Genomic DNA, 58,877 nt, shown 5'->3' with positions numbered 1-58,877 from the left:
TTATAATATAAGAATGATATATATTATATATGATATTTGATAGGATATGATAATGATACTCTAGTATCTAGTACTTGCTAAACTACGGTTAAATCACTAGCCAAGTATGATACTGTGTAAAAATCTAACAACTAGGATAAACAACTACACAATGCGGTCCATATGTATGGAATAATTTTAGAATTATTATGTACTATGTGAAAAAACCTGAAACAGGTCGATTTTTATTCTTAAATTGACAATTTACAGTATGAAAAGATTATCCCCATCTAGCACCCCCTAGAAAAATAGGAAAGGGAGTCGTGTGGCACCTTGTCGAAAAGGGATTTTAGTCTTTTGTTCAGCAATATAAAGATTTTTAAATTTGATGGAATCATTACAGAAAATTAATTTCTAAGATATAAAATTTTGAGAATGTCTTTATCACAAAGTTTTACGTAGAATGAAGATAATAAATTAATTTTTCAAAACGACCACCATTCCCTTATTGACAATAACTGAGGAGATTTTGGAATTCTCGTACAACATTTTGTATTACCTCAGGGGTTGTTTTGTTAATTTCTTCCGTTATAATCAGCAATATTGTCTGGTCTATTAAAATATACTTTAGAAAGAATCAGGTATTTTCGTATCTGTTCTACTAAACATTGGTTGTAGTAATAAAACAACAGCTCAAAAGGAAGTTCGCGAAATTTTCAATAATAAACACGTTTCGCAGTCGATAGTTAACAAAATTCTGAAAAAGTTTCGTGAAACTAGACATGTAAAAAGTATTGAAAAACTATGTAGAAATGCTCAATTTAATGATGAAAAAAGCTAGATTTACTACTAAAGATTGAAAATCCGCAAAAGACAACTTAAGATCTTGCTGCAGACAATGATGTGAGTAAATCTATTTTGAGAGTTTTCCATAAAGAAAAATACCACCCTTACAAAGTTCATTTGGTTCAGGAATTAAATGAGAATGATCCTGTTAGATGGCAAGAATTCTATGAATTTGCAGTTCATGAACAAAATGTTTTCTGATGAAGCAACGTTTCATTTAAACGGAACGGTTAACAAACAAAACTGTAGATATTGGAGCAGAGAAAATCCTCACTGGATGTGTGGGGCTCACACTCAATATCCTAAAAAAGTCAACGATGGCACAGTTAATGGTGAGGTTTATCTAGATTTTTTGATTAACTTCTTAGAGCCTACATTACAAAGACTATTTCCTGATGTTAATCATACAAATGATAGATGGATCGATCTATTTACTACCCACAAGACTTGACACCACCGCATTTTGCAGCTAGAAATTATTTAAACGAGGTTTTTCCAATAGGTGGATTGAAAGACGTGGAAAGATCGAGTGACCGGCTAGATCCCCGATTTGACTCCTCTCGATAATTTTTTAAGGGGTTATTTAAAATAGAAAGCATATTTTAATACAAAAGATAATATTTCTAATCAAAAAGTAAGCATAACGGAAGAAATTGACAAAATAACCCTTGAGGTCATACAAGTAGTACGAGAATTCAAAAATCGCACTCGGTTATTGTCATATTATGCAACATTATTATTTTCATTCTACGTAAAGCTTTGTGATAAAGACATTCTGAAAATTTAACATCTTAAAAATTAATTTTCTTGTTATGATTGCACCAAATTTAAAAAAAATTATATTGCTGAACAGAGGACTAAAAAATTCCTTTCCAAAAAGGTGCCACACGTTCCCGATTCTTACATGAAATTTTCGATGGGGTGCTGGAGAGGGATTATATTTTCTTACTGTAAATTGTCAATTTAAGAATAAAAATCGACCTGTACATAATAACGAAATAATTGAATTTATTCCATAAATATGTAACTAATTGTATAATTTGGATATTTAAGTGAAGTCTTCAAATAACTAAATAACTTCACTATAAAATCAAAAAAGGTTATAGAACAGTATTGATCCATGTTCTCGAATTTGTTAATTTGAACGGTTTCCGTAGGGAAATAATGGATTGTTGAACTGGTTAGCACATAAAAAAAATTTGAATTACCAAACACTACTTTATGTTTTTAACGATGGTACTTCACTATGTTACTTTTATTTCCTTTACATAAAATTTGCAATGCTTCAATAAATTCGTGTAATTATAAAGACTGCTTTTGTCTCTGCTCATATCCAAACTCAAGTGCTTTAGATAAATCACCCCTATTTCGGTCCAATCATTTTCGTAATCAAAAAGCAAGAAAGGAAATCAATGCATTTTTTGATACAAATTCAATCATTTTTGACATAAATATCTTTCTTATGTAGTTTTTCCCCCCTACACCAATTATTTCTGTAATAATATTTGATAATGACCTACTTTCCTGTTTCAATTTGATCCTTTCTTTGCATGACTATTTACAAAATCTCTTTGTCGAATTGTCTTAACACGTTGAGTCCCAATCGAAATTGATAAAGTTGCCTGGGCCCAAACTTTTGTTTTGTTATTACACTTTATATGGGGTGTGGATCTAATGGAAGATAAAGAAAAAAAATGCGAAAAAATTATGTTTTTTGTTTGCGGTCCATAGGCCCGCTTTGGGCCCGAGGGAAAGTTTACCGCTAAAACTTTCCCCAGTGCCGATAGACGTTGTACAAAAAAAGCTGAGCATAAAATTACGATCAAACAAAACGGAAAAGGATAACAATATTGTAATGGAAGGATAAGTGTGACCTCTTGATGTTTTCTACAAAGCAAGCTGATGAGACAGAAAGCATTGATAGACGATCAGGAGTGATTATAAATCCTCAAGAAGTCGACTATAACAAAGGCAAAACTTCTGTAGATCTCTCCGATCAAATGTCAAGCTACAACACTTCTTTGAGAAGGACGTTGAAGTGGTATAGGAAAATTACTATTGAGCTGCTATTTGGTACAGCAATGGTAAATGTTCTTATTCTTCACAAACGAATAACTAAAAAGGAAATATCGATTACAGACTTTCAAATTAGTATACCAAAGGAGTTACTGAAGAAAGAAACTACGGATGTTGCTGACCAAGAGATGCCAAAACAAAAAAAAACTATTGCCTAGTGAAGAAAGAAGGTCCAAGTCACAATGTGAGAAGAGCTTGTGTATGGTGTCGTGAAAAAATCCAAAGTAATAAAAGGGATTATTTTTGCAGTGTTTGTTTTGGAAAACCACATTATTGTATTCCTTGTTTTGCGGGAAAACATGAAAAATTGTAACAACAATTTATTGTTATTGTATATATTTTATAATAAAAGTTCCGATTTTTTCAATTTGTCCTTTTTTTATTCCTTAGAAACAAAATATTCCAAAAATAGGTACATTTAATGTAAAGGTAGCAAAAATTAACAATTTTAATAAACATTATTTGAATTATGATGAAGGAAACAAAAAAATATGAAAAGTAAGGTATTTTGTTTCACAATGGACTTGAAGATCATGAAAAAAAAACAAATGTATCTAGTGTGGGGTAATGTTTCAAGGACCCAGGACGGTCTAACCAAATTGTAAAACACATTTAAATGCGGTCCCTTGCCGTGGAGAAGGTTTGAAATAAAAGACATTGTGCGGTCAATAGGATCGCTCTGGGCTGTGGGGAAGTTGCAGTTGCAAGCTTGTAGAGTGCACCGAGCCTCAACTTGTTAAGCAACTAGTCCGAAAAGTCGCGCAAAGAGCTATTTGGCATCTAATCTACCGCGTATTACGCATTGCGCTAGTGTGAATGCAGCCAGTTAGCCGGTTAAATCAGCTACTTAGTTTTAGTACGCCAATATTATAAATAGGTCATACAAAGGGCCTGCAGAGTACGTTAGTGTATCCCAGATGAATAGTAATGCTGCAGCAGCTTGAATCGAAAGGTATATACGTTATTCAATTAGCCAACTTAACTGAATTCTGGCATTTCATTTGCAGTAGAAGAACTAACAATTGTCTTTTAGATAATTGATAGAAAATATATATTATTATTATTATAAATTATTAGTTTTTTAGTCTTCAATCCTTTTAGATCTCTGCAAGAGTTCAACGCTTATACATTAGCTGCTCCTTTTATAAAATGAAGTTACACTTAGCATAGTGAAAACAACGTGTTGGTTTCTCAGTACACCAGAAGCTAATTTTGTTTTCTATATTTTGTAATAAGTAGACCGAAAGTTTATAATGCAATAATTACCTGTTCGTTTGAGGTTTCTTTTAGCAATGAAATACTTGATGAACAAAGGAATGCAGCAATTCGAATTACTTCTTTTTAGGTACCAGATTGCAATGACCGCCATGAGCATGATTAAAATCTCGAAAAACCATCTTGCCCCATTTTTCCACAACGTCCGAGCACATTGGAGAGGTTCTTTCGAAAGGATCCCATTTACTAATTTCACTAACATAATTAGGCTTCATGCCTAAAATAATAATTCATTTTTTTCTTATATTGCCTTATTAATATAAATACATGAGTTTACTAGTAGATCATCGAATTGAAAATAGAATAGACTGTAATAATCATTGAACAGAAGTTCTTTGAGCAATAATAATGATAGTTATAAAATGGTGGTGAATTGAAATTCCTGATATCTTTGAGTTGATGAGGGATTTCGATGTACTAATATTATATTGTTATTACTTACACATTTTTCTCTCATCTCGAATGTCATCACATACCTTTTGACATTCTTTGTGAAATATTATACAAGAGTCCACACTGTATGGTCTATAATATGGACCCGGAGGGGATCTTGGACACGTCATGTCAACTTTTGGTTGGAATATCAGGGGAGGTTCTAAAATTTATGGTGTAATTAGAAAAAATTAAAAACATTAGTTATTCTCTGCTTACTACAAAAAGCCCTTTAAGGTAAGCATTATCTTAACTAAGCCGAAATTTCTGAAACGGTTGGCGATATTCATACTGAATATACTGTTTACACCACCACGATACCAACACTTATGATTACATTGTTTGATGCGCGTTTCGATAACTAAGTTATCGTCTTCAGAGACTGAAGGTAAACTAAAACCTAATAACTTACCTGTTTTGTACTAAATTTCCTACCAATAAAACTTCTTCCGCGAAAATTAATTCCATTGGGAAAACCTAGAATGTTTTAGTTTACCTTCAGTCACTGAAGATGATAACTTGGTTATCAAAACGCGCGTCAGACAGTGTAATTGTGAGTGTTGGTGTAGTGGTGTTGTAAACAGTGTATTCTTTAAGCATTATCTTACTAATTACTATTTAAGGAATAATTTTTAATAGAATAAAATAATTTCTTGACATAATTATGAGCTATGATAAAATAAAAAAATCAGAAAGTACTATAGGAGATCAATCCATATCTTTGGTTAGTAATTGCACTTGTTATGTAATTTCTCTTCATTTCTTCCGATCTCTTATGTTTTCTCCTCTTTTTTTTCTTTTTACCCTTCCTTCCCTTTCGTAAATTATCCTCTTCCTCTACTGACCATTTCCATCTAGGTCTTCTAAATAGTATACAAGCCACTATGGAACACTTTGACCTTTGAACGCGCGCGAATTATCACTGCTAACCACAGTCTTGTCCATAACGGATACTCAACATATTATCGGAAAGAAGTATCAAAATGTATATACGGAGCTATGTTGGACGGCGGGGTATATTGGAAAATTGATATACGAGGTGTATCACGTAACGGTTCTGAAGGTAATCAGAGCTCACTAGATGAGCCAGCAGGTCATTCAATTTGAACGTTACGGTAGAATAAATTATGCACCCACTGAATCGGAATTTTTCGGCGCAATACAGCCGGCATAAGTTATGAAATCAAACGAATTAATTGCGCAGACAGGCAGACGTCGCAAATTTATATAGTGAACCCATTATTTCCTTCTATTTTTCTAAGATGTAGCATACATTTCAGCCAATATAATAATTTTTTAAGGTTCTAGAAAACAGAATAGGTGTTGACTGCCGGGCTGTTTAGATGTAGTGGACGCTCCACTCCGATTTGGTACTAATGTTGCTTGATAAAAACGCCAAGTGATTACTGGAAACTTATTCAATGTTTAAAGCCTTTTACGGAGATGAATGTTTATTTCACACGTGAATTTTTACCGGTTCAAAAGGGACTTAAAATATTTGGTCGTCTAAGCATTTACTAAGTTCTTCGTGAGCATGACAAATATTCTATTTCCTGAATCCTTCACCAGAATCTTATTTCTGGCAATCCTACCCTTATCACAATTTTGTATCTCCTACGATCAAGTCAGCGCTGAAGGAAATAAAATTTGAAAGTGTGGAGAGTTTAAAGCAAAAGTGATTAAGGTTTTCAATCAACTGACTTCAACAATAGAAATCTCGTATGGTGCGATGTGGGGATCTTTAAGGAGAGTATATACAAGGGATTTATCGCTCGCTATTTCGACCAGTCTTTCTTTCTTGATAAAACCCATTCGTTGACGTCATCTATTTTGCCCAATCTTCTCATGTTCTCACTTCTTTCCCTGTCCTGTAGGATTTCTCCGGGTATCCTGCGTAGCACTTTAATCTCTGCTGTTTCCATCACTATTCCGATATGTTTATTTCGCCATATGGTTTCGTTCAAACATGCCGCTTTTCTTAAAGCTTCAGTTGTTTGCTCTCTTAATTCGTAATCTACGTTTCCATATCCTGAAATCTCGATTCCTAGGTATTTGAATTTCATTACTTGGAAAAGTATCTGGTCGTCTACGACTAGCTTACATCTTATCGGAGTTTTGGATGTGGTTATACACTATGTTTTGGACGTAGATATTATCATATGGAGAGATTTAGCTATGCAATTTAACACATGTAAAAGCCTTTGAAGATCATCCTCATTTTTGGCGACTAGAACAACATCGTCAGCGTAACATAATATTTTGGTCCCCTATCTGGTAGCCCCTTAACTTTCTTACTTTCTTGATTATTTCGTCCATAATGATTTTGAAAAGCAAGGAGCTTAAGGAGTCTCCCTGTCGAATCCCTTTGTGTACTGCTATTTGCTCCGTTAGCACTTCGTTTACTTTGGTTTGGACTTGTTGTCCATGTATATATTTTCAATGGTTTCTATCAAGTCATAAGGGATTTGTTTATCGTATAGTAGATGTACTACGTCTTTTAATTGTACTTGATCGAAGGCTTTTATAGATGTATAAAGCACATAAACGCTGGTCTTTTGTACTCAATTGATTTTTCTGTGATCTGCGGACGATATTCCGGATCTAAATCCCTATTTATTTTGTTTGTGATGATTTTTGTTGAAAGAGTACTACCCAGAAAATTTGCTTGTTTCTAAAGATAAATTCTGTGATCCTATTTTTCACAGCTTAATTGTAAATAGAGAAGCCCATATAGCATAGCTGAAAAATATTATTATTTTTTAAAAATCATGCAAATCTTATTTCTTTCTCATTTATTTATATTAATGATAATAGAACAGTTTTTATTATTTTCAATGTTGTAAGCTGTTCAGTTACTTCCGTACCAAGGAGCTGAAAAGCAATTACAGTACCGATTTTTATCGACCAATCAGTATTATCGTACCAATTTACTGCCGATTTCGTCAGAAATTTAATCTCACAAATTCTTATATTGTATGCATTACGAATTTTCCAGGTAAATTAAATTCCAGTTTAAGTTATCCACAATTTTATTCTTGTATACTCTATCAATAAATTAAACATAACTCTGTGTGAATAGATAATTTTTATGACTTGTGTCTCCTTAATGCACATTCTGGATGATTAGTAGATATACTTCTTCGATCTTCTGACAGGATCATGTAATCCGTCTCTTATTATCAAGGTACCAAGTCTAGAAACTGTGTCCATATATTCAGTATATCCTGGAGTTACTGTGAATGTTCCTCCCTTACATGCTCCAACTGAAAAATTAATAATATTGAATTTCAGTCAAAAAGTGATGGTGAGCCAACTACGGATCGTATATTGTGAAATTTCCAAACTATAGAGAAAAATAAAGACAAATTGTACAAGAAAATAAAAACGTAATCAAGAAATTTATAGTTCGAATCGAAAAATATAAGATGTTAATTATAAGAATTGTGGCTTTGGAGTAAATGGTAAAACTGGGTTATTTCATCCACATATTATGTCAAAGAAAAGATTAATTTTGGTTCCAACATGAAGTCGACAGTTCGTTTAGTTTCTGTTAAATATCTTAACGATAAGATAAGATAAGAAAACGATCCACATAATCAATGCAATTAGTGGAATAAATAGATGAAACCGTTAACTGTACTAGAACAGCCTCGAGAGTGGTGTCTTGAACAATACTGTATAGAAAAAGAACAATGGAAATATAACAAAGCATGAACTTCCTTTTTTATTTTGGTTGCAGCCCTCAACTTAATTCCCAACTGTTGGAGTTGAGTTGAATTTGTACGATTATTATGTTTTTCTATATGGGTCGGCGTAAGTAAGGTAACAAATTTGCATTAAGAGAAAAAACTCCAACCTTAAAATGAATTTATTGAAAGAAATTACAAAAGGGATTCGCAAAAGGTTTAGTGTAAGTGTTCAAATTGATGCCAATCTTGATCAATGCATTTACGGCAACGTTTCTCAATGGAGAGGTAGGTCCGGCGAAACATGTCAAGCTGTCAGTGAAAAGTTTCAAATTCTTCCTCAATTGCAGTTCGGAGGCCGGAAAGGGTGCGTGTTACTCCCTCTTGCAGAAACACGGTTCTTGAGACGGTCCCACAGGAAGAAATTATAGGGTGTTCGGTCACATCATCATGCGGGCCACTCGTCGGCTCATCCATAAAGTAACCCAGCACATATAATGCGTAGTACGACGAAGCTCCGTCCTGCACGAAATTACGGATGGTCGTTTGGATCGTTTTATATTTCCCTACGTAAATTTTAGAAAATTTCCAGATATCTTTGGTTCGGCCATGACCCTCAAAAAAGTACGAAACCACGAGACCCACATGGTTATCTGCCCCCCACACACACACACTTCAGGCAGATTTAATTCTTTTTCAAGGAAGACGTAAGGATTCTGTTAGTTCCGGTACATGCAGTTATGCCGGTTGACCGTACCGTTCAGCTTAAAGGCTGCTTCATCCGACCACAAAATACATGCTGGAGCTGCGGATTTTCCTGCATCCGAGGTACCACATGCATAATTCAAATCTACGATCGAAATCATCATCGTGAAGTGCGTGGAGGAGACGCGGACGGTAAGTTAAACAGGGCATGCTTTTCAGCATTCGTCGTAAAGAATGATCGGATATTAGAAGTTCTCTCGATCACCGCACTGTAAATTGGTTTGGCTGCTCAACTGACGCTAGCGCCACTGTTTACATATTTTCGTTAGTTGTTGTCGGTCGTCCAGAACTCGGTGCGTCGGTAACAGAGTCCGTTTTTAAGAATTTCTGGTATGTCCGTCCTTTACACTGTTGAACGATTTGGTAGCGATGAGTCCGGAAACTTTTCTTAATATTCAGTAACATAGTTTCGTAATCCGCGTTCGTATGCAACTACGACTTAACAAAAAAACCCTCGTTATTCATTCTATATGACATAACTGCCTGAAGCACGAACAAGCTTCGTTTTAATCTTTTCCTACAGCATTGCCAGATTTATGAGCGTTGCCGATTTTTCGAGACCGTTGCCTGACTTATGTCGACCTTTGTAAAGCAACTGCTTTAGTTTTGTCATGAAAATGAGTAATCACATTAGAAGTGAAGATTCAACTTTTGGAAAATCTGATGAAAAAACCTCCGCAAATTGTAGTTGGCATATAAAGATGATTGTATGTTATAATACGCGAGTTTGATTCAGCGAAGTGATTTTAAAAGAAGCGTTAATCAGTTGACGATCAGATTTGATCGACGCTTAACCATCTACACATTGTTTGAGGAGTTAGATATCTGTAATAGGTTACACGAAGATTCAAATATGCGCAAGTCTTGCGCAAAAATAATGCAAAACGTTTTGTCACTCCCTCATTGATGTAAAATGACCAAAAACGAACACGAAAAGCTATCCCGAAGGTTTTGTTTTGCAAATCTATGGTAGAAGCTTGATGACCCAAATAATCACTGGAGATAAGAACGGGATATTTGCGCTTCGCCCTGAGACCAGTGAACAAAATTTGCAGTGGGTGGAAATGAATGGGGAGCTAAGTCGTGACTGAAACTAGTATTAATCGTCCAATACTGATGTAATCTTCTTCTTCCTATTCCATTTTAGGCAGATTGTCTGTTCATTCTTCGCAGCATGCCTATTGTCTAAATTGATGGTAAGATTATCACTACATCTTTTTCGTGGCCTTCCCATACTTCTTCTCCCCAGTGGTGAGTTGTCTCATGCTATCCTTACTATTCTTTCCTCGCTCATTCTACTTATGTGTTCGTCCCATTGGCGCTTTCTGCTCAGTACCCATTCGTTAATATTTTCCACTCTGCATTTTTGTCTTATGTCGTCGCTATGTTCCCTGTCTATGAGCGTTTTTCCAATAATTTTTCGTAGGACTTTTTTTTCGCTTGTTTTCAGGAGCCTTTTTGTTTTTGCTGATCAGGCCGAGTTTCTGCTGTGTGCGTCATTATGGGTCTGATTACAGTTTTGTAGGTTCTTGACTTGGCCTCAATACTTATGTATTTGTTTTTCCATATAGTGTCGTTCAGACATCCGGCTGCTCTTGTTGCTTTTATTGTTTGCTGCCTTACCTCTGTCTCAATATCACCATATCCGGATAGTTCTATATCCAGATATTTGAATTTCATTTCTTGCTGGATTATTTTCTCGTCTACGAGCAGCCTGCATCTAAGAGGTATTTTTGATGTTGTCATGCTTTTTGTTTTGGGGCAGAAACTCATGTAATCGTTTATCGTAAATATTCTCCTATCGACAAAACATTGAATAATTCTGTTATAGTCCTAATGGTTATGCTCAGGGCATATGCTTCCTGTTAAAACAACTAAAAGTGGTGGAATAAAAGACGTCGTCAAGGAAGCTATGGTTCAAAACATGTTAACTTCAGACCTTTACCAAGGATACTTTTATCCATCGAGGAAACGTTGGAATCGTTATGTAGAGTAAAATGAGAATAATTATGTAAAAAACTTTTGTTGTTTCAATAGATAAATTCTCAGATCCTATTTTCCATAACTTAATTGTAAAGACCTAGCCTATATAGCACTTATGGTAGTAATGCATTATAAACAATAAACCTTGTTTGCTTGTGAATCACGTGATATATTGCGAGAGCAGGATTAATCAGAAAAGATTCCTGTACTTATTTTGAGAAAAAAATCAGGATATTATATATTCTTGGATTTCTCGATAGAGGATGGGATTAATATGAATGTAGCTCTGGAGTACATGAGAAAGGAGGCTGTCATATATACAAATCCTCAAATAATATATGGCACCAACTGAGTAATTTTGTTTATAATAAACATCATAATACTCTAATACCCTTGTAGCCAGACACTTCACAATGAAATTTTCATCTTTGATTAAAATATGATAATCACACATAAACTGATGTTGGACGAAGTAACGAAAAAAGAACAGGCTGAAGAGGCACAAAAGAGTAAAATAATTGTTCACTTATATAATGTTGATAAGGCAAAAAATAAAAGTTTCACATCACCAGTTTGAGAAAAAAATTTAGGTAGATAATATAAATGTTTCAGTTCGGAATAATTATATGTAGTTGTATATCAAGTTACTATACGCTAAATAAAATTGTAGTACTAACGAATTTGCTTAGAATCATCTCTAACATGTCCTCCAGATCCACGTCCTCCGGGACCACGTGTTTTGAATTGTTCGTTAGTGAAAGCAGAACATTTTTTGTACACTTTCATTTTCTGAATAGGTCTACAAATATCTCCTGGAAGTCTTGTTGGTTCTGGACACGGAGCCAATCCCTCAACTCCAGCGGCTCTTATTAATTCGTCGTAGGGAGCGTTAGGGTATTCCTCTGAAAGAAAACAAATAAGTATGTTTGAATTAAAATGATTATAAATTCCTTACCAGGTGATTTTTTTACAAAAAGCACTTTAACATAGCATATGAATTATGGTATTGAACCATATTTTGGAAATATCATTCTTATTCATTTTTCTACCGTTATATACTGATTAATGTTTTTCTGATAAAAAGTAACGAAAAACAGTGTAAGCCTTAATTAAAATTGCAAAAATATTATAGAAACAAAATGACACGAGAGTAGTAAGTAATGAAGAGATTGTATTGTTACGAGCAAGCCCATGATGTAGGCCCTAAAACTGATCCAGTCCAGTTATAATGGTTAATTCGCGGCGCGTTTGATATCCTTTTTATAAAAAGTTGTTTATGTTATTTTTTTTTAGAATTAATCTCTAGGAAGGTCTTTAATTCATTTGTTTTGTTTGTTTATTTTTTAGACTTTTTGAGAAATTTGATCTGGATATATAAAAGTGTGTGTTAAGCGGAGTTGGTTAGTTTATAATTAAAATTAAAAATGAACGGAACAACATAGAAAAGTAACCGGTGAATCTAAATCAGTTTTATAAGTTAGTTAAGTATTAATGATGAGTTAATTATTATATAGGTTAGTTAAGTCTACTGTAATAGTGTAAGTGTTTAAATAAATTAAATAAGTAAGAGACAGTATACATAAATAAATCACACCGGTAGAAGTAGTAGAGGGTTTACAAGGTCAATACAAAAAGATCGAATCAAAACGGAAGTATTTGAATAGTCCTGATATGTTTTGTCATATTTGTGATTATTTTACAGCAGCGAAACAGAGAAGTGACATTAATAACAGAGAAGTGATGTTAATGGGTTAGTGAAGAACCTATATTTGGCCTATTTCAACTTAATACTTGGAGATCAAGATAAACCATGTGCTCCATACAAAGTGTGTCCCTATGGTATGGCGAGAATCGCAGAATCACGTGAACGAAGGCTATTTTTGTATGATCAAGACCTGTGGATACAGTTCTAAAAATAAAAAAAACGTTGTTTACTACAGCATTTCCTCAGCAATACGACCTGTGCCACATGGTCCAGATTTACCGATTCCATCCCCAACTGACATTTTGATTGATGTACCAGCTGAATATGAGAGCGAGGATGAATTTACTCTCGGAAGATGCAATTAACCACAGCTGTTTACCTAAGCGGAACTGAATGATTTGGTTACAGATTTAAGCCAATCGAAAGAGAAATCTGAAGTTCTAAGCTTAAAACTGGATTCCAAAAAATTTCTAGCCCCAGGGATATTCTCTACATGATATCGCTATAGAGAACGAGATTTATTACCTTTCTTTAAAGGAAAAAATTCAATGGTGCTGTGTTGTGACATTCCTGATCCAATGAATCACTTGCGAAACGTCTGGTAACTTTTTATTTCTCTCAAAAAAGTTTTAAAGGAGTTCTTCTACATAATGACATTAAATACGCTTCACTTAAAGGAAACATATGAAAATGTAGGAACCCCATTGGGCAACATCAAATATGCGGCGCACCAAAGGCTTTTGTGTGGTGATTTGAAAATAATATTAAAATTAATCAAACATTCAACCTTTGTAAAATATTCATTTTCAATCATAAATTTCTGTACACGTAAACTAATATTGAAAACAAAATTTGTGTTGTTGATATGTGAAAAAACGTGTTTTTCTACATAAAATGCATATCATTGTTGAGTGAAATTAGATTATGAGATTGAAAGCTGATATAGAATCAGCATAAGAAACATTTCATTGACAGCTATTTTCATTGAATCATCTGTAAAAATAATTTGGATGGTGATGTAATGGAAAAGTACTTTAGCTTACGTAAGAAGAAGAAATTACAATGTACTCAAACTCATACTCACTACAAACATTGATTTTATGATGATTCTTCGTGGCGAAAATAATTGAGCTTTCTTAAATTATGTTAAATTTTGTCCAAAAAATGAGATGATAGATATATTTTAGGTTCATTCATAGTAACATCTTATTTTCTAATATATAACTAGAGGTGTCTGTCATTATTTAAGCCAATTATTGTTTTTTAACAGTTAAATGATCAAGATATTGTAGTAATTATGTAATAATACAGATAATAAGATCATAATTTTAATCTACCTAAATGCAATTTGATTGAATGCTTTACTTCGCCATAACCTTTACCGATATCAATGGTTTTTATTTAGTTATGACAGTATTGATAAGGAAAGAAAACTCAGAAAAGCTCGTTTTCAACTTACGTTTATGACAGTAATCCACTTGGTAACTGCTAGAAAGTCTGTCTTTATTTATTCTAGCTATAAGATCATCTGGAGGAGCCGTTCTTAGACATTCGTAAATGAAAGGATACTTTTCTTGTAACTATAAAAAATCATATGTTTATTGATGTTAAACTCATGCATTATAAATTAATTGTAAGGTGAAATATGGTTGGTATACAGATTTCGAGCAAAAAAAAAACAGATTTACATCAAGCAACTACAAATGAAAAAATTACCAAGCTGTAGACATCAAAATACAAACTTTTGTTGAGACAGTTTGTATTTAATTCAATTATTGTAATGAAATCAGTTCAAAGATGTAGGAGGGCATGCGAAAAAATATACAGATCTTTTACATTTTTATATACCTCGTACTTAAGTAATCGATCTCTTCAAGACCCAGACGGAAATTACATAGATAAGTTCCTCAAAATAATGAATAGCAGTTTCCATGTATTTAAATAACTGATCTTTCAAAATATTTCAACTATTAAGACTCAAGAAGAATATATTATTCGAATGCGTGCACCGAGCGCCCGTGAGCCGAGTTCACGGTGGTTCGAGCGCACAGATTATATAGTAGGGTGTATCGAGAGCACATTTGCAGGTATCTTCAATCCCTGTATTTAGCTATAAATGTTTATTACCGTAAATAAAAAAAGAAAAATTATAAAAGAGTCAAAGTAACAAAGAGTAAATACTTTCTCATCAATGCGATTATAGTCATAGTCTCCTAACCTAATCTAATCTAACCTAACCTAACTATTCTTTAATCAAAAGGCTTCTACGTGGAAAATTCAAAATACCTAATATCTATCAATATTTGTTTAATATTACATATAATATTTGCTCATTTTGGAAAATCTTAGATGTTGCTGATGATTTTTCGATTTGCCATAATGATAATAATTATTGAAAAGTTCGTATGTTTGCCCATCTCTAGGACTCACTTCGGTAGATCAAATTTTCTTGTGCGCTCGTTGAACGATCTTTCGGATTACCATATTATTCGAAAGTTGGAATAATTAATCTTACCTTTGCCATGAATACATTCGGTTGATTGAATCTGCTGACTTCGGATTCGGGAGCAGATGATACTTTTGCTGTGAAAACTTTTGGCTCCAGTAATGGGCCCATTGGTCCAAGACGACTCCATTCTTCATCTCCAAGAGCGGCAGGACCAATTAAAGTTCTCTGTTGACTCGTGGGAGGAACAGCAGGGAGACAGTGACATTTACAAGTTTGACTTCTATATTCTGGACTGTAAATATGTTCAGGCTCGGGTCTAAAAAATAATTTCATTAGCTGATTTTTTTGGAAACAAAACTATTAAAATTGATTTATTTAAAATTTTATCTAGTTTCTGAGAAAATTTCCATTCAATGTTCCAATGTGCGATGAACATCTATATTCTGAGCCCTAGATTTGAAAAATTTATCCAGGAGGCAAATACACATGGATGTTTATAAATTCAAAAGATATTGAGTATGGAACTGACTGATTCGAATGTCCAAAATGCAACTGGTACTCTTTGAACTATTTGTTTGAAAATTTTCCATTATTTCACGGTCTACACTCCACAAAAGGAATTGGGAAAAATGGAATCAAAATCATAGAATAAAACTACTAAGGCATCTCAGTTTTTTAAGAAATATGTTCGAAAGAAAAATATCAAGGAGGAGTCCAAGAAAATCATATTTTCAGGGTTTTAGAAGAAGATGACTGCATGCTAATATTTTTCATCCATGATATTTTTGATATATATCAAGCGTTAATAAGGTCCTTCTGATATCAGCCAGGGATTATCAGCAAAGGTACCACCTTGGTCATATTGGTTAGAAACGTTTACTTTATGTTTGTATTCGTGTATCGTGAAAAGTACCTGAGTCCTAATGTTTTAACGTAGGGCCACAAATAATCTTTTCTGTAGGTAGTTACAAATTGTCCCATAACCATTTTGAAATTCTTTATCAAATGATTTAGAAAATACACTGAATTTTGATATAGTTGAAAAAAACTATTCAGTAGAGATTATCACACTAATTATGACATATTATATTATCGTTGTCAATGAGAAGTCAACCATAACCGCAATTTGATAATGTAATAATTATTCGTTATTTATTGGTCGAAAAGCGAATACATGAAACAAATTTTAACAACTCCTGTTAGTAACCGGGAATCATTGGCTATTGAAAATATCAGTAATGAATAAATTTGTCTCTTCCCTATAATGTGAACAACGCATTTTGATACTGTTCTGAAAGATGTAAGTAAAAATTACTAAAAAGATATCGATACCCCTTGTCGCCGGGTTTGTTGTCAACTTTGCACCCTCTGGCGGTAATAATTTATGCCATATATAAAGTTTATTTTATTCACGTGAAGAATAGACGAACATTATAAATTTATTAGTAGGCAATATGGCGTTGAAATTTACTGGAAAATAATTAATCAAAACAACTTTATGTATATTACTATCCTTACTGCCAACTACGAAATATTAAACTTTTAAAAAAAGATTTTTGTTACATAAAGAAACCAAGAAATAATTCATAAAACTTTTTTAAAGCCTAATTTTTTACACCTTTTGGCAATCGCTTTGTATTTTTATTAGTGTTAATAGTGATAAAATAAGAGTAAATCAAATTCTGAAAATCTCCTTGTCATTCAAGGTTTTAAGGCAATAATGAGGAGCCGGCAAGATACTATCATCAAAACTTGTGTAATGATGAAAGGTTCGTTCCAACCCAAACAAAAAACCGTCCTGTTGGTTTTTCCCAACACGTGCACCGGGTATATCGGAGAGGATCAAGTTAATTGTATGCTATTAGAACATTGAGAAGGTTATAAAAGAAAGGTACCTTAGAATTCCCAAAAGGAGACAACTTGGAATTCCCGGGGTCGAAGGATATTTGTTTCATTGAGGAAGTTGTTGAGAGAAACAAGTACCTCAAACGTACTTGCTCAACAATATAAAAAAATGTTTTGATAGTTGTTTATTAGAAACTAAATTTAAATTAAATAACGATGTAAGAATATTATACACCAACACTCTTCAGAGACTGAACGGTTTACCTAGTCGCTGAAGTGAATCAAAATCAATCAAAATAGAATATTGGAAATAAAGAATACATAGAAGTCAGGGTTTTAAGTTTGGGAAGAATTTGAAGTGTTTAACGATTTCAAAATTGAAATCAAAATTGTGTCGAGAGATTATGGATTGATTAACAAACAAATAAGGAAGCAACGTTAAGAAAAAATTAATTACAATTGATAAATTTTTTTTATGTCTATGGTTTTGTCGATACATTCTCCATAAATCAGCCTTTCAGACTTGGAAATTGAAGCGAAAACAACCAATGAAGACCTAGTAGGTTTGTAATAGCCAAAAATATTCCTCAAGGGATTGTTCATTGAATTTTTTCATATTTTTGTAAGTTCAAATGCTGTGAATTTAGTTAATTTTAAAAAGATTATTACCATTTCTTAGTTGCTGAAATAAATTATAAACATCCTGTATGATGAGTATTTTGTTTGATTTTTTGTTCACCTGTAAATTTCAGTCCTAAAAATATTTGTAGTATAAAAAGAACTAACTGAATGTTATGTTAGCCAGCAGTTCAAGTTGAATTAGTATATCGATGTTGGCTGACGTCATTAACTTATAATATGCAACTCAAGACGTATTTATAGAACCAATATGTGTACAAAAGAGAATAAATGTTATTTTTAGAAATACATGGTCCAACTGGCCGACTGCTACTTGTTTCCTGACTTTCCTGTAATAATATACATATAAATGTACATATATTAATGTATATCACTGCTATCGATCAATTCTCTATCAAATTGCAAAAATAATATTTGCGTTGGCCAGAATTTATGAATAAATATTGAATTATTCTAATAAATTTATATTTTTGCTCTAGTTTTGGGATGTGAGCAAATAGAGATAGAGAAAAATAAATGTTCCATATCGTCTTCAAAGAGTATTCATGCTTTTCGAAAATTATGTACTGGGTTTTTTATTATATACTGAAATTCACATAAAAATATTTATAACAAGAGTTGCACAACATAAACCTAATTTTTTCAAAATTATATCAATCAAAGAGAAATGTATACAGAATGGCCAACATATCACTAATGTTTTCACAACTACATTATTTTAAAGTTTTTAATATACATGAATACAAAAATATTTGCGTTAATTTATTCAAGTCTTTCTATAGAAATTTGTATGTATTGTAAAATGTATTTTACAATATACAGAAAGAGTAAACGAAAACTTTATACTTTTCTTGATGCAAAGATTATTCTGCTTTGGCATTGTAGATTCCATTTTTGTCACATTTTGTTTATTTACGAAGAGTAAGTTGGACTCATGCAAGACAATGTCAAAAGAGCCCATTAGATGCAAAGTTCAACTAGAAGGTCGATTAATATAAAAGAGGATGAGTTTCAAATTCCTTGGAATTAATATAACAAGTCATAGAGATGTAGAAGACGATGTTAAAAGACAAGTAGCCAAATTAAAGGTCACAGGATGTCTTCAAAATGTAGCGAAACAAACATCTAAGACAAGAAACAAAGACACGAATTTACAATCAGACCTATGAAGATCAAAAACAAGGCCAGAAATATCACTAACGAAATAACTCTTAGAGCACGTAAATGGAATTTATCAGGCGGATATGCATTTTATATACTTTTCTTGACATTTCCGGCAACCTCAGCAGCTTCTGTATTTTCTGGTGGCGTTAAAAATAAGACACTTATATTTACATATATTTCAATATATAAACTTTTGCACAAACCATGGTACGTGAAGAAACAGATATACGTCAACCACAATGTTAATGTTCCATGCCTTTCGAATTTGGTCTAGGAAAATTTAATTTCTCAATTTTTTTATGTGTACAGACCTAAATTGAAAATATTTAGTAGTTTTTCACTTTGTAAAATTATAAAATCCGATTTTTTGTAATAAAACAATAATATATAGCAAAATCAAGAGAACATCTGACAGCAGTGATTACTGATTCATCAATCACTGCCGTGATTAATGGGTACTATTTAGGTCGAGCAATCAGATGTATAATGGGTACATTATACAACAGTTGTGGATAAATATACGAAATTATAATATTGTAAAAAATAAGAGCCATAATTGGTTAATTTCTCATTCTCATCATCATCATCATTTATTGTAAATAATAATTATTCTCTAGCCTGTTATATTAGTTAACTGATTTTGCGTCAAATAATAAAAATACCGTGTTATTGAAACGGTTTTCCAAATACTCTTTGTGTCGAGATTACTTAGAACAAGGTGAAACCTTCGATAAACAGTTTCGGGAATTAACTGTTGATGTATTTCTTATCTGTACCTCTGAAAATATCATGGTTAGTTTATACAATAATTGATAAATTGAAAAGTTTTATATACAGAGTTTTGTAAACTTAATTAAAATTGTATATTTGGTTACTGAACAATCAATATGGTAAGTTCTCAACTTTCTATTCTATTTAGTGTATAATACAAAAAAAAAATCAACATTTTAATTATATATTATTAGATACTATTAATTAGAATATTTATTGAAATTTAATGCATGCTGTTATGTAAGATATTTGTTTCAAACTGAATTTTCCCAGTTGAAATCATGTTATTCTTCTACAGATTGTGTTAGAATTTTTGAAAAGATCAAATTTCATTTATTTATTATTTCTTATTAAGTAACCTATAATAAATCGAAATTCAATGCATTTTATTATATATTGTAATGTTTTTAGAATTCTCCAAACTTCTAGAACATAAAGGAACAAAACAGATTCAGTTAGAAACTTTGAAAATGTTAAATTTCAACCATTTATTATTCCTTATCAAGTACAATATAATAATTTGAGATTCAATGCATTTAATTACATATTGTAATGTTCTTCGTATTTATTTACACGTTTTCTCTTCGTGGGGTGAATTAATAGACACTGTCTTTTAAGTTCTTAATTTATTTAAATAGAATACTCTACGCTAACTTATAATAGTTCACTTATCACTATCACTTAACTAATTTATTTAAATTCTCCAAGTATTTTGTTAATTTGTTTTATTCACGACGACTATTTATTATAAACTAACTCAACTTCGCTAAATAAATTTATTTATATACCCCAAATAGAATTCCTCAAAGTTTTAGAACATAAAGAAACAAAACAAATAAATAAATAGATCTTCCTAGAAATTACTCAAATGAAGCGATGTAAATAAACCGCATGCTATAAAAACTTGAGATTAAACGAATTCCGCAATTTATAAAAAATATGCACACTCTAGGGACCCATTTTGCTGATTTGTTTCTAGCTATATGATATTTGGATCAAACTGGATTTCCTCATTTGAAATCATGTCATTTTTCAACAGATTGTGCGAGAACTTTTGAAAAGCTTGAATTTTAACGATTTATTATTTATATTGAGTATAATATAATACTGACTAGCCTGTTCATTAAAATTGATTACGATGAATTACAAAGCTCTACAAATTATTGTAGTTGTCCTGCTATGATTATTTAGAAAAATAAAATTTGGAACAAATTAGTGCTGGTAGTCGAAAATTTACTCAGTACCATAAAGCACCAAAGAAAAAAGAAATTTTGTAAAATATGCCTACAAACTCCCAGATTTGAGGAGCAAATATACGTATTGAGTGCGGAACTAAGGGAATGCCTCCACCAGGATTTAATAGACATGGAGAAAAGGTATAGGATCGGTGGGATCGTCACAAGATGATATTTCCCTGCTGATCTTCAAAGAGACATTGCCCGCTGAGTTATTATGAATGGAAAGCTAAGGATAAGAGTCTGATTGTTTTCAAAAATTTCTTTTCTCTTTACTTTGATGTATACTAATTTTTCAAAAAAACAACTTGTATTATGAACATATTTATCATTTCTTTACATGTTTATTATTTAATTCATAATGAAAATAAAGACTCCATAAAAAGATACCAATAGCTGGTTTCATAATACATTTAAAGGAAGCTTCAAATTTAAAGTTACGATTAAACAAAGTTACGCTTTTCATAATTGCCAGTGAGCATAATTGTTTTTTTAATTTGAACTTTAAGGTAAAGCTGGAAATGTTTCATTTCAGCAAATTGAAATCTTCTTTAGCGACAAACAATGCAAACATAGGCTATTTTTGGATTCTAAAGTGATCAAGGCGTGTCTAAGTTTTAAATAATAAAAGGTTTATGGCACAATGGCTACATATCGTGTTACTTTAAGTTAAAACTCAAACTAATCCGAAGAGAAAAATATTGTCCCAGGAGCATGTTAATAACTGTTGAAGATTTTGAAGGTGTCGCCAAATTTTCTGAAAGTTGAATAGTGCAGAGAGTATGTGAAGCAGTGGCACGATTGAGTCCAACGTAATATATAGAAATATATCACATTTTTACGTTTCAGTTTAGTTCTTTTTCTAGCGACATATATACTAAAAAGACGGAGTATTGTCTGTTTTCAAAAACTTTGAAAAATTCAACCAGGCTTCTCAACTTTCTTTTAACATCTTAGAGGAGTAGTACAGGAAAATTAGACGATTTTGTGCTAAAAAATTAAATTAAATTGGGCGGTTTTTATTTTCTAGATTCTGGGAGATTTTGGGATACTGAATAGGTATAGCAACTCAAAAAAAGTACTGGCACGGATTTTAGAAATTTTGGGACTTGAAATGCGAATAACTCGGATACTATGAGGTAACTGCGCAACAAAAAATGTAGAGTACACAATTCTCTACAAAACAGTATACCAGATATTTGTTTCTAACCTCAAAATTTTCACCTAAGAATGGGTTTATAAATATAAAATATTTTGAATCGCGAATAACTCGAAAACTATGAGGAATTCGAAAAAAGTGCTACAACAAAAAATGTACAGCACAAAATGTGGAGTACAACATTCTGTACAAAAAAGGTTTCAATTTTTTCCTAACCTCAAAATTTTTATTATAAAATGGGTTTGAAATCTACGTAGAATTCGATAAAAGTGACGGTTCTAAAACTGTAGAGCACAAAATGAGTAACCACATTTTTGTGAAAGAGAAACTATTAAGAAATCTATGAATATTGAAATAATAATTAACCGAGAACGAAGATAGAGTTCATTGATTTACTTGTTTATATGGCGAGTGATGAGATATATCCAATGAAACTTCAAGTGCTTATGTGGCAAATACACCTCTTCATCTCGCAAAATTTTTGAAAATGTCCTAAGTCGCAAATTATGGTAGCTTACCAGAGTAGAAAATAGAGACCTTAACCATCATGCTGCAATCCGATTTTTTGACGTAAATTGGCTTGAATTCACACTGGCAGGAATTCGCGAACGGATGCTGGGGCTTTCGGCATTGAGGAAGATTTACTCAGAAATAGTGGCACCAACGAAAAAATTACTAGAGAAAATAGAAAATTTCATGTTCTACATTTTTTGTCTGAGCAATTTTTTAGAATTCCTCTTAGTTTTCGTTATTCGCGTTTCAAATTTTTTTGAGTTACTAGTTCCAAACTCTTGAAAACTTGTGGCCGTAATTTTGTTAGCTGCTAGGCTTATTCAGTAACCGAAAACCTCTGAGAATCTAGAAATCAGAAGCGCCCAATTTAATTTCGGGCTCAATCCTATTTTACCTGTACTAGAGGCTTTACTTGAGAGACCCTTGCAAATCGGTTATGGGACCCTTTCACTTTAACAACGAAGTTGAAGGGCCCTTTAATCTAAAGCAAACTTCAGTTGAAATTTCTAGTTAGGGTAGGTCGTTAATCTTATAGAATCAATAAAAGTTTTATCGAGGGCAACAACACCACTATTGACCAGTGTTATGTATAAGTCATATTTCGTGGATTTTTTAAGTTAAATTTATGTTTTTGCAACACTGATTGTAAACCATTGAAAAGATAACATATGATCCTTTTATTATTAATTACTATACGGTACTACGTAGCCCTTCAAATATAATATTTATTATAAACTAATAACATTTTATTTTGTTTCAGATTCTTATTGGCTATAACACAACAATGCGTATTTATGCGAAGCCTATTGATTACAACATTCATTAAAATTAATCTCATTTTATTTGTTATAATTTATATTTGGATCAAACATCTTTTTTCACTTGAAATTATGTTATCATTACACAGATTTTGTTCGAGACTATAAAAAGTATTGATGTTGGTGTATTTCAATAACTTATTACATGCTATTGGTCTATTGGTTCTTAATAATAAATTCGATTTTAACGTGCCAACATTTCCAAACCCAAATAATTTGGTTGTAATCACTACGATGAAACATAGTAGTCTATCTCTATTTTTGTGAAGTCGTAGTTCCCATGCCAATATAAACATGCCAAATTAATTTTTAGAGGGCCTGTCGGTATCACATTGTAAAACTCACGTGAGGTGAAAAAATTCAGAATCATTCCGTCGGTGATAGTTGATTTGAATTTTGAAGTTTATATAGGTCGTCAGTAAAACAACGTCCAAATTCAATATGAGCTAAACATGTCCAAACAGATCGACATATATTATTACAATATAATCTCACTAATCCGGCACTATTAAAAACCGGAGGGTGCCGGATGATTGGATTGTTCTGATTACTGGATTATAATAAAAAAGTCGTAGGTAATGAATAAAATAAATAATTTCGTCGAGGGAATAAATGTATTAAATTAACATTTACATATGTATGTAACTACATAGTTTTAAAATAATCATGTTATGCAGGTATTGAAACAATTCAAAGTATAATATTTATACAAAGCTTTCTTCTTCTTGTACAGCTTCAGATACAATTTCTTCATCTGTCATAATTTGCTGTGCTTCTTCGATTCCTTCAAACCTTAGAATTTTAATTTTCTTCAATTGTCTCCAATCCATTTCCCGATAAATTTTGTAACCAATCGGCAATAGGCAGATTATCTTCAGGGTTCCATTAATCTGTTTCTTCTGTTTCTGATACATTATTCATTGTAACTTTTTCCATGAAGATTGGATTAAGTTCGTTGAGACAGACTTCCAAACATGAGCGAGAGAGAATACAACATCCTTCAAATTCAATCCTTTAAGGCTCTGCGTTATATCACCATCCTGAGATATAATATGGATCAGCAATTTATTTTTATACAGACTTTACTTTTTGAATAACATTGGATCATTGTCAAGTACGAGAAAAGCTGTTATGGGCAATTTAGATCTTTTCATAAACTTTTTGACTTCTGGGACAAAGTCTTTATGAAACCATTGGCTGAATACTTCTCTCGTGACTAGCAGACAAATGTTCTTAAAAGCTCTGGGATTTTTTGCTTTACCAATTACTAACAAATCCAATTTGTGCGTTCCAGTAGCATTTGAACACGGTATGAATGTGATTCTATCTTCACTAACTTTACGACCTGTTTCACTTGCTTCTTTAAAAGATACTAATGTTTTATTGGGGAACAATCTCCAGAATAGACTACTTTCGTCTGCGTTATAGATTTGGTCAGGAAGAAGTCCCAGTTCTTCAACTTTGTGTCTGGATAAATGGCTGTACTGCAGATATTCGTCGCTTGATAAATTTTCACCCAATATGGTTAATAGACGGATACCAAATCGCTTTTTAAATTTATCCAGCCATTCATCGATGGCACGAAAATCATCCTTGTGGGTAATTTTTTTATAAAATTCGATTGCTTTGGCTTTCAGAATTTCTCCAAATATAGGACTGTGTTTAGAACGCCGTTCTATGAACCACATGTAGAGAGCGTTTGCCATCTTTGGACAATCGCCAACTTTTAGAGTTTTACGCTTTCCTGGCCCCGATTACATGTCTTGTCGTTGTCATTTTATATTTTACCTTTTTTTATTAAGATTGTATATAGTAGCACGCCCAACACCAAATTCTTTAAAATCTCCATTTCATTATTCAAATCTAGTATCTCGTGTTTGCGTTTATTTGACATTTTTAACTATAAACTATTCTCATTTGAAAAAAAAAAAACCAAATACGTAAGTACGTGCACGTGATAACTTTTGAGGTTAGACTGCTAGTCGACGACGCAGCGTCCGAAATGCATAGTTAAAGAGGGGCGAAAGACGCGTGGGTGGAGGGTGCCGGATTATTGGACGTGGCGATCTATTGAAGTGCCGGATTAGTGAGATTATACAAAATTTATTCACAAGCTTCCGAATAGTTCCCTCAGTAGGCTGACCAAACTGCCCATAAATGGAAGAGGTGCGCGATGCACTCTCTTAAGCGAGCATGAATTTTTATAGCGAAATTCAATAATTTGCAAGCGTTGTTCGTTCATAAGTCGAAACTGAACAAGTTTGACAATGACACAAGGCACGGTCCACGCGTGATCTGTCAAAAACAGTGTCGCCAAAAAGATTCCAGCCAAAAAATCATTTCATTTAACTAAAGGCTCTTAAAAATTATTCACTTTGGAAAAAATTGTTATGAAATTTACAAAATCAAGTTAATTTATTCAAAAATAATATTATAGAATGCCAAAACTGTAAAATAGAGCATTCTGTTTCACATAAAAAATTATCATCAAAAGCGAGAAATTATGAGAAATTTCCAAGTAAGAAGTCGATTACAAGTTAATATGGATAAGAAACTTTTATCTAAGCAGAAAAATAAACCAATAGACGAGTATATTAATTGATGTGTGGTAATAAAAGGTCCACGAATATTGGCTATGCATGATTCCTTAAAGACAAAACAGTACTGTAATTATTTTTTATGTTTTTTTATACGTTTTTTGTATGTATGTTACTCGTTTAAATGACATATTTGTTATTTACTCTATCCGTTTATTGGAGTATCAAATTTTACGTTCGATTTATATTTTCCATTCCAAAACATTCTGTATACATTTTTGAGATATGTACGGTGATAAATATTTTTCGTTCATGCTTTTTATCTCTCCCATTAAAACTGACACAACAATCGCCTAAATTCAGCGCAGGAAGCAAAAAAATAACCAAACAGATGTCTCTTGTTACTTAAAAAATACTCATCTAACTGCTCGAGGAAGTAAACAATTTAATAAGATTTAGATCTGATGTTAAAAAAATTCTTTCATATTTATAGAATCGCCGGGAATTTTAAGAATTTCCAAATCTAAAATAATTTTAAAAGAGCTTTCTAAATTAATTTCATAATATTTATCATTTCTAGCAATTGAATTTTTAATTGATAATTAATTAAATTATATCAATATAACGAATCGAACTGAGCTCTCAGATGATTTTAGAATTTTTCACAATATTATAAGCTGTAATGACTTGTCCCATGAAACAATAATAAATATTTATGTTTTTGAGTTTAACTCAATTTTCTTTAATACTTTTTCAAAAGAATTTGGATACTGAGCTCATTGTTCACATAACCACTACACCAAAACTCGTTTCGATAACCAAGTTATCGTTAGAGACTAAAAATAAACTCCTTAAGTCTCTGAAGACGATAAATTGGTTATAGAAACGCGCGTACAGTGTAAATTTGTGCTGTAAACAGTGTATTCATTATGACTATCACCAAAGGCTTTAGAAATTCCAATTTAGGAACTTGCATAGTGTGAACCATACCGAAGCTTCGTTTTCTAAAACTAATAATATGGTATACGAGGATGGTCCCAGAAGTACCTGGCCTAACTTAGAGATGGTGGTAGTTGCTTTAAAAATACCACTTTTAAGAAAGTACACAATATATACAGCATATGTTTCAAATTTGAAGACACCACGTTGCTTAGTATTTGTTTGGCAGCAATCAATAGTTAACGTTATCGTTGAATTTGTAAACATGGGAAAAATTGGTCGTTGTTATATGATACGATACTTTTGTTTGAAAGGCATCAGCTGCACCAATATAAAAGCAGAACTAGATTCTACTCTGGGTGAGACTGCTCCTTCGTTCTCAACAGTGAAATATTGGGTAGCAGTTTGGGTCCGCTTATCTGCATCAGAAAAGAGCTTTACGTTTAGATCCTCAAACTGTATCTTCAAATTTAGACAAGCTAGAGCAAAGGCTAAAAGTATGGCGACTTCGAGGCAATCAAATCCCACAAAAGGAGGAAGCTAAATATCTTGGAAAGAGACTTTCTTGAAAGAAGCACATCTTCAAGAAAAGAAAACTGATATATCTATTTTTCGATAACTACTTATTGGTATATATGACAATACTAAAACGTATTTAGACGTATGGTATGGTATATACGGTTCAGAATTTTCATCAATCAAAGGATGACAACAAATGTTATCTGGTATGTATCCAAATCAGCAATGCAATTGATATAGATGTTCTTTCAGTTAGAAAGGGTAAAAAATCTAAGAGCCTAGTGTAAATTACAATAACAGACTTCAGTCTATCCCTAATCAACTGGCTAAAAACCTAGTGTCAAAACCTATTATCCGACGTCGACCTCTAGGATAACAGATTTTAACATATTTTATATGGATCAGAAGTTTTAATTTAGGAATATCCTTAATGCTTACAATAAGATTTTAGCATATTGTACTTTGACTAAAATAAGTCTTTATTCTTACCCACCTTAAAATTTTAGGATAGTCTACCCCGGCCACAGAGGGCTGCCAGAAGTGCCTTTTCATTTTTAATAGGGATAGATATTATGGACAGTAACATGGCATTTGAAGTGACCACATAAAATTGGTCATTGGCTCTTCCTCTATATGTGCAGTGATCTCTTGACCTGTCTATAACAGTATCGGTTGGTATAGTTGTTTGTTACAGTGAAATATATTTAGTTTGTGCTTGTGAAACTGAGCCACAATCAAAAAGAAACATGTGGTTTAATTTCGCGCGGTTTCCTTGACTGACAGAAACAATATGGCCGTTTTCCTAATTTCCGATCATTTACAGATAGCAAACAAATCTATCTATTGATATATCGCGGCAATTCTGATATTAATTTGTAATAGAAAAATTTAACTATGGTTCCCATAAGAGCTCATCTTGAAGAAGCGAACTCTAAACTCAAATTTCTTAAGATTTTGATCGATAACACATATAAAGCTTTCGTCATTCTTTTCATTATCGAAAAATATATATCTTGAGGGAGACGCATCAACGTTCTTACTGCTAGAAGAATCTTCAGTCAGAAGTTTCAGTCAATAAATTTTTACACCATTTCCAGCACATAATTCATAATAAAAGCGAGTGGGTTATAACTTTGTTCGTTTGTAGATATTATTAATCGCTCAAAGCAGTTGAATAATGAATATATAAATTAATCGTGGTACACAAAAAAATTATGTAACTCACTAATATTATCGAACGTTATGCTTCAGATTTGATTCATTTAACATACCCTGTATAAGTTATCTGTTTCATTTCATGACTCACCTTGTTAGTTCTAAACCTTCAATTTAGGATCTTCTTTGAGCTTGTAATTTTTTAACGATAGACGTGTTGCTAACACTACACGAACTGATTCAGTTAATAATAACTCACTTTTAGCACGCAACCTTCATACAACAAGGTGTTAAAAAGAGTTTTGTTGTTGGGCTGTCATAATTTTTGAAATATACATGATCAGTTCTACATATGTTTCAGATTATACGAACAACAGTTTTATTAAACTTCATCTTTTCAATAAATATGTAGAACATAGTCGTGGAACTACTTTTTAACTAGCAAATTATTTGAAAGCAAAACGATTTTGTGAGAATTTTTTTATCAACAACAACGTCTTATTTGTTTTATTTTAGATACTATTAATGACAAGACATGGTGTGAACCATTGGTTCCGAAACTTTTTCGTTTCATAGAACAATTTTGCTGGATCCGGTGGACCTAACCTAGCTACCTAACTACCAATTTCCAAAAAAAGTGAATAGTAGTTCTATTTATGGAAACTTCCGGTGTGGCTGAGTTCCAACGACGAATTAATAGTTTTCGATTGATTGCTTGATAGGGTTAATTATCAGAAGCTTCTGCACAATTCCCCATAGTCCAGGATTTTTCTTAGGTATTTCTAACCGTAGCCAAAATTTTTCATACCCTCTTTCATGTGCCACGTTCAGCTCCTCATTAGTTAGCTAAGCTTGAGTTGGTTCTCTTGTAAAATTACATTCTCAATCTGATTTTGAAATAATTATGCAGGGCAATCAAATGTTAAACGTATATCTTCATCTAAGCATTTTTCCTGCGATAAGTTTGAAAAATGTTAAAAATTGCACCGACAAATATTTTGCTTCATAAATTTCAATCTACCAAGAAGAGCTGAAATTATACTCTTTGTTTTTATTAATTTGAGGCTCTCTTCTTGTAAATATAAGTTGATATAATTAAATTTTCTGAACAAATCTGTCAAATATGCGATGTTTGCTTTAAAATTGATTATTTTCCATATACTTAGCAAACATTGTTACATAAGACAAGTCAATGTCATTCATATAGATTTCGGGACTCTTTTTTTTACTTTGGAAAGGCGCAAGCTTGTGGAGTCAAATACCAACGCACGTCGTTTCCGACTACTACAATCTACAACTTCAAAATCAATATCCACAAGCAGGCACCTTTCGAACTAGTCGAGTGTTATATCGAGTCTATCCTCTTGTGCTTGATTTTACACAAAAAAAGTTGGCGAGTCATAAATTTTTGCCCAACAATACCTGCAAGTATATAGGCCTTTCTTTTGGTCATTGTTCTTGTTTATATTGATGGGTACGCATGTTCGTGGGCAGGTATTGAAGTTTGGAAGCTCTAGTACCCAGCTCCTGGATTTTTTAAGTCAAAAGTTTGTAGATTGAGTCTAAAAATAAAGTTTATTACATGGTCTAAATGTTTATTAGATTAATGAAATTACATAATAGTTAGAAAGTTAAATTTGTGTCTCAATTTTGATCCAAAAATCTAAAATGGTCATGAGGTGTTTCTCAAATGACTGATTAAATTATTATCGATCTGACATATATATTTATTTTGTATTTATACTATATATTGTAACTTTGATCTCTAAGGAAAATTGTTAATAGACAAAATGATCAGCGAGATTTGCTTTCCAGTCTTCCCCTTCATGGGGAAGAACTCATTGTCCTATAATTTTTTGCCCTTTGTATTGCATCCAAAGGTTAAAAAATTCTATTTTATAAATTAGAAAGTTTTATTATAAAATTATAAAGAAATTAAGTTAGAGATGAACCAATCTTTTGTCATACTCATTGATCTCATCGCAGAAGCAATTACACTTTAATTACGAGTATATTAATAATTTCAAACTCCCTTCCATTCCTATTGATATGACGTAAATCGGTGTATCACTTTCTATTTCTACGCACAAGAGACGAGTTATACATAAGAGCAGTCCTGGATAAATTGTTTGCAGTCTGATTATTTTGAAAGCTTGAGATGCACTGAATTTTTGGTATATTTATTATACTGATTTAAATCATCAGTGTGGCCAGATTGGGCGATTTATCGCAATTTGGGCAACTTTTTAGAAGATTTTGCAACTGTTTCTTTAGAAAAATCGCAAAACGATTTATTAGCTACCGATTAAAAAATACTCCTATTTTTTTGAGAAAAAAGTATCTGTATCACATCGGTAGTGGTCGCTGCAGTTTGCCCAACTCTATGCCGACAACCGTTAAGCATATCTAACGACTTACGACCATGGTATGTTCCTGTTCGTGGTCCGTGGTCTGGCGACAAATCGTCTTTCATCTTTTTAACGAGGGGAACAAGGATACAATATAATAGATCATGTAAAGCTTTTTTTAGATATAAATATAAATGGCTACTGGCTAGACAAATTCTGAAGTCAGTTGTTAGGCACCTCAATAATGATTTGGATGTACTACTTCAGTCAATGTCACATACACAAATGTTAGACTCAAATATTCAAAGCTTCCATTGTCTTTTAGAGATACTTCGAAACTAGGAGATATAGAAACTCAATATAGAAATATCTTAAATATCCATTGGCCATGAGTATTTGAAAATGGTATTCCAGATAATTCTGTTTTGTTTCAGAATAATTGAATAATTGGAAAATGCATCAGGAGAACTATTATTTCTGGATTTATCATTATTCGCTTTTAGAATGTTGTCTTCACCCTCCTCAAATGCAGTAGAATTATAATGAACCTTTTCAAAACCAAAATTTGAAACAACATGATGCTGTCTCCTCTAAGTTATGCAAATATTATACCATTTCTCAGTAAACGATATATGTTTTGGGAAATATTTCAATATGAAATAAAAACCATGACATTATGTTTGTTTTTGATCCGAATCCTTAATTCTTTTTTTCACAGATGAGTTAAAACAAATTGTGTGAGTAAAAACAACTCATCAAGAAAGTTGATTATTCGACAATTCACCTTTATTTAATTGATCAAAGCTTCAATTTTTTTAAAGACTTGTTTGACATCTTTTTAATTTTTTTGATTTGACGATTTTGGAAGATATATGAGGTACTGGCAACTTTGCGATTTTGGACAACATCTGACAGCCAATTTGGCGACAAGCATCCTTAGAAATCTGGCTACACTGTATTTCAACACATCAAATGAACAGAGTAAATATGATGTTACTCTAAATGCTCACAATATTATAACAATTTCTACTACTTATTTTTTTCTTGATAAGTCGTCTCGATTCTAGGTCTCTTTTGATAGAAAATTGTTTTTGATCGAATTATAAAGTGACACAGACAAAGTGCGTTATTATATTGATTAATAGATAACTTAGAACATGAATATCCAAATAAAAATCTGTTTTAACCACAAAAATAAATATTCATAGTTATTTCCAATCATATAAAAAGGCCTAAGAAATAAAAAGTCGAAGAAAATGATTTTCATTATACAGTATCTCCACTTAAATCGAAGCCAATAAGTACGCTTTCATTTATTAGTTCTTTGGATAGTTATCACAAGAAATGCTATAAGGCAAAGAAGAAAAATAATGCTAGTTTTATTCATGTCGCTTATGGCCGTTTTTTTCATTCGTAGAGATAACTCAATTTCAAGAAATAAACCCTCAGTTATATCTATGTTTTCTTTTTAATTAGGTCTTCAACAAACAGTCAGTAGTACTTTGCAATTAGCAGTTAACCCTTGGGACTTTTGAGAAAACTAGTAATTTTTTAATAGAATTTAAAAACAAGTCAAAAAATAAAACGTCAAATTTGTCATAGTTATGACTTTCTCAATATTTTTTAAAAAAGGAAGCTGATTACTGATCCGATATCTGAAATGCTGCAACCAGGTCTAGAAGGACAGACTGCTATACAAATAATAATAAAATTGACATGACTATCATCAGGTAATGTAGGAAAATAGCTGCTCTACAACAAAATGACGAACGTGGGGTGAACAATCGATTTTCTCGTATGTACCCGATATTCCGATTAGGTTAAATGGATTTATTGATTTAGGGTGTTAAGAAGACTTCATATATACGTTTTAAATCTGTTTTAGTGAAATTAATATAGCGGAAACTAAGTATTTTTGGAGTTTTGCCACTCATTCCTCCAGTAAGCTTTCGAGCAATTCACAAAATTAGGTACATTTTTTGGAAACTAATTTCCACTGTTACGTTCGAGCTTAGCAAACATGAGGGAATACTTTAAAGTAGTAATGTGATATCCCACAGGCAGCCGGGTTATCAAATTGCAGCTCTTTAAGAAGCCATTTCGTGATAACTCTGGCTATTATGAGGTCTTAAATCCAAGAAATGAGTTCACAAACCATGCAAAAGCATTTATTCATTCTACGGCGAGCATTTTTAATTGGGCATCAGCTGTTTTCGATAATTTATTAGATTGCTCAATTGTACGTAAGACTGACACTGATAAACAGTCGTTTCACTAAAACACAAAAAATTGTTGATAAACAAAGATGTTAAGTTTTGATTCTTTTTATTGGGTTCTCTTTCATAAATTTAAAATCAAGTTTATTTTGTTTTTATCAATTCCCTCAGTTTTTTCTAATGTTTTTGCATTTTTAATTTTGTGAATATTACATCTTTTGGAGCATATAGGGAGAATTGGGAAAATATTAAAATCGTTTTGAAACACAAAGTTGTGTTTATTTAACGAACTACAGAACTTACTGAATCACCAAGAGAGCATCTGGTTATAGCTATTCAGTTTAAGATAATTTGATGTAGAATTATTAGATATTGAAGTTGAAATTTCCCCTTAAAAAATCAATTTAGGTTATTATGCTCATGTACGTGTGTAAAAACCAAATTTAGATTTTTTCTATTTCTTTCTATATTTCAGCTCAGCTTCGGCCAAGCCCTGTACTCGAATACTTAAATAAAATGACATGTTATTTTGGATTGGAATGGAAGACGAAAATACACTAAATGAAACGATTCGAAAGAATTTCTGGAATAAAATTCCTCTGACTACTTTAACCAAAGAAATTATTTTAGATTCCATTGACTAATAAGATGAAGTCATGTCTAGACATAGCCGCAAGTGATGTCAATATAATTCCAACGATTTGTTTATGTGAATCATAATAATTTTTCACATCCACGCACTTTTGACAGATGCTGGAGTTAATAATGATATGTAAGCATTAGTCGTTCGTATAATAAAGAATTGTTTTTCAGAAACAATTTTCATAGCATTGAATACGTAGTTTTCAGGGGGAAATTATTGAGGAAAAAAATCAGATTTATATTATCGGGAATATATTGTTGAAAATGTTTACTTAAAGCTAAAGTAAGACAAATAAGGTAAATAAGTACTTTCGCTTCTTACTGATAGAGAGATTTGCTTGATTTTCTGAATAACTTATGTTAGTGCTGTACTTTGCCGTTTGTCACGTGATACGGGTCACATTGACGTAACTTTAGAAGCAAGTGGTGCGTGATTTTTATTAAAGCTATTAGTTCTGGGTTAATTTTAAACGGAGTGCAGAAACGAATATTTTCGGCAAATTTTACTTTTTTATGTTCGTAAAGGAAAGAAAGCTGCTGCGGCTCTCAAAGAAATATATGGAATTAATGGTGTTGATTTCTTAACAGACGCACGTGTCAGAGTTGGTATAAAAAATTCCGTTCTGGAGATTTTTCCCTCAAAGATGAGTAACGTTCTGGTCATAATTGAAGAGGATCGTTAGAGATGCTGCGAAGAGGCTACATGTATCTCACACAATAATTCAAAAACACTTAAAATATCTTGTGCTAGTTAAGAAGCTTGATATTTACATACCTCACGAATTGAAAGAAACTCATTTAACACAAAGCATCAACATTTGTGATATGCACTTTATACGAAATGAAGAAAGAAAATAAAAAAAAATGGGTCCTGTAAAGTAACATAGTTCGAAAATGATCATGGAGCAAACACGATGAACCAGCAACCTAACCTAACCAAAAACAACAGTATCAGTTTGGTGAAATTACAAAGATGTTGTGTTTCTTAAGCTACTTCCAAGGAACAAAACCATCAACTCTGATGTTTACTGTCAACAATTAATGAAACTGGATGAAGCAATCGAAAATGTTTAGTGTTCCACCATGATAATGCAAAGCCTCACACATCTATGGCATCTTGTGGGAAACTATTGAAGCTTGGCTGGGAAGTGATGCCACATCCCCTATACAGCCCTGATTCGGCATCTGATGACCATTTATTTCATTTGCAGAATTTCACAAATGACGATGACCTTCAATCGCACTTGGTTCAGTTTTTTGCTGATAAGGACCAGAACATTTATGAGCGCGGAATCATGAAGCTTAAAGAAATATAGCAAAAGGTGATTGAAAAAAAATGGAAAATATATAATTGATTAAAAACTAAAATAATGTTTTATTCTATACCACAAAACCGAAATTACTTTGTCGCCATTCAATATTTTTTAAAGGTTGTGACGTCTTCTACACTTCTACACTTCTATAAATATATAATATAAATAAAATATATTATATAAATTCTACAAATAATTATATGTCTTAGTATATTAAGATAATTCTTTGTAACTATTGATCCAAATCAAATTTCTATCCAGAATTTCTGTATAAAAAGAGAAACTGTAGATTTTTCTAAATTATAATTCACAACAAGAAATTAAATATCGAAAACGTTTTTAAAGATATGAGGATATATTGAAAAATTCTTAACCTACTATAGAACCAAACAAAATTTCAAGGTCAAAATATTTTATTACTCAACATATTCCTCTATTAATTTGAAACATTAATTACAGCGAACCTGCAACGTCTCTAGACCTTTCAAAAAAAATGTTTCTTCTTGCTCTGCAAACCAGACCTCCACAGCTTTTATTACCTCCTCGTTGGAAGAAAATTTACGACCTTATAAACTTTTTTTCTCTTGAGGAAAGAGATGATAGTCGACGTAGCCAAATCTGGTGAATAAGGTTCTAGTAAATCAAACCATAAATCACGAATTTTTTTCATGGGCCTTTCCGATCGGTCATCATCTTCAATGGAAAATTTACTTCTTTTGAAGCTTGCAGTCCAATTTTTTACGGTCACATACGAAAGACATTGATCACCAAGGGTATTAAGCATATCTTCGTAAATCTGCTTACCTCTTAACCCTTTTAAATACAGGTTCTTGATGATGGCTTGATACTCCAATTTTTCGATTTTCACAATTTCGGTGGACATCTTTTTTCTTTTAATTTATTAAGTAAGTCTGGTTTATTTTTTTGATGTCAAATTTTACACTTACACTTCTAATAAGTTATTGTTCGTTGCTATGGTAACGTAATATTTTGTTTATGCATTGAACTGGTCTAGGCTAACTAGATATCAATACATCCTGGTATTTCTGTTATTTCTGGATAATGTGCATAAAATATTATTGCTGCATATGCTACAATAGAAGACGGTTATAATTAAGCACCCTCAACCCCATAATTTTGGTTTCTACTTGATTAAACATGTTTTTTTTTGTTTTGAAGGATTCAGTCAAATATATCATGTTCTATAATGTGAAAAATTGATAAATTTTTACAACATTTATAATCATTATATTCATAATCATTTGACAAAGTTTATTACCAGTAACTGTTGGTTTCAGTACCGAATTTGGGGTTTCATCTTCGTCTCCAGATAAGTAATAATTTAGTTCGACTGCCATTTTACGAGTATAATTGTATTCGATGTCTTTCCCATTTACGTTCTTCAATGAATAACGGAGAATCAAAGAAAATTGAGAAAGGTGAGAGAGAAAAAAAACAATCTCTATCCAGTTCTCAATACTCATAGGCTATCATCATTAAAGATGACCTCGGTGTATTTTTTTAGTCTATAGAATTTCGATACCTCTTAAAGCGATGAACCGATAATTCTCATTTAGATTTTCAGTTATTTTCATAAAGCTTCTTTTATTTTTAACCATGGCGTTATTTTCAAATTATTTTTGGAGATCATAAACTATAGAGAGATTTTTCACTATTTCTCTGTTATGGAAACATTTCTTGATATTTTTACTGTTCTATATTTTTTCAATAATTCAGTCTTGCTGAAATCATAGCACGCATTTACCTATATTTTTTCATCCTTCAAGTTGTTTAAGTTTCCCTCTGTGTGATTCTTTACTGTTTTTTTTTTTGATAAATATTTTTCATTATATTTAGCAATTTTATATTATTTATATAATTTATATATTATTATATAATTCTTTTATTTTATGCCAATAATCCTGACAATGAGTTCATTGGATAACATTCTTCAGGATCATTGAGTTTGCTCCAATTTCCTCTAATTTTCCCAGGATATTTTTTATTGACAATTTTTGAAACTTTAATATACCACTTAATCACGTTTTGGGTTACCTGTAGTATATCGTGAGTCCATTACTTGGTTTATTAGAAAATTTACGTTGAAATTTCATTTAACGACTTTGATCATTGGAAATCTAATCTTTATTGCCAACTTACGAAAGGATTTTCACATAAATTACAAATTACAAATCCGTGCACTGATATTTGGCGTCCCAAGGTTTTTGTGTTGCAAATAAAGTTTCATGACCTCAAAGTTTTGTAGTCATCTATCAAAATTAATTATTTAATCCACCACGTTAACAGTCAAAGTGGAAAAATAGCTTCAAGTACAAATTGCACATTGATTATCTGATTAAATTGATTTTAGTGATATTTGTGAATCGAGTTGTTATGCTTAATCTCAAATGAGGTTTTGAGGAATTTTTCATTGCTGGAAAATGCGCATTTTACATTATATGTAAAGTTACAAAGAGTCAGTTGTGGAATAGTTCTTGGAAATTTTAATGGAGATAGTTTTGTCAAGGTCAGAAGTGACTAATTAGTGAAAAAAATTCTTTAGCTTCAATCTATTGCTAGGACTACCCGAAACCTATTTTACTTATAACATATTATTACACGATAAACAATGATGAAGCTATGGGGTACGTGTGGGTTATTCTGAGATATTTACCTTCTCAGGCATTCATTATTTTTTTCACTTTAATGTCAACGCGAATTGTCAGGGTCAATATCATATTTTGATAAAGACTTAAAGAAAAGTCGAAACGTCAAATTTTATTTTTCTTCCAAAAATTATTAAAAAAACTAATTTTAAAAGAGAAGAGATCAAGAACATATAGATGCACAAACTGTTTTATTGAGTAATAATATAATATAATAAGAGATATACAGTGGAAATCAAGAGACCAGTAAGACATAGTTGTGTTCTTTATTTACTCATAGGAAATGTTCACTAAAGCCCTCGATAGTGATACTGGTGGAATAAGACTTAAAGACACAACCTTAAAGGGACCAAATATATGATTGTCACCAAAACTGAAGCACCCAATGAACAACTTTGTGTGGAAGGCGAAAGAATGGAAAGAGAGCAGAGGTATGACTACCTGACTAGTTGACTGCTCCGTGGATGACTGTTTAGAAGTAAGGATTCGATCTGAGAAAGCCTTGAGAACACGAATGCTCTGGGCTATGTATTCCCAGTACTCCTGTATAATGTAGAAGCTTGGACTTTCAATGGATATAGCGAGCGTATACTAAAAGCCTACGAGATGCTGAGAATATCATGTGACCGATGTAGATGTTCTGAGAAGAATGGAGACGGACTTTAATAATAATACTTTGTGAAGTGAAAAGAAGCAAACTTCTCATAATCTCTTAATCTAATAATTCAGCCAACATTTGTAGGAAAAAGATATATTGGAAGAAGAAGAATATCTTGGGTCGGGAACATGTGAAAATAGTTTAACGTCACATGATCTGACCCATTTGGGTCAGCTTCCATAGCCAAAATAGCTATGATGACAGTCACCCTTTGAAATGAAATGAAAAAGATGAAGAATAGTTCTAGAAATATTGTTACTAAACCTTAAATTTCAGTATATGTGTGCTTTCTATATCACAAGTAAACATTAACATTGTAACTGACATCTCGCTATGTGGAATTTGATTCTATAAATTTCCAAAAAACTCAAATTTTCGAGAAAATTGTTGTCCTGGGATGGTATAGAAAGTATATATCGTGGAGGATCAAAATAGTGAAGAAAAAAGCAAAACTGGCTGTAAATTTTGATATAAGTCTGCAAGAACCCGACACGTGTAGCCAAGACAATATTTTTTAAGTAAAAATGATGCAATTACGACTTTGATAGGCTAACTTATTCTTGAACCACTATTAGGCACGTCATTGTCAACAAATACCTCTACTTCATTTTCATACAGAAACGCCCAGAAAGCAAAAGATTAAAATATGGTTTAAGTGGTCCTATTAACCGCTTGAAACAGCCCAAAAGATCTTGGTCCTCAGAGAGGATTTTGGAGGAAATCTTGTTGGAATATTAGAAATCATTCATTAACGGCAACTTTTGAATATCATCACTACATTATCATCCTAACTTTCATTGTTTTAGGTCACTCTAGTTTACACATACTATATAATTTGTGGAAAGTGTAACTGTGCCAAAAAGTGATGTTAGTAAAATGACTAAATTAAAAATAAATTCATATATTTTGATTATAAATTTGCTACAAAAAATTACCATCAAACTATAAAAGCTTCTACTTCAAAAATCATTTGAAAATTATGATTCGATTATATGCGACTAAAAATAGTGCGAAATTGATGTCTAGCCATTTATAAATAAATCTTTGATCCTGATCAAACTAATGTTGAAACGAATGAGAAGTCTCAGTCTGAGAAATTACTTCGAAGACAATTTACTGACATTATAAACTGTTGGACAAATTATCCTATCGTTAAAAATAATTTATGTCAAAATATATTGTAAGAATAATAGAGTAAATAACTACCATGGATATGAATATCCTAAGGATCCTAAGGACTTTTCGGAAAATACAAATAAAATAAAATCAAAATGGACCGAAAATTTAACTGATACTGTCATACCAGATAAAGTGAAAGAAGTTTTATCTTTAGGTGTCAAATATCTTATGTAATATTGAATGCAACACCAATCATCTAAATAGTGAAATTCAAAATATCACTATCACTAATTTCAAAAATAAATTGAAAAACAAAAGACAACAAAACAATATCAAACCTCAAAATATAACTAAAACCAAAGAATTTATAAATAAAAATAGAAATCTCAAAATTTTGAAAGCAGATAAATCTAATAAAAATAATAAAATACATAATATCACTTTGAAACGCAAAAAACTGATAAGCTTGAAAAACGTAGAATCTTTGTAATAACGTTTCTTATTTACTGTATATGGTTTCGTACCGTTTAATTCTTTACGCTAGTTACTTAACAATTAAGTAAATGTTTTAGATGTATGTATGTAAATAAATATTGTATGCCTTGTTGAAATTCAATGTAGAAATAATACTTACGGCCTTTTTGTAGGTAGAAGGTATTTGCCAGTTGTCATGAATATCGACGAAGGCATATTCCTGGGAACAGCTGACTTATACTTTGTTTTCAAATAGCGATCCAGTGTTGGAAGTTATTTTATAGAATATTAATTCAATATTGAATGGTGCAAGAATCTGTAATACAGAATATTACAATAATATTTTTTACAGATAGTGGTCGATAAAATCTGAATCTGAATTTCAAAACAATGAAAGAAATTTTATGTCAATTTTTTTGCTTTATTCTTCGATATTTCTTGAAAAACCGTGGAAGCTTTGTACCTCAAAAGTTAAACAGCAACGTTTAACAGAAATGTAAACATATCAGGGTTAATTTTGAAGGAACAACCGTGTACGAAATTCATTTTCCAAAAATTTATTGGTGAAAAGTACTAAATGATTGAATGATTATTAGACAGCGTTGATCTTTGATAATGGTTTCCAAAATATGGTGACACGACTTGATAAATGTTTAAATGTTAATAGTCACCATGTTAAAGTGTGGAAAACGGTTGATACTTGACAAAAGATACTCAAAGTTTATCGAAACATTTTTCACTAGAATTGTTCACAAGAATGTTAATCAAAAATAATAAATGATATTCCCATGGAAACTAAAACTGCAAATTAGATTTGAAAGAATCAATTTTCAATTCGTTATTTATGAGTTATGAATTTGGACACAAAGTAATCCTTTGTTATTGTTAAAGTGGCCCTTAAAAATAGTTTTTTTGCAAGTTTAGACATTTCCAGCGTTCTAGAATATCTAAATCAACTTTTGATTTTGGTATTGGATTCTGTAGATCATTAGTAAATTTATTAAGGAAGTTGACTTGAAATATATCTCTAAATATTAGATATTTCTTGGTTGCAGGAGCTTTCCCCAGAAGAACATAAACATTCTTTGAATTTTTCTCTTGTTATTATTCTAGTAATTTGTTGACTTTTCAGTAACGTATCTAATAACTTTATTCTCAAGCTCAAGTCTAGTTAGTCTAAAACTAAATTAATCCCTATTACTATCAATTTTGTCCTGTACTTAAGCAACTCCTTATTGATAGGATGATAGGAGGGCTATGATTCAGAAATGAAGACAATGTTGACTATTTTCGTTGAATATAAAGGTGTTGTGCGCCACGAATATACTTTGAATGGTCACAGGATCATTAAAGAATAATACGTTGAAATATTGACAAAAATGCGTGAATTTTGAACAAAAGAGCTACCGACAAAGCGTCAGAAAATAGCTTTCTTTCTGTGAAATAATATTCTCGTGAATAAATAATGAATTGTAACTTTGAATCAACTTATTTTTTCTGATCCTTCGATTTCATATATTATAATTGAATTTCAAAAAAGATTTTGTTGCTTAATTGGATATAATATATGATATAGAGGGTGTCTCATAAATAATGTCGGTTTCCATTGTTCATTTTGTTTATTAAATAATCATATACGATGGCAGTTTTTTTTCGAATTTTGATCGTTCCGTGCAGACGCTATGCGGGCAGAAGAAAGCGGGCATGCGCTGTAGGCGATTTCGAAACTCTCGCACTACATATTCCGCCATTGTTGATATTCAGGTGTCAGTCGGCGTTGTGCTACAGACACGTAAACATGTCCGCCATTCTTGATTCTCCCGCCAAGTGTGAATAGCGAAGTGTGATTCGTGTGATACTACAGGCTGAAGGCAATAGTGCTGCAGTAATCCATCTTAGAATGAGTCATGTGTATAGAGAGAAAACTTCATGAGTGATGGTGTTGAAAGTTTAAAGATAGCCGAAATGATGTGTATGATGAAGAGGGCAAATCTGTCGTTTTAGATGACTTTTTTCAAAGAGTTTACAGATTGGTTAAAGAAAACCAAAGATTCACCATTAGTGTTTTGTCTACGGAATTTTCAGAAGTTTCAAGGTCTTTTTTTCGCTATTGTTACTGAACGGTTAGGCTACATATGCGGCAACTGTCTTTTAAGAGGGTATTGAAAAGCTTGTCCACAGATATGACAAATGTCTTAAACTGTTCGGTGATTATGTCGAAAAGTAACTGTAAATCTTTTATTTTTAACCTATCGGAGGTTGAAAAAAAAAACGGTCCTCGTATAAAGTCTTCGAATTATAGCCCATCGTATTCTATGTTTTCTCCCCAACTTTCAACAAGCTCTTTGATAACACCATTCTTTGGGCTTAGATGCAAAACATTGTCACTCTGCATTTTCAACATCTTCTTTGAATCTAGATTTTGTCCCATACAAGAATTTCACCATGAATCTGAATAAATAGTATTCTTACGGTGCATGTTCTTCGATCTTATTCCGCACAATTTACACATTATGTGGTTTGGTATTGTCTTGTTAAGAGAGCCAATTTTCGGTTAACTGAACCTGAATATTTTTTCAATTAAATGGAATCTAGAATGATTTTGGAGTACACTTAATTTTTATATTTACACTAGACACACAAGACTTTCCGCTTTGGATTCTTTAGATAAATCCATTTTTCATCGCAAGTAACAATGTGTCTTATAAAACGATAATATTTCGGCACAGCAAGGAGCTGTTTACACACTTTTACTCGACGCGACTTATTGCTTGAATCTAGGTTAATTCCTGTGGCACAACTTCTATATATCTCACCTATTTTTGTCAAATGGCGATGTATAGGCTTTAGAAGGTCGAAGAAAGTCTGTAATATTGTTTTTCTACTGTTTTCTTAGTAACCTCTATATTCCACACAGATGCACGAATTGAGCTTGAACGATCTTCAAGCGTCAATTTCCACTGTTTCCTGTATTCCTCTTCAATTTCACATATTTTTCTAGCTGCTTCAGCTATTTTATATTTTCATAAATTAAATCCGACATTACTTATGAGATACTGTAAACCACGAACACTTCCATACATTCTCAATGCAATTGAAGAAGAATTTGAAACTCTACGCGGACCTCTTGATATGCTTCGCCAGACCTGCTCCTCCTTGGGAAACGTTGCCGTAAATATATTGTTCAAAATGAGCATCAATTTGAACACTTACAGTAACCCTTTTCCGATTCTCTTTGGTAATTTCTTTTCATTAATTCACTTTGACGTCTTTTTATTCTTCTAAGTATTATACGAACAACGAATATTGATGACATGTTTTTATCTATTCCTTTGAATACCCACTACATTGGCAAAATGGTGCTATGTTTATGAATAAAAATTTTGCAGATATTAGAGGATCTTCCAGTAATTGATACTTTCCTGCGACTTTTCACCTATTTGAATAATTCAACTCAATAAGATTTATCAAAATTCCATTTGCATTACAATAATAAGAAAATAATTTATCCGCAGTATTTAGTTTTCATGTTTGATTTAGAGAAAGTTATTAAATTTCAGGTGTAAAATACATGACTTAATATTGGATCCATTATAATATAAATTGTCTAACCTTGACTGATTTTTATCGATGTGAAAAACCGGGAGATAAAACTACACCACTATACTCCCACTATTAATGGTATGTAACTGATGTGTATTTTAAACCTGTAACTTGTCCCCGGCATCCTCAAAATGCAAACTATTTTTCCATTACGACCTTGACGTGTATGCGGAAACCGCAGACAACCAGCACGAGAATATTATAGTTGCTTCGTTTCACCGTGCTATGCACACGAAACATCACCCATGAATTATTACAATTTAGTTTCAAGAAATTATGGGGCTATACACAAAGAACCTCGCTAGATTTTCATTATTATTATGGATCGATATAGAGGGACAAAAAGTATATTGAACAATTGGTGACACGTTCCGTAACTGAATTTAAAAAAAAAATATAAATAGAACTATGTATTCTAGGTCTTATCGACTCATTGATACAAATGTGAATAGAATTGTTTAAAATAACAAGTAAATCATGATTGAACTCTCCGTTCAAAATTAGGATATTTCCAAACTTAAGTGGTACTTCTTTTGATGTCAAATATCAAATTTTTATTTAAACAAAGTAACAAAGTTAAAGTAATATTTATGAAAACAAGTAATCATTAATTTCATTATTTCATTCAAGCTTATAATGATGTCCATTGATTATTTTACGATGTTCTAAACACAATCGAAATTCGTTTTGAACATTTCTAATGATTTGGAATAAAGTTAATCTACATATATTTACTATTCATGCTTTTAGATGCTCAGCAATTGTCAATATAGTCTCAGAAACTGTGCCTTTCAAGTATTACCATAATAAAAAGTTCGAAGGATTGAGATCTGGGGATCTCGGTATTCCTTTTTTAAACAACCCCAAAGCTAATTTTACATGTTCCTTGTTGATTTTGGTAAATGTTTAAGCAACTCACCATGGTCACTCCTGTTGTATATTGCATGATTCCATCTATATCTGATTTTGTTCTGCTATCGGTCGGTCCTGTATGGCTTAGATGGAGACGCGTTAGAAGAACTTCATCTCTGCGATTTTTCGGTAGTATTGACCATGGTTTTACTAAGTCTTTCACTTCACGAAGTTTATGTGTGGACGTTGACCATTTGTTTTCCCATGAGCACTTTACGCTTTAGGATTGATTTAATATATATCGGCAGTAGTTAAAAAGCTCACGCACTCCACACTGTATTTTGCATGATTCCATGTATAACTGACTTTGTTTTAACTATTCTAATGGATATAGATCTAGGGTTATTAATTATCTGTTGGTGTAACACACGATTCCATTGTATTTATAATACTTTTCACTCTTTCTTTCGATGCATTCTATTTCATAGTTTTTGCTTTGTGCGTTTCAGTCAATACGAAAAGAGCTATGCGTTGCTTATGTTTTCAGTTTCTATAAAGTTCACTCCTAAACATTTGCTTTCCATCTATTTTTCAATATACGTAGGTACGTTATTTCAAGGTTTTATTTATATGCGTTACTACTTTTCTTAATTATACTTCATATCATTTCAGTATTGCGCTTCTGTGAGTATTTTCTATATTGTTAAGCAAATTTTGTTTTGTTTCATTTATTTATAATTGATTGTACGCGAAGCTAGCCTTCTATATATCTATTCTACACGACCTGAATTAAGTTATATTTTTGTTCTCGTCTTCATTATTTTTCTGCCACTTTTCTTTTCATAGTATCGTATATCATGATCTTCCTCTGTCTATTCAGGTATTCTATTTTCTGAATTTATTCTCTGTTTAACTCTCGTCAACTTGGCATCCCACCTCTCCATCTTCCTCTGTCTATTCAGGTATTCTATTTTCTGAATTTATTCTCTGTTTAACTCTCGTCAACTTGGCATCCCACCTCTCCAACGTCTTTTATCTCTAGTATTCAAATGGAAGAGTTGATAGTCTCTAGTCCGTTCTAACATGTTTGTTCTTAAAATGAATTAAAATAGATAAAATAACTGTTTACTATTAATTCCTTTACTAGTGCAAACTCTGCTCAATAATAATTAAGTATTAAACATCTTATATATAACTAAATAAACATCATAATCATCAAGATTTAACACATGAAAAAGTAATAAAGACCGAAAGTTCTTGTAGATCATGCTTCAAATTTGAAATTACCATTAAAAATTGAACGTTGGTTCGGAAACTATGATTGAAATCTCGTTCCAGGTTAGGATTCACAATCAGCTGATAGATCTACCTGAACCCCGGATATAGTTTCCGAAAAGCCCTTCATAAGAATTGGGAGCAAAACACAAATATTATATTATTAAATGGGTCTTAAATTGTTCTGAAATACCACCAATTGACTTTTCATGGCATAACATGAAAAAGGACGTGTACGTAATTCCTGCACGATCGGGAGCAATGAGATCTAAATTTCAAGAAATATATTTTGAACTGTAGATTGTTTGGGAAGTTCTTCTAGCTTCCAATTTGCTCTGCACCTATTCCTAAAAAGATATTTTGTGGGTGATACTGCATTTCATAGTTCTGCCTACGAAATATGTAGACTCCTAAAGAAGATTAATTTTCTGGATTTTATCCGATTTCTTGAGGTGTTATCATTGCCCGTTCGAGGTACTTAAGTCTTTTGTTGAAATGGACAGGAAAATTGATAGAGTGGATGCTCGGCTGTCTCTATGATTTGTGCGCTGTTTGCAGTGGTCGGTCTCTATCATTCCTATCGTCTTAGGGTGGTTTTCAACAGGATAATGCCCTGTCAGAGGACCAACTAATAGTTTATGTCGTATCTATACCTTACTTAAGGCCTTATTTGAGTGTTTCTCAATGAAATCTGATCCTGATCCTGTAGTCATCTATTCAATTAGTTGTTGATGTGAATTTTCAGGACAGATTTTTACTCTGGTCCAAATTATGGAGTCATTGCCCTTTTTTGGCATTGCTGTAAGCTTCCTCATTGCATAGTATCTTAGTAACTATGTTACGGCTACTTTGCTTCTATAAGCTAGTGTTTTTAGAGATTTTTCATACTCCCTCACTAGCATATGCCCTCAATAACCTTCAGGATCTTCAAGAACCCTTGGCTATCGGAGAGAATATAAATATGCTGATTAGCGAGGTTTCTGTTGAAACATATCTGAGCACATATGTTTAGTGCATGGACTACTTTATGATGATTAATGAGACACATGCAAAATTAATTTGCGACATGCGAACAGTGCTAACGAATATACTATACTGGGTTAATATTTTATGTGAAAAAGTAGATTAAGTCTACAATGTCACTACATGCTTTAAGGATTTAAAAATGAACAAAGCATGTCGAATCAAAGGTTGCAGTCGTAAATAAACTGAGAGTAAAGAACTTGGGCGACAAATGTAAATCCGTCAAAACATACTTTTCAGAAAGAAACACCCGTTTTCAGTTTCGCTGAAAACCATGGGAGGTACAGCTGGCCGTTAAAGTTTACAAAAAAAAACGTACAAGCGAAAAAACGAAAAACCACACACATGGTTAAAAGAATTAAGTATCTTGGCTCGCTTCTCCTATGAAAATTTGTTCAGTTTAAATTTTCAGTCAGTTAGTGCATGTGCTGAAAATAGTCAAGACTATACAGTGCTATTCATACGTCCGGAATGATTCTGTATTTCATTTCGCGAGGATATAACTGACATTTATAAGGATTATTAGTGTTGTTTTTGGTGTGCTTAACAAGTGATTAAAGTCGCGATGTGATACAAGATATTGTGAAAATTATTCCAAATGATTACCGTAGCCAGGAGTGATGTGGATGTGCATTCAACAAGTTTCTCTTCCAAGATATTTTCATTGATGGGAACTGAAAGTACTACTATACATAGGAGTAAAACAATAAGTAAGTTGTTTTTATACAATTGATAGGATATTAAACGTTAAAAAATATCTGCATTAATCTTAGTGACTCCGGGAAATAATTTAAAAGAAATAAAGACAGTATCTGCTATATATCCTCGAAATATAATAGGTTCTAAGTTGTGTTGAATATCATGATTTGAACTATAACTTTTTTTCTTGGTTTTTATGAACAATGATAGAAAAAAACATGAAATGAATATAAATATTAGTCGAACCATGATTTTTATTATTAGGTTTTCATATAAAATTAATAAAAAATAATACCATATGAAATGAATTTTTTTTATTCCATTTCGTCAGTTGAATAAAAGAAATTTGCCTTTTACGTTATTAATGAGATTAATGAGATTCTGTATCATTAAACATAATAATTTTTGTAGTAGCAAGAATAGAATTACTGTTCAAGGAATTGATCTTCTATTCGAACTAAAATTTCAGGTAATGAGGGTGTAATTACATACAAACTGAATTTTTCAAAATTTAAATCAAAATTGTGTTTGCCTGATTGGGGATTCACTCACAAACAAAGGAGAAAATTTAATACAGGTTCCAACAATGGAATAACTTTTAATTATTACAAAATTCGCATCAACTGTATACTTGTTATTAGCGATTCAGAAAAAATTAAGTGTTTTATCTATATATTTGTTAAATTAAGTTTAAGATCAAGATTTGTTTAAGGCTAGTATTGTATTAAGGTCCCAAAATTTCGAATGGTAGATTTGATGATGATCTTTTTGAGTTGAAAGATGGAAATTTTGCGATTATGTGTTTTATAGTCAATTTGCAATTGCGGTTGCTACATTTTGGTTCAGGTTTCCCATATGGATTAGTCGCGGGTGGCCTAGATGGAGACGCGCTAGAAGAACTTCATCTCTGCGATTTTTCGGTAGTAATGACCATGGTTTTACTGAGTCTCTCATTTCACAATGTTGTCCATTGATTATTTGACGATGTCCTAAATATAATCAAAATTCGTTTTGAACATTTCTAATAATTTGTAACGAAATTAATATACATTTACTATTTGTGCTTTCGAATGCTCAACAATTGTCATTTTAGTCTCAGAAACTCTGCCTTTCAAGTACTACCATAACAAAAAGGATTGAGATCTGGGGATCTCGATACTTTTTTTTAAACACCCCCAAAACTAATTTCACATGTTTTTTGTTGTTTTTAGTAAATTTAAGTAGTTCACCATGATCACTTTTTTTGTATATTGGATGATTCCATCTCTATCTGACTTCTGCTATGGGTCAGATTTCGGTAGTATTGACCACGGTTTTACTGAGTCTTTCACTTCACGAAGTTTATGTGTGGACGTTGACCATCTGTTCTCCCATTCATTGAGCACGCTTTAGGATTGATTTAATATCGGCAGTAGTTAAAAAATTCACGCACTCCGCATTATCACTATTTACAGCTTCCTTAGCGGCCAGTTCTACCTCTTTGTTTTCTTCTATTAACGGAATAGCTTTGTTTCTACATTATTGGAGGTAATATTTTAAAAATTTTGTTAACACTGATGAAATGCAGTAAATGATCTCACAACCATAATATTTACAAAAAAATAATCTTTAAACTATGAGAATACGCCTTTTATCTTGGCGGGATTACAAGTTTTTTTATTAGGCATGAAAGATCCATCAAAGTTTACCTATTATTTAGAAATTTTACAGGTTGTATCAATTTCACTACAAATTTTGGTATTTGGGCTATTAAGATTTAGATTATAGTACGCTATAGTTATTATAATAGAATAATTAATCCACATATGGCGCCAAACTTTATGTATTATACATTATTCCTACCAGGATTGATTAATACACCTTTTTTAAATTATCAATTTCCTACATTTAACGTGAGTGATTCGCTGTTAAACTTTACGAATTTTCCTCATACATATGTATGATACGTTTTTCAATAATTACTTATTTTTATATTGTTTATTTTCTGGGAAAAATCTGTAGTCTGACTTACCTACCACGACCGGTAGTTTGACACGATTTAAACATTTTTTAATATTTTCTCTCTAAGACCTAATGCCAAAACTATAAAGTCGTTACAAACAAAAGGTAATGTAGTTGTGGCACGATATTATCCGATAAGTGCGTTCCAGAAAATGGTTAGGTTATTGTATATTCATATTTTTATAGGTAAGGCACTTTTTCTGATAATTGATAAGAATATAATCGAACTTATAAGAAAGTACACAGAGGAAGAATATGAATGGGAACTGTCCACTGAAAAGTTATATGCATTTTTTGCAATTCTATATGCACGCGGCGCATTTGAGTCGAAGAATATAAATATAGCACTTCAATGGAATAATAAGTAGAACCCGCCATTTTTCTCAAATACTATGTGTAGAGATGATTTTACGAACTAAGACCATATATTACCATTGACAAACAATTGTTTCCAATGAAAGCAAGGATCTACGTAGCAAATTTATAATAAACGGTTTTCCATAATTGTGTAAATATGAAAATAGAGAACCCTTACCTTCTCTTGGAAAGTTTGTCACTATGAAATTAGTAGCACTGTATATAGAATTAGGAAGAAATATAGCCACGGACAACTTTTTTTACTCGCCTACTTTAAGCAGCCAAAATTTTAGCAAAAAAAACTACAATTGTTGGGACAGTTAGAGCAAATCACACACACATCACACATCACACTTTTCTCAACCAAACTCTATCGCTCAAATAATAGTATGATAGTTTAAAAAGCCAAATCAATGCAGAGTTCAATGCTCTACTTCGTACAAGTTGAAGAAAATGACACCTGAACACCGGAGACAATTCAACTGTATAATAGCACCAAATTTGGCATAGATGTGACCGAAAAAATTTTTCGTTAAAATCTAAATCTCATAGATGGTCCTTACAAGGATTTTTCAATATCTTGGATTTAGCCGGGATAAATGCATGGGACGAACGAAATTTATCTAAAATGTAAACAGTTCGTATGCAAAAAATGTACAATTAGGAAGCCCATTTGTAAAAAATGTTGATTATGTATTTTTGAATAAAAGAAAAAATTAGATTTTTATACTGGTGTGCCTATTGGTTTGCTTCCAATATTAAAAATATAAGACTGGCCATTTGACCAGTCGCGGTAGGGATATGTGTTAAAACCACTTTTAACTTGTGAAAAGGTTTCCACACTGGTAAAAGTATGAGCTCGATATTAGACTCATTTTTGCCGTATAATCCTGTTGTCTTTATATAAATTTTTTTTTCTTACACATTTTGCTATTTTCAGTATAACAACTTTTAAATCCTGTTATATCCGTGATTTCTACTAAGATTGCAATATCATATTGCAGTATTATATTTCTGAATATTTTCCTGTTTGAATACAATCAGATACATTCAAATATTGGATATGTTAATTTGAATTTATATTTGTAATTTCGTTAACACTTTAAGTAATTACATTTTTCTATGGTCGAACAAATTCAAAAGAAGCAGAACAGAATTAAGCAAAATATAATGTTTCATTTGAAGCAAGCGGATATGTTCCACCATTTTAGCAATAAAAATATGATTTGTTATTATTCGGACTTGACCAATGCACTGCGGTTAACCAAACTATCCGCCGTTTTAATTGGTTAACACATAAGATTTTGTATTTTTACGCACGTTAATAAAGTCCATATGGACTTACTCTTTTGTTAAATGTACAGGGTCCTTCACGACGATCTGAAACTATATGTATATGGGAAAGTACTGCGACTAGTATTCTAAAAATTTGCTTTTTCCGAAATGCTCCGTTTTAGCTAAAATAATTTCAGTTTTCTGAAACTTCCGGTTATACCAAACTTCGTTATTTTAAACGGAATACTGTGGTTTTTATTGAATTTTTGAAATAAATGCGAAATTTCAATAAAACTTTATATAATCTAGCTACGTAATTTTCGATTTGTTGTATATCCAAATTTCAATGTATTTGGAAATTCTTTAGCGTCACTTATATGATATATCAGAATCAACTTTTATGTTTTAAAAAACTTTTGAGGAATTCACAAGGAGCTTTTTTTGCTTATATAAATGGAATTCCTCGATTAAAAAAGTAAAAAATTAGGTTTTTAACACGTTATCATATAGGAATAAAAATAGCATGCAAAGGTAAACATTAAAAACATAATAATTTTTCTCTGTTTATTATTTGATGTCACTAATAGCGCATATGGTAACTATATTTTGAAGGCAAATATAAAAAAAGAAAAATATATTGGTTTATTGATAACATTTTGTTCTCAAAATCTCATTATATGTTCGCAACTCTTCTTGATTGATTTTGAAATAACTTTTTCAATGGTATAGGTAATCAGCAAATTTTCCTTTGTATTTCATTATGTAGCCCTCAAATATCCGAGATAAAATATTCCTCTTCCAAAGTTTTTGAAGAACTTTCAGGTATTGTGAACAATTTATTGTACCAGGAAAGAATATATCACGAAGAATGATTGTATGTATTCTAAAAGAAGTGGCAATTCGTTCCTCAAAAAGTCGAAAGATTTTTCTTCATTAACTGTCCACCTAGAATTATCGACGTTTACACATTTCTTAAGATATATCGGGACAAAAAAAAACAATAAGATAAGAGGTTTCCGCTGCTTTGATATTAATTAGTTTACTTTGAATAAAGCTACTTGAACTTTTATGCTCCGACTTGGTCGAGAGAAGTCACAATATCTAAAATATATGATACAACGCCCTCTAGCATTCACTTTGTTAGTTAAATTGCTCAGCGCTATTTCGAATAAAATCAAGTTTATAAAAATCGACTAAGCAGAACCGGATTTATACACTTTTTTATAAAAAAGTTCCTACTTTCTCCCACTTCTTATTTGAAGAGATAGACAGATACCGCATGAAAGCAAATTTGACAAATAGCATGAATGTAAGCAGTTTAAATGTGCTGGTGACTGGAAGTTGGAGGATATACATTGGCACGTCAGTACCTTGTATGTGCCATTATCTTGAAGATGTGATACATCAATATTTTCAGTTTTCCAATGTGCACACAATGTGAAATAATTTGATTTAACCAGAAAAAAAAAGGGTGTATTATTATCATATTTCAACTCGATTCTCAGTGCATTTATGAATTGATTATTTTGTAAAAAAAATCAGTGAATAATATCAGAAGAATATTTATGGAAAATCACACTATATAATTCCATAATTCAAAAAGAACAACTTGTTTTTATTTAGATTTTTCTTTTTTCTTTTAATTTGGTATCATATATCAATAAATTTTCTGCTTTGGTAGGCTCCATATATTTCAAAATAGTACGAAATTTTAACTTCAAGTATGCATATGTACATACAGATTTGGGTCTCGTAAGCACTACGACCCAAAGGATCTCGGATGTTCCCCTTTCCTGCTGCTATATTGGTGAACCCTGTGTTTACAGCTAAACCATTCATTCCATTCCTTTTAAAAAGTCTAGAATGTGGGATGGATTTAATTGCAAGAGATCTCCGTCCTCTATTTTAAGCGCTTCCAGGTGAAGCGCTCTGCAGTTCGTTAGTTGTTTCATACTTCGAGAGAATGTGGATTGAGGTTTCGTCTTTTGTGCAACAAAATCTGCATGCCGCATTATCTGCTAGATCTAGCATCTTCACGTGATTGTTGAGGCGACAGTGTCCCGATAGAACTCCTGTTAGTATTCGTAGATTGTTCTTACTTAAATTGATACATTCAGTAGATCTACTCTGGTTATAGTTTTCCAGAAAAACCTTTTTCTGTCTCAGCCCCTGTAGGTTGTCCCAAAACTTCCTTGTTTTTACCTTCAAGAATGCTCATCTGAAACGTAAATGCTTTTGTACCATGAATTTCAATTTTTTATCTTTATCTATACTATAACCATAAATTTTTGCCAAACGCACTCGATTTTATTAGAGAAGATGTTATTTACCAAGTCGATGAGTATCATACTTGTAATTTCTCTTCTAGGTATTATGCCAAATTCTTCTACACCACTTGAGATAATTGGAATACGTAATATCATACCTCGAACCGATTTATTCTATACTAATATAAATTTAACTATTTTTGCAGCTTCTCCAAAAGAAGGAGAGCCACGGATCATCATTCCTATTTCTCATTATAGATTAATTTGTATACCAGCAAGAAAAATAATAAAAAGCACAAACTGTAAACAATATTGTTTGTTAATAATTAATATGATTCAGCATTATCTTACATGGTCAGTTTACCATAAATAGATGGTAACTTTAGAAAGGACCAAAAAAATAATTAATTGATAACAACAACCAAATGTCAAATTTCTGCTTAAAAATCATTCCTTTGGATGTTTTACAAATCCGTATAACAAAATTGGAATAATTTTAGCAATTGTACGATTTCGCTTCTCAAAATATTTTGTGGTATATATTCATTTCATGTAATACGACTGTCAGTAAGGTTAGTGCAGATTTTAATACAAATGATTTTAATGAGAATTTACTTTCATTTTACATTTAGTAGCATTATTGGCAACAGATATGCAAATAAATTTGGCAAGACAGAATTAGTGCTAAGTGCACAATTTTAGTAGAATAAACAATATAATGTGCAAATAAATCGTGGCCAAATTCGGACTGTTAGATTTAGTAATAGTAAATAGTAAATATTCATAGATTTTATAAAGTGAAATGATATAAGTTATAATCAGCATTAAATAGATTGTGATAGACTGATTAGAATAATGAAGGTAAAATTAGAAATATGCGATTTTGAAATTGACTAACAAAAAATATTAAGATGGAGAAAGATGCCCTTTTTGTTCAACGCTGTCTAATTATGTTCCATTTCATTTTCCCTTAAGCCCCCAAATGTCACTCTCTACACCTATGGTATTCTACTATGGAATATATATTTGGAAAAAGTGACATGAATTGCAAATGATTTATATCCCATAAAAACATCTTCTAGCATTTAAGAAGTTAGCGAGAAGTAGTGATACGACTAGATTATAACGAAGAGGCTGTAAATGAATGAGATGTTTACGAAGTTTATAAAATGAACCAGAAGATAAGGACTAAAAATTACACAATTACACAAATATTTCGCTGGGCACAGTGGACAATGCTTCCTAGTTGAATGTTGAGGAGAAGTTTTGACAATTCATCAAATGCTATTGAGTGGTGCTCTGTGCAAAAAGTGAAAAGGGTTGCTACAAAGTTCGTTTCTCGTGCTTTGACTGAAAACCATAGAAAAATCGAGTAGGAAAATGTTGTACTTCAAAAAAACAGCCTTAAACTAATCAATGAGTCAATCAGAATAAAAGCAACAGTCACGTTAATGGAAGACGCTATAGTCACCCGTCCAAAAAATTTTGCTAAATCTAATCCAACATCAAAATAACGCTTTTTTGGTGTCAATGGTATTGTTCATACAGAAAATGTTTTTCCACGTCAGAGGATTACTCAATAGCAAAATTAGACGCAATTTATAACATACAGGATTTTTCACCATAACCTGCATTTAGGCCCAGTTTGATTGTTTCTTATTTCCATACATAAAAAAAGAAATGAAAGGTCACCGACTCCACAACAAGAATGATGTCAAAAAATAAAAAAGGAATGAGCTTTTAGTTATTTCCAGTAGGACAAATTAATTTGTCGTAATGTAGATTATTTTGGAAGGAATACGTGAAAAAATTGGAATTAAATATTTTCTCGCGCATGGAAAAGATCGATTTATTTCTTAGTTTATTCATTCTTTCTCAGGAGGATCAATAAATTATTTTTTAATTTGTGCTCGCTCCCTTCTGAACAACACATATTTCCGTTGTTTATGTTGATTTTATCAAGATGAAGTTTTCTTGAAATAATAGTTTCAAATTTAGAATATTTATGTTAACTGTTGAAAAATATTGGATTGGAAGACTCTTTAACGAGGTTCGCATATGGCTGTTCTATAATTAATAGCGTTGTAAACTATCTGAGATTATCAAAAGAATGGAAAATTGTAAATCTGTTACGTTCCAAAATAATAACGTAAGTTTTGATCGTGTAATGTATGTGACTTAGTTGTTTATTTAATTATTTTATGGATTTCTGTGATGATGATAGTTCAGGATATGAATAATGGTTTACTAGTATATTTTTATTACAGAATCTGAACATCATATGAACATTTTTATTGAATTTTTAATGTAAAAAATTCTTGTTTTATCTATAGAGTACATAAAAATAATGTTGTGTAAATGTCATTCGTAAAATCCAATGTGAGTTTCAACAATACAAAGTAAAATTTTTGGTTCTTGAGTGAAAATATCCTTAATACAAAATGCAACGTATAAAAATTTATTTATTTATAATTTATAGTAGTAAATTCAAAGAAGCGTTTTTACGTTTCTCCACTCCAAACATTACAAAAGTTAAATAAATATGAGACGAAATAATTTGATATTAATATCGGACAGACAACGCACGATGAGAGGAATAGACAGAAAACGCATGGATAAATAGACAGAGGGAAGGACAGACAGAATCTTTGTATAAGCTCTAAGGGTTGGTACATTCATTCCTCGGGCTTCGACATACAATCATGAAAAAGATTGAGTGTGAACGTGTTACGCTGTGAAAGAACGGCTTGAAACTGATTTTTGTCAACAGTAATTTTGCTGACGAGTCACGGTTATGACCCGGAATCAATGCAACAGTAAAGTCGTCGCGTCGTGCAGAAAAAGGTCATCAAATCAAATCAAACGTATAATCGGAATATTTCGACTTGTGTTTCAAGCTGTGAATATTCTTCGTATGAAGAGGTATAGAGAGAAAAACGAGCAGACAGAGACTAAAAAAAAGGTAACGAACGAAAAGGCGGACGGACGAATGGAAAACACATGGACAGACAGACGGACGGACTGACAGAATCTTTGTATAAGCTCACTCTCCTGTAACAGTGAGATATAAAAGTATGTTATGCTCTTTTCGATTTATAGCATTTGCGAATCAACGAAAATGTGGAAACAATTTAAGATGTTGAGCACACGGACCGTCGAGTGCCAATTGATCAAATGCCAGTGGTTAGAGTTGGAGCTCTTTTCAGGGAATTCTAAAAGAATATTTGGAAATGAAAAGGGTTGGTACGTTTATTCCTCGAGCTTTGACATACAATCATAAAAAATATTGAGTCTGAACGTGTTGCGCTGTGAAAGAACAGCTCTAAACTGATTTTTGTCAACAGTAATTTTGGTGATCATTCTAACTAAAAATGTTTAAGATGTGTAAATGTGATTCTCAAATTTATTTTGATTTTGTTTTGTATATATATATATAATAATAGTCTTTTTCTTAATGCATTAAAACTGATTCGTGTATAATACCAACTACAGATGTCAAAAATTGATAGCCAGCTTCGGTTCTCCATTACTATACAGCAAACAAGCATTTAAAAAGTTAATTTCTGTATTCTCATAAGACTCCACAAGTTGCTGTTCTTTACAGCCGACTTCAATTATTTGGGGTTGTTTTTTTCGTTATTCGTTTACAATTTAACAATCCATCTATACAGCTTATACAAATCGTTCTTTGCTGCTTGGTTCGGCGAACATAATTACCAAACACAATTCAAGGGTAAAATAGTAAAATAGAATTTCTGCGAAGTTCGAATCGTAATAAGAAATACTCTTCCTTGAAACTGCTCTATATAGCATAGGAAATGGTACCTCCTTAAAAACATCTTCTAATAAACGAATAATCCTGTAAAAAGAAAACTGCATATTTATTCTATAGGATCAAAGTGAGATTTGATGATGTAGTGTTGGTTTAACCAAATTTAAAATCATCATTTATGTCAAACATGATAGATTTACCTTATCCAAAGTCTGGACTACTCTAGTCAATGTTTCATTTTGGTGTTTTTCTAGTGAATATGACCGGTTAATAGGTCTGTTTAAGATAAAAGGAAGCGGAAGATTTTTTTATACCGTGTTCCTTGAAACAACTGGTTGATATTTAAAATAAATAAATCTATACAAATATAACAATTTCGTGGAATTCATAATTTTATTTGAAAATTATTTTGACGGCTTTGACCGAACTCCAATTGAAAGATCAAACAACTTATATTAATCACATTAATATATTTTTATATCGAATGTCTTTCATTTCACTATTTTCAGAAAATTTGTCTATTTAAAAATATTCTTTGTCAGACTGGTTGGAGCTGATAGACATAAATCAGTGGAGCTGTTTTCTACACCTTGGACATCAAACAAACTAATATATAATTTTCACAGATTTATTTAATTTTTTCCGAGAAAAATTTTCTTTAGTTAATTTTTTGAATAGAATATAATTATAGACTAGTGATGCTGACAATTTTTAACCTGACAGAAATTTGCTGTGATTTGAATAAAATGGTTGCCACCTACTAACATGATAAATATAGTTTAATAAATATTCGATTTTATCCATCTGAATGTTCTAAAATGAGTTTACTCCACATTGTTTAGTTCAAACAATATAAAAATTGATGCAAGTCATATTCGAACAATATATAAAATTGGCAACTAAGTCCTTTCGCTTCTTACTGATAGATAGCAAGTAGTGCATTATTTTTATTAAAGCTATTAGTTGTGGGTTAATTTTAAATGGAGGAGAGGAACCAAAATTTTCAGCATATTCTACTTTTTTATTTCCGTAAAGGAAAGGAAGCTGCTGCGGCTTAACTTACGAATTGAAAGAAGTTCATTTAACACAAAGAATCAACATTTGTACGTTAAACTCAATGAAACCGACCCTTTTTTGAAAATAATCACAACTGGTGATGAAAAATGGGTCCTGTACAGTAACATAATTCGAAAACGATCATGGAGCAAACACAATGAACTAGCACAAACCACATCGATAGATGAAAAACAACAAAAAAGCTCATGTTGCCAGTTTGGTGGAATTACAAATGTAATGTGTTTTTTGAGCTGCTTCTAAGGAACCAAACGATCAATTCTGATGTTTACCTTCGACAATTAATGAAACTGGATAAAGCAATCTAAGAAAAACGGCCCGAATTGTCAAATCGAAAAGGTTTAGTGTTCCACTATGATAATACAAGAGTTCACACATCTTAGGTAACTCGTGGGAAACTATTGGAGCTTTGCTGGGCAGTTACGCTTCATCTGATTACCATTTATTTCGAAGTTTGCAGAATTCTTTCAATGTTCAAACTTTCACAGATGACGATAACCTTCAATCGTACCTGATTCAGTTTTTTGCTGATAAGGACTGGACATTTTATGAGCGCGGAACCATGAAACTGAAAGAAAGATAGTAAAGGGTTATTGAGCAAAATGGTAATTATATAATTTAAAATTATTCCTTGTAAAAAAATACTACAAAACCGAAATTACTTTGTCGCCAACCAATAATAATAATAGCTAGTGTTTGAAAGTAGACAGGGATTAGAGAAATATGAATGAATGAGGTTATATTGATCATTTG

General features: G+C 31.9%; 1 protein-coding gene across 2 annotated transcripts; it reads right to left on the bottom strand.

The window, feature by feature from the left end:
• Window positions 1–7,619: 7,619 nt before the first annotated feature.
• Window positions 7,620–40,195, bottom strand: LOC130895613 (uncharacterized). 2 transcript variants are annotated; one of them, XM_057803018.1, is made up of 5 exons: window positions 40,087–40,195; window positions 15,263–15,512; window positions 14,207–14,327; window positions 11,720–11,944; window positions 7,620–7,871 (listed from the first exon to the last, which is right to left on the bottom strand). In XM_057803018.1, exons 1-5 carry the CDS (start codon window positions 40,140–40,142, stop codon window positions 7,732–7,734), a joined length of 792 nt encoding a protein of 263 aa, XP_057659001.1. In that variant the 5' UTR covers window positions 40,143–40,195; the 3' UTR covers window positions 7,620–7,731. The 2 variants fall into 2 exon arrangements, with proteins under 2 accessions (XP_057659001.1, XP_057659000.1); XM_057803017.1 differs by lacking the exon at window positions 40,087–40,195 and adding an exon at window positions 16,110–16,310.
• Between the last annotated feature and the right edge of the window lie 18,682 nt (window positions 40,196–58,877).

This window comes from Diorhabda carinulata, chromosome 6 (genome assembly GCF_026250575.1).
Source record: "Diorhabda carinulata isolate Delta chromosome 6, icDioCari1.1, whole genome shotgun sequence".
NCBI lineage: Eukaryota > Metazoa > Arthropoda > Insecta > Coleoptera > Chrysomelidae > Diorhabda > Diorhabda carinulata.
This window is presented reverse-complemented; position numbering and strand designations above follow the sequence as displayed.

Coding starts and splice junctions, on each gene's coding strand:
- LOC130895613 (XM_057803017.1), bottom strand. CDS start 16,183: ATGGTTATGGGACAATTTGTAACTACCTACAGAAAAGATTATTTGTGG. Junction 11,945..14,206: donor AGTGGATTACTGTCATAAAC/GTAAGTTGAAAA, acceptor GTTTTCTTTCAG/AGGAATACCCTAACGCTCCC. Junction 7,872..11,719: donor AGATGATTCTAAGCAAATTC/GTTAGTACTACA, acceptor TTAATTTTTCAG/TTGGAGCATGTAAGGGAGGA.